General features: G+C 47.5%; 1 protein-coding gene across 1 annotated transcript; it reads left to right on the forward strand.

Annotated features, from left to right (window-relative positions):
- The first annotated feature begins 17,185 nt into the window (after positions 1–17,185).
- Positions 17,186–50,487, forward strand: PITX1 (paired like homeodomain 1). The gene is made up of 3 exons (XM_078650693.1): positions 17,186–17,351; positions 22,675–22,880; positions 48,575–50,487. Exons 1-3 carry the CDS (start codon positions 17,186–17,188, stop codon positions 49,121–49,123), a joined length of 921 nt encoding a protein of 306 aa, XP_078506819.1. The 3' UTR covers positions 49,124–50,487.
- Positions 50,488–72,089: the final 21,602 nt, after the last annotated feature.

The following is a 72,089-nucleotide window of genomic DNA, read 5'->3' on the forward strand; positions in this document are numbered from 1 at the left end:
AAAAAGGGAAACTACCAGTTGTAAATATTGCATGCTCTATAGGCTTTGTGACAAAAATGTGGGCACGGGGATGGAGGGGTGATGTGTACGTGTGAGAAAGGAAAGATGTAGCAAAAACAGTTGGTTCTGATCTGTTGCACGCGGTAGTGCCCCTCGCTGGAGCAAAGAAGGCTTCCTGTTGGAGCAGAACCAGGGCTCTTATGCACGAGGCCTGTCTCTGTCTGAAGTGGCCTAGTGGGCGAAAAATCGATGGATTGGAATGTGGCCGGAGCTACTGCCAGTGGCTGACACTTTTTCAACCATTCCACCCAGGGTGCTTTCTCCAGAGCACACCCACAGCTCTTTCTCTGGAGCCGAGAATTTATAGTTCTTCGTAGGCCTTGATTATTGGTGGGCGTGGAGATGGTCAGAGCGCTTTTATTGTCATAATTAGAGCTCGTAGTGTTTACAGAATGATTGCTGCCCTCTGTGTTGCATCTAGTATCATTTAGTAGGAGTACTCTTGTCAAAAAATATCTCTCTCTTCAGATGTTGTGCTGGGTGTATATATCTGATGGCTACCTCATTGCTAATATTATTACCAGTACTATCATTGTAGTACCCGGGTGTGTGTGCGCGCGCCCCTTGTGGTGAGTCTGTGAGCTTGAGCAAAATGCGTGTTTTCATGAGGGGCAGTTGTAAACCTGAAGGCCGATTTCATATTCACTGTGTTTTATGCCTGTGTCCGGACTCCGGAGACAGTATCACACATTCCTGGGTGGCTTGGAGTATTTTAAAGAGCGCCTTTGCGTGTCAATCCTGTAGTTCGGCGCTTGTCGGTGACTTTGTACCGTGTGCATCGAGATGTTTTGCCTGAAATGGCTGACAATGACGCGTTTCTGCAGCCTATATATATTGTCACCCGGAAGAGCGCCTTCGGCCGTCATGGACTAGCATGGGGGCCTTACTAGCTCCCCCAGCCCCTGCGGCAAGCGAGGTGTGTTTGGGGGTCACGTTCACGCCCTCGGTCTGTCATGTGCCACTTTCGAGTGCTTAGTGCCCGCAGGTGACCGGTCACAACCCGGGAGAGGGGGGGGGGGGTTACTGAGGGGTCTGTCGCCTGAGAGGGCCCACCCCGACCCAGGAGGGAGTACCGGGCTCTGGGAACGCCTCCAGTGCCGTTGGGGTGACTCTTAACACTAATAAAGCCGCTACAGACGGCCACACACAAGCACTTTACTTTATGGGGGTTGCTAAAAGGCCCGACGAAGGGTTAGTCTCCTGCTGCAGCCATATGTGCCCACCCACCTGAAGCCCACTGCGACATACACTTCTGTCCCATGCACCACAGAGCTTCATGTGCAAGACACTGCCCTGCTGGCGGTGTGCATCAATCACACTGTCCACACCCACCCGAGGGTCCAAGCGGATACCCGCGGACACTGCCCTGCTGGCAGTGTGCATCAATCACACTGTCCGCACCCACCCGAGGGTCCAAGCGGATACCCGCGGAGGGAATGCACTGGCGGGGGTCTGAGGAAGCGCCCTGAAGAGGAGCACTGCGCCCGGAAAGGGTAGAGGATAGAGGCCCTGCCCCAGGCAATGCACTCACTCTTTTTACACTGGTATGTCACCCGGCCAGCCGTACTGAGGGAGGCGAATCGGATACTTAACATCTTTCTATGCAAAGAGGCCTGAACAACCGTCGAACATTTTCCACAGTCTCCCCTTGTTGTTGCACAGAGATTCATGATACTGCTGTTTAGCTTTTCTGCAACCCACACTTGTTCATTCAAACACCCGGAAAGATCGAGTCGGACTTTCCTACAACCTGCCTCTGCTTTTGGAGACATCCGGAAAGATAAGGACGAACTTTCCCACAATCCGCCTTTGTTCGTCATGAGATAAGTTATGCATTTGAGGAGCTTTCGTCCAACTTTTCCACAACGTGCCCTTCATCTTGTGGACAGGTTGCCAGGGCTTTGCCTCTCGCTAAACCTGCCGCAATCTGTCCTTGCAATTGTGGAGCTATTCGGATAGCTGTTGTCTGCCTTTTCCTCAACCCGCAGTTGTTCATGAGGAGAGGAGCTGAGCGAGCATTGGAGGAGTTCTCCTCGGACCGCCCCACAACCCGCTGTTCATGTTGCTGACACTTTCGCAGTACTGCGCCTCTGCTAAACTGTCCAATCTGCCCTTGTACTTGCGGAGCTATTCGGATAGCTGTTGTCTGGTTTTCACTCAACAACGCCATTTTTCTTGAGGAGATGAGCTGAGCATTTTTGAGAAGTCGGACTGTCATGTTGACATGGTCGCAGAGTAGGGTGACCAGATTCTCAAAACAAAAAACAGGGACAGGTCATTGACATAGAATTGGGGCCCATCGGGAGACGGGGAGGGGAAGAACCGACCGGACACAGGTATATAGTGTGTTAAAGGCCGCTTTTATTGGAAACAGGTGCATCCTGAACATAACCCCAACCTTGGCCTTTGCCGCACAAAACTAGGCCTAACTAAATATGCACATATCTGTCAATCCCCCCACCCCCACCCCTAAACAGTTCCCCAACAACCTCATAAACTCCTTATCCTTTACACAAACTCCTGGCTCAATGTTTTAATCTCTGCCCTCTGTACACTCCTTCCCTTCCAACCAGTCAAGCTCCTTCCTCCTATCCTACCCCCCCCCATTATACTAGGGAAAAGCGCCAACCCAAAGAAAACCACCCCCGCACCTGCTCCTAGCGACACACTCGACAACCCTAACACAGAAAGCACCTGAAACCAACAAAAACCCTTGCAGTATCCCCCCCCAACCCTAACTAGCCTAAAACAGGGAGGGAGGGTGGGACAAAAAACCCCTTCTCCTCCCCGGCTGCTGGGTCACTGTCCCATAAAATGGTGACTAGTGACCCAAAATGGCCGCTTTTATCCCCACCCAGCCCAAAAGGAGCCCAAAACCGCCAGCAAGCCCAAATGCCCAAACCCTTCCTGTGTCCTCAATAATGTTTCCCCTCCCCTTCCTCCCGGAGCCCCAAAATCCCCGGGGGGGCGAGCCTCCCTCCGGTCGGCCACCCCCCGCAAAGCCCCATTGGGGCCCATCGGGAGACGGGGAGGGGAAGAACCGACCGGACACAGGTATATAGTGTGTTAAAGGCCGCTTTTATTGGAAACAGGTGCATCCTGAACATAACCCCAACCTTGGCCTTTGCCGCACAAAACTAGGCCTAACTAAATATGCACATATCTGTCAATCCCCCCACCCCCACCCCTAAACAGTTCCCCAACAACCTCATAAACTCCTTATCCTTTACACAAACTCCTGGCTCAATGTTTTAATCTCTGCCCTCTGTACACTCCTTCCCTTCCAACCAGTCAAGCTCCTTCCTCCTATCCTACCCCCCCCCATTATACTAGGGAAAAGCGCCACTCGAAAGCCTTTACCGCTTTCGACCCCCCCACCTAGGACCTCTGTACCCTCGGATATCGCTTTACCCCTATCGCCCTGTCCAACGCCTCCTTCAACTGCACCACATAAAGTTCCATCCCGTACCTAGACAAATGGACACCATCCTCCAAGAAAAAATATATAGCTCCATACGTCAGCTCCGGGTGTTCCATCCTGCCCAACCCTTCCTTCTCACAAAAGGCCCTCATTTCCCTGTTGATCTTCCTCCTGGTTCTGTCAATCGCTCCCGGCCTCACTGCCCCCCTCCAACATCTCCTCGGAATGAACTCAGACCAGATAATATGACACCCTGCCCACTGCCTCTTAATTTCCAATAGATCCCTCCGCATCTGCTCCACCAGGGCCAAACCCTTACATTGCACCAGGTCGTTTTCCCCCAGATGAACCACCAAAACATCCGGGCACACCCCTCCCCGAACAACATTATTTAAAACTGGCACCAACTCGTGCCAACGCATTCCCCCCTTTCCTCTCCAATGGCATTTAAACAACTGTTCGTCTAATTCCAGGTTAAGGCTCCTGCATTTGTCCCATTCGGCCTTTTCTGCTCTTTTTACAAAAGAATGTCCCACCACATAAATGGACACCGCCGCCGCCGTAGGCCCTGCCACTGCACCTGAAAAGAGACACATGTAAGCCACAAGTCCACACCTTCTCATTCCACCACTACCCCTCTCAACCTGACGTATGTCTTAAAACAATCCGATTTCCAGCGCCCCAACCGCTTAATGTCCTCCTTCCCCCAACCCCGGCGCGCCGCCTCCGTCGCCGCCCCGATGCGGAAAGAATGCGTCCCGAAGTCTTTTGGATCCTCACCCATGGACCGCAGGGCGTGCCGCAGGACCCATAACAACTGCGCGGCCGTCACACGTCCCGCCTCCCCCCTGTCGAAAACCTCCGTCCCCGCCTGCGCTCCACCGGCCGCCAACCGCCTCCCCCACTCCACTGGACACACCGCCTCCTTGCCCCCTGGCCCCAGTACCACCCACGTGCCCCTCTCCCGCTGATCGGTTTTGGAACGTCGAAGCCGCACGGCGACCTCTCCTCCCCGAAACTCCACGTCCCCCCACATGACTCCCGCCTGCCCCTTCAAACCCACCAGCTCTGACACCCTAAAAGCCCCGAAGTACAACCACGACATCAATGTAGAAAACCGCACCGCCTCTCCCTGATCTCTACACACCACCGGCATCCGACTCAGCAATCCCTCCAACATCGCCTCCGAAATGGGCCGTCTCTGCCGCACCCGGGCCCCTTTCTCTCTCTCCCAACCCTCCAAAAGACGCCCTCCCAATTCCCCCGCCGAGGGAGCATAGCCCCACCAAAGCTTACCCATAAACGCCACCCCTGCCAGTTTTCCCGCAATGGTCACTCTCGCCAAACCTCTGTCCATCAATCCCAACATGAATTGTACCACCTGTTCCTCCCGACGCCACTTGTCCCGCTGCCTTACCGCTCCAAAACGCAGAAACTCCAGCCAGGCCTGTTCATAACACTTCCACGTGGACACCGCCACTGACGACCTCACCAATCGAACGACCCGCGCTCTCCCACCAACCACATCTCCTCCGGCACCTTCGTCTGGACCGCCTCCGCCTCCGTGGCTAGCCCATGGAATCTCTGCCACTGTTGACGAGACAAAGCATCGGCAATGTCATTGTCCACTCCCGGCACATGTTGTGCCCGAAACAAGATATTGTGTTCCAGGCACCTCAACACAAACACGCGCATCAGCTTCAGCACCTGAGGGTCCCTCGCAGACTGCCGGTTCACCACCTGCACCACCGACATATTGTCCACCCTGAACAACACGCGCCTGTGCGCCAACTCGCGCGCCCACACAGTCACAGCCACCACCAGCGGGAACAACTCCAAGAAAGCAATGCTTCTCCCCCCCGCTTGCCATTTTTCCGGCCACTGCTCCGCGCACCACCGGCCCGCCCAGTAGAGTCCAAAACCGCCGACTCCCGCCGCATCCGAAGACATTGTCACGTCCCACTCCCACTCCTCCGGCGGCGCCATGGGAACACCGTTGAACCTCTCCAAAAAAGCCAACCACATGCACAGATCTTCTCGCGCGCCCGCCGGCAACCGTACGTGATGATGAGGCAGTGACAGCCCAGACAAAGCCAATCCCAACCGTCGACAAAACGTCCGCCCCGCCCGCACCACTCGGCACGCGAAATTCAGGTGCCCCAGCAAAACCTGCACCTCTCGCACCAACACCTTCCTTTTAGCCAACATGTCCCTCACCAGAACGACCATCGCCGACCTCTTGTCCTCCGGCAGGCGTGCTTCCATGGCCGCTGAGTCGAGCTCTATCCCGAGGAACGACAGCACCGTGCTGGGCCCTTGTGTCTTCTCTGGCGCCAAAGGCACCCCGAAATACTTCATTAGGTCCATAAAACTACTCAGCTGTTGCTGGCAGTCCGTTGAACCAGGGGTACCCACCAGGAAGAAGTCGTCCAGATAATGCGTAATCGCCTCAGAGCCTGTGCGCCAGGAAAAAGCCCACTGCAAGAAAGAACTGAATCGCTCGAACAAGGCACATGACACGGAGCACCCCATCGGAAGCGCTCTATCCACGAAAATCAACCCGTCCAGCTGTATACCCAGCAACTGATGATCCTCTGGGTGAACCGGCAGCAACCTGAAAGCCGATTTCACATCGCATTTCGCCATGAGCGCCCCTCGTCCCGCCGTCGTCACCAATTTTCTTGCAACGTCCACGGACGAGTAGGACACCGACGCCAAGTCTGCCGATATAAAATCGTTCACCGACGCGCCCTCCGGCCACGAGAGATGTTGTATCAAACGAAATTGACCCTGCTCTTTCTTCGGGACCACACCAATGGGCGAAATTATCAGATCCTCCAAAGGTGCCACCTCAAAAGGTCCCGCCATCCTCCCCTCTCTCACTTCTTTGAAAAGCTTCTCCCGGACGATGCCCTTGTGTGCGTTCACAGACTTCAGGTTCTCCGCCCAGCGAGCAATCCGCGGACCCTCGTACCCCAACCGGAAACCCTCCCTGAAACCCCGACGCAGCACCGACGCATCATCCGCCCGCGGATAAACCTCCAAGAAGGGTTCCAACCGATCCAGCCTAACCGGAGTACGAGCCTTTTCCCAAGGTACTCGCGCCCCCTCTTCCCCCCCCTCTCCCCCTGCCGGGCCCGGGAGCCGGGAATTGACCCTGTGAGGGGCCTCCCCAAAGCCCCCAGCAACGCGATTCGGGATGTCGCTTTCCACACGAGGAGCACTCATGCCTAAACTTGCACGTCTGCCGGAGACAGGAACCCCTGTTAAAATCCCAGCAGGGCCCCCCGCTCTGGAAGCTCCCGGCTCCCCCAGCCCCACCCCCCCACGGGTGGGGCGAGCCGAAAAGGGTGTGGAAGCCAGTGGCAAACCACTGGCCGTGTAAATAGTGCGGCCAAATTTCGCCCCACTCATTGTCTGCTGGTAGAGGTCCGCATCCAACTCCCCCCACTTTGCCTCCGGGTCCGACGCCATACGCGCCCGAAATTCCTCGTCGTAGTGCGACCACGCATTCCCACCGTAAGTCACTTGCGCCCTCCGCACCACGTCCATGTACTTGAACAGCGCGACCGCCCGGTCAGGATACTTCTCGCAATAGACGCTCGCATAGATTAAGAACGCCGCTGACCAGTTCTCAATAGTGACCGGCACCCTCGGCCGCCGTGCCAACTCCTGTTCTTCTTCTTTCGACCCCTCCTTGGCCATCAACTCCCGGTGAAGCAGCCTAAAGATCTCGACATACTCCCCTTTCCATATTTTCTCCCTGGTCGCCAATGACAAATGAGCCCCCAATGGCTTCGCTACACCCATATACGGTAGTTTTTTAACCGGAACGTCGCAGCTCTCTATCGCCCCGGAACTCGACGTCACCGCACCACCCGACGCCCCGTCCGTCCCAGCGGTCCCCACCGCCGCGCTCGCAGCCGGACCCTCGCCGCTTCCTTTCGCTCCGACACTTGCCGCCACTAACTCACTAGCGGACCCGCTCGACCCCGCACTTCCCGCCGACCCGCAAACCGCCTCAGTACACACACTGGCATCCATCACATACCTACCTTTTACCAGTCGCACTGAATCCCCACCCTCCGCATCCGTCCCAACCGACACGTGGTGTCCCCCAACACCACCTCCTCCCGCCTTGCCTCCTTGAGGCGTGCCCAAGCCACTCCCCGACCCCGTACTGGTCTTACCTGGCGTCAAGGCTGGCGTCCTCACCGGATCCCGCCGCCTAACCAGATCCTCAGGGGGGGCCGTCACTCGCGGCACCACTTGCCGGGGGCATTCCTGCAAAACACTGGCAACAACGTTACAAACCTCCCCGGCCTCCCGCACCTCCCCTTCTTCCTCCGACTCCAGCTCCGCACTCCCTGCCCCTTCCACCACAATCCCACTAGTAGAAACCCTACTCAAACCTGCTCTGGCCCTACACTCCGTCATCAAAGCCCCTAGGTCCACACTCACTCTCCGTCTACCCTCATGTTGGTAAGAAGAAACCGTTGCCTCGTTGCTCCATCCCCGTCCCCCGGCGGCCGGATCGACCCATCGGGAGGGGGGCGCTGGAGAGCTACTGTCCATCCATCTTCGTTCGGACCACCCCAGGTCCCTCGTTGGAGCGCGACCGCCCGTACTAGGCAGAGCCGGCCCATCCACTCGGCGGGGTGGAGCCGCATGCTGCTCACCCGAGCCCCTCCCCCACTGCTCCTGCCAAGAGAAAAACGGGGAAGTCCAGCAAGCCGGGGCAAACCCATCTCCACTACCTCCCCAACCACCTCCCCCCCCCGCCCCAGAATGTCCTCCCCGCCACGCCGGTCGACCCCCCCACCCCCAGCTTCCCACCCCGCCCGAACCGCCCCACGCGCCCCCACCCATACCCCCCCACCCACCCCACTCACGCAGCTCCCCCCCGCCAATCCCCCCCGCACCCTCCCACACGCCCCCTCCCCCGCTGTGACCCCCCACAAACCTCCCCCCCTCTCCCTCCGCCCCCACCCCCCGACGCATCCCCCACCCCCCCGCCAGCTCCCGTCTACCCCTCATCGCACCCCCTCCCCCCTGCACCCCCCGCCTCCCCCCCCGCGGGGAACCCCTACTGCTGGGCGGAATGACCTGCTCATCCTCAGACTCCTCTCCCTCCTGACCGCTCCCGCCCCCACCCCCCCCTCTTCCTCCTCCCCCTCCGTGTCCTCAATCAACAATGGGGATTCCCCCCCTGCCCCTTCTAGTCCTCTCTGTTCCTCCCCCCCAGGTCCCCCCCCCGCTCCAGCCAAAAGCCCCTCTCTCCCCTCAACCCCCGGACCCCCCCCCACCGCGTCCTCAGCCTGTCCCTGCCCTCCGACCCCTCCTCCTTCGTGGCCTTCCCCCCCCCTCCCCCCTCGCGTCCCCGGGTTGCGTTACCTCCGCCTCCCCGCTCCTGTCAGAAACTCCTGAGCCATTCTCCCCCGCCCCCCCACCGCCCCGGAGCCCCCCCCGCCCTTCAGGCTCGGCCACAAAAACCAACGGTGCCTTCTTACCTGCACCGCGCTTCCTCCCCGGGCCCCTAGACCTCTTCGCCGCACCAGCCGCCTGTAGGCCGCCACCGCGCGCCGCCCTCTTGGCTGCTCCCGCCCCCTCACCCTTTCGCGCACGCGACCCCAGCGGGACACACGCTGCAACAGCCGCCGCGGCGCCATCAGCAGCGCGCCGCGGGGGCCTTACCCGCACATCGCTGCGGAGAAGATCGGTCCGTCCCGCCTCCCCAAGCAGGCGCAGCGCTTCCTGCACGCGAGGATCCGCCATGCCATCCGCCGCCATCGTCGCTGTTCCTCTACCGGTCACGAACCACTGCCTGACACCGCACTCGTCCACCGACAGCGAGCCAAACCACAAGCAAGTACGCCTACGTTATTCAACACGCGACAAGCGCGCTAACACCCTCAAAACTCCCTAACTGTTCACTACAACTACCAACACAAAAAACCCCTTCTCCTCCCCGGCTGCTGGGTCACTGTCCCATAAAATGGTGACTAGTGACCCAAAATGGCCGCTTTTATCCCCACCCAGCCCAAAAGGAGCCCAAAACCGCCAGCAAGCCCAAATGCCCAAACCCTTCCTGTGTCCTCAATAATGTTTCCCCTCCCCTTCCTCCCGGAGCCCCAAAATCCCCGGGGGGGCGAGCCTCCCTCCGGTCGGCCACCCCCCGCAAAGCCCCAGTAGGACTACGGTTTGCAGTAACCATCGACATAAATGTAGGATTATTTGACAGCTGTCATAGACCTACAAAAAGGACTACAATGACAGCTCCCTCCACAGACCGAGATGAAGCATTACAGACAACAAATCTGAGGTCTTTTATTGGCACCCCTCTCCTTTACACAGAAGCATTAGTACTTCTTATTACATTTACACTTTTAACTACTATAGCATATATTTGCCAAAAATCAATAAAACATCACAGGCTAGCAAATGCCAGTGCAAAGAGAGATGGCACGCGCATGCTCAACAGGAACAATGATAAACAGGGACATTTCTGTGTTTACCTGGGCCACTATTTGAAAACGGGGACATTTGAGTCACTTGGAGAAAAGTGTAGGGACACGGGGACACTTCTCCAAAAACGGGGACCGTCCTGGGAAAACGGGGACGTCTGGTCACCCTATCGCAGAGCCGCGCTCCTCGCTACACCTTTGCAATCTGACATTATTCTTGCAGAGCTATTCGGAAAGCTTTGTCTGACTTTTGCGCAACCCGCCCTTGTTCTTGCGGAAACGAGTTACGCCTTGAAAACCTCTGACAGTTTTGTCTGTAGCCTTTTAGGCTCCCATGGACATCTACCGACGGGCACCTTACTTTTTCCCGTCGGTGCCAAGCGTTAATATATAAATTCTTATCCGAATAGTGACGAACATGGTTACTTGGAGGTAGTGTTCAAAATAAAAATCACACGTGTTAGATCCTGTATGTAAACACGCGTTTGTAAACACCTGAAGCTAGGACTCAACTAGAGCATCATGTGAGCAAATTAAGCCTGTGCGGCAGTGCCTTTCGAGGATATACGCCCCCTCAAAATACATCCTTGGTGTCTTCTGTCCGAACCTGCTGATGTCACAGAACACCTATGGAGGGGCGTGTGATACAATGCTTTATAGGTAGTGTGGGGGGGAGGGGTCATTCACTTTAACATCAGGCACGAGGACTCCTATGAAAACCTGAAAACTCAGTGGCTTTCACTTCAAGTACCTGAGGCCTAAACACCTGGTCAGACACATGCAACAGAGCCTGAGGTAAGAGGGGAAGTTCACACCTCGAAGGTGTTTTAAGTTAGTTCATCTCACACCAGTGATTCAAGGGAGCGCCCCCTCTCTAGTGATATACTCGAGTTCACACCGCACACTTAACGCACACAATCCATAGATCACAGTGAGGCACTAGTTCACCTGACCATTGACTCAAGTTAGTGCATGTCTCAAGGCATTGCACGCTTCCCTACAGAAGCAAGGAGTTCACACCTCACCAGTGAGTTACAGAGTTCACACCTCCCATGTAAGGCCGTAAGCTGACACCTCACTAGTGAACAAGGCATTGCACACTTCCCTACAGAGGCAAGGAGTTCACACCTCACCAGTGAGTTATAGAGTTCACACCTCCCATGTAAGGCCGTAAACTGACACCTCACTAGTAAACAAGGCATTGCACACTTCCCTACAGAGGCAAGGAGTTCACACCTCACCAGTGAGTTATAGAGTTCACACCTCCCATGTAAGGCCGTAAGCTGACACCTCACTAGTGAACAAGGCATTGCACACTTCCCTACAGAGGCAAGGAGTTCACACCTCACCAGTGAGTTATAGAGTTCACACCTCCCATGTAAGGCCGTAAGCTGACACCTCACTAGTGAACAAGGCATTGCACACTTCCCTACAGAGGCAAGGAGTTCACACCTCACCAGTGAGTTATAGAGTTCACACCTCCCATGTAAGGCCGTAAGCTGACACCTCACTAGTGAACAAGGCATTGCACACTTCCCTACAGAGGCAAGGAGTTCACACCTCACCAGTGGGTTATAGAGTTCACACCTCCCATGTAAGGCCGTAAGCTGACACCTCACTAGTAAACAAGGCATTGCACACTTCCCTACAGAGGCAAGGAGTTCACACCTCACCAGTGAGTTATAGAGTTCACACCTCCCATGTAAGGCCGTAAGCTGACACCTCACTAGTGAACAAGGCATTGCACACTTCCCTACAGAGGCAAGGAGTTCACACCTCACCAGTGGGTTATAGAGTTCACACCTCCCATGTAAGGCCGTAAGCTGACACCTCACTAGTAAACAAGGCATTGCACACTTCCCTACAGAGGCAAGGAGTTCACACCTCACCAGTGAGTTATAGAGTTCACACCTCCCATGTAAGGCCGTAAGCTGACACCTCACTAGTGAACAAGGCATTGCACACTTCCCTACAGAGGCAAGGAGTTCACACCTCACCAGTGAGGTATAGAGTTCACACCTCCCATGTAAGGCTGTAAGCTGACACCTCACTAGTGAACAAGGAATTGCACACTTCACTACAGAGGCAAGGAGCTCACACCTAACTAGTGAGTTCACACCGCACAGATGAATAACACGTCACCAGTGTGTCTCTGCCTAAAGAGCCTTCCAGGGGCACTCCCGCGGCTCCCAGAGGAGGATTAAGTGACTGCAAGTTCGAACTAATTTCCACATCCCCGAGACAAGTTGTGTTATTGTTTAATGCTAATGCTGACAGGTTTGCTCTGCCTCGGGAGCAGAGGGGAGGCTGAGAGCTCGGGCAGGTCACGGGAACAGCAGACGGAGGCGCAGAAGTGTCCGCTGCTACCGTAACTGGATGCAATGCAAATGGCTCCTATTTGACATGCAAATAAAGTAGCTGTTGCACTGAGGAGCGGTGTGAAGCCCTGCGTGCTGACATCACACGCTGTCACCCTGCCTCGTGCGGGATACCCGAGCCATGAGCATGTAACACAAATATGTACGGGGCTGTACCTTTACAGCGCGCCCGAAAGGCCACCCTACACTGTAGGCCACACGGGAGGTTTGTGAACTGCGCATGCGTCATGGTATGCCTGCTTTCGGAGCGTGTGTATGCATACATCCACACACCTGCAAACATAAACATGCCTGTATTTGCATTTGTTATTTTGATGTTTACGTTTGAGATCAATTTGTGGGCACATTCTACCACAATAATGGTAACTGTAAATGTGTCATGGAAACAATATACACACAGGTACCACGTGGCACAGATGAGGCTGTGTTGTATTTATTTATTGAAGCACACTATTACATTTGTTGTAGACACGGACGCAGTTAATGTGACCGACAAAAGGAAGGAAAAGGGGGAACTGAACATTCATTTTGGAGACCAATATGGCCTCTTGTTGAGATCTGCCTACCGTCTTGTTCTGCCCTTTGAATTAATGCTATTATTAAAAAGCCCACAGTACACAGAATGATTTCTTTGATTGGCGCACAGCAACAGACGCTTCACCTTTCGAACACGTGTTTCTGTCTCCGCATTTTAATATGAAAAATGCTCAAAATGTGGATGCGTAGATATGAAAATCACACACACAAATTCACACCAAAAAAATCACAGTTAAAGATTAGTTATGATTCGGCAAATCTAGCCCCAGGAAAATCCCGAAATTGACCAGTTATGCTTATCAACACCCACCTAAGCTCGGCCACCCTTCGTGCTTTGCTCCCAGAAGTCAGCTTCTGCTGTGCTATTTTCAGTGGCGCACTAATCATGGCCGGCAGTGTAAGCGTTGTTTTTCAGTACATCCCCTAACTGGGAAACATGCAAATGTCGGGGTTGATTTGGCTTGCTGTGGTTATTTCAGTGAATCCCTATTTGTTTAGGATGCACGTTATTCACCTGCCATGTGCCCGTTCGGTGCTGCCACAGGCAGGGGGGCAAGCTTATGACGTCACAATATTCATACCGTTACATAACATAAAATAACAACAGTTAAAAACAACACAAACTTAAACTATTGAATTCAACTGCAGCCATCCTTGTCGTGTCCATAGTGTTAAGAATAATATGGCATGTAATCTATCTATAACAGTACTTACAACATTAATAAACATTGCATTAGGGTGAAGTAATGCGCATTCCATTTTGTGTGTGATTTACGAGCTGTACGGCTGTTGAGCGAGTTATGGATCACAGAGTTAACCATCATTTATGAATTTTCGGTTTACATTTGCAACTGTGTTTTATAGGTGATTTTCTTTTAACACACGCTAATGTCTTATAACTTCACTTTAGCCTAGGGATGTTCAATGATATGTATATTTACTCCTGCTGATCTGATAATTCAGCATTGACCACCTCCCCTCATATTTCGTAATTTATCTATCCTCAGTCAAACACATTGCTCCATTCAAAAATCTTGTATAGAAAATAAGTGCCATAAAATGTTAAAGTTTGTGCCCGTAAAAAAAGGTGCACACTCTGTACTATTAATGTTTAAAGTGTCAGTAGATTAGCAATACAATCCAGGTGTTCTGGTGGCAAAATGAAATATGAGGTCAAACGAACAGGCGGTTTCATTGGCCTACTATACACTTTATCTATTGTGTTATTTTTATATCATATATATTTCAATGCAGTTTTTATGACTTTTTTATATAAATACAAAAATGTTTTTTGAAAGCACTTAATTAAATACTGGACTATATGATTCGTTTACCTACCCTGATAAGAAAGGTAATGGTTAAATATGTTTGGATCTAGCCAGGTGAGGTGAGTGTCGCTTCTCTCACCACATGTGCTTGGCTGTTTGGTGTATTCATCTGCCTCCCTGAGTGATTGATTTCTAATGCTGAGGGACTACTTTGCATCACACACTGCACTGAATCATCAGGCATTAACATTGTTAGCTCATAGATGCTTGTATAAAGAAAGGTATTCGTTTTGCTTTTTCACTGCATCGGGCTTTTTAAAGGTTTAGTCAGGTCTCAAACTGCAAGTCAGGCTATTTGGATTTGCCAATGCTTGTTAACGTTTGTGTCTGCAAGATACAGCTAAAAACCTGCCCTGGTTTTAAATTGAATGTTCAGGTTTCATTTGTTTTTAAACAAAGGACACTGGTGAAGCACAACAGTGTGGTTTTAGGCTGTCATTATTTAAGTTCAATGTCTGACTTGGTGACTACGAGGCGTGAAGAAGGAAACCAGGCTTAGTACAGGCTTCCCATTGAATGAAAGCCGCGATTCACCGTAATGACGTCACGCCCAAGCATTTCGAAAAATAATTCATGGTTAGAACAACATCCCTTCAAAATATGGGGTTCCAAAACATTGTTTTTTGAGCAACAGGCGCAGGTAAACGTGTTATTTACGAGGTATGTGTATAGTATATATTCAGATGCGCTGGGGTGATATGATAGTTATCAGTTCTTAATTGGGGGACTGGTAGAGGGGGGTATGACTCGCGAGAATCCAATGTCTCATGGTTCCACATCTCTTCCTCATCAATGTTCATTAACAGTATGCCACCGTGAGCGGATCCGAAGATATGGGTAATGCCATGCTGTTTTGTCGTGTGCGGTGCTTATAAACAAAGTTATTTAACCATAACTAGGATTGAAGGGGTTAAATCCATTCATTGAGATGAAATCCCACAGCCTCAACAATGTGACTCTAACAGAGCGGCCTTCCATTGTAATGTTATTGTGACATGCATTATGTGAGACAGCAAACATTATTTTCTCATGTAAGTTACACTGTACTATGGTAATAACATGGAATTTAACATTTGCACTGTAAGGATAATAGTGTGAATGTGTTTTTCAGTATATTCATTAGTACAATTGCTCTAAATAACAAGTGTTAAAGGCCCACATGTATTTTTCGCTGGCATGAGAACAATATAAGAAATACGGAGTCGCCAATAACACGTGACCATTAGTAAAGGAAATGCTACTAGAAGCTGCTTTGATTACTGAATAGACAGACAGATAGATAGACAGACAGATAGACAGATAGACAGATAGACAGATAGATAGATAGATAGATAGATAGATAGATAGATAGATAGATAGATAGATAGATAGATAGATAGATAGATAGATAGATAGATAGATAGTATTGTTAGCTAGTGAAAAATAATTGTAATTTGTTATGTTCCTAAAATGCGTAAAACGTGATGTCGTGAGATTTCATTTTGTATTTTCTGAAGATGGGTTTGTCAGCTGTGCCTGATTTTTCCAAGGGCCGTGGTGACGTGGGACTGTCTGGTTAGAGTTTCTGACTATTGTACACAATGACGTATGTGTTTGGGGAACTGCGCATAAATATTTACACTGGGCAGGCTGCTCGACCCCAATACAGCTCCGTGCAGCACACACTCCAGCTTCCCGGCCGTCCCGGGTGTGTGCACCGAGGAGGGGGCGGCAGAGCGTTACAACATATCCACCCTGCTGTCCCCTGCAGGAGGCCTTTATACAGGCAGGTTACCAGGGGGGGAAGGCCCGCGGAGGTGGACCACGGGGAGCGGGCCACTGTTTCTTTAAGCCGGACTCTCATACCACAGGCAGCCTTAGAGCTCGCATGACTGCGGGAAGCTTCCCAAGCCCTCCAAACTGGCAGTTGTAGAAGTCGTGCAGGGTGGACTCGCAGGCCTAAGCACTCAGAAGACCAGAATTGGGTTACTGTTCCTTTAAGAGCACTTTCTACCAGGGTATTGTGGAGACAAATAGAGCACCCCCCACCCCCCGTTTCTGTCCCTCTCAGGGTAGTGGTAACAACAGAGGTCCGACAGGACAGGGTTTACCTGCTTTTAACGAGCATCGGGGACGCTATTCCTTTAAGAGAAACTCTCGAGCAGAGTAGGCACCCTAACATCGTCCCTACCTGCGAGGCGCTCCCGAAGTCGTCTCAGTTAAACACGTTTTGTGTCATAGAGTGCCAGCAGAGGGGCCTGACTGGCTTTTTATTGCACCGGGCACTTCCTGGTGGGTCGCAGCCCGTGGTGGCCAGTCCTGAAAACCCAGAGCTGCTGCTGTCTCGGACACTTACCCGGCTCCCTGGTGTGTTACCTGCAGCAGACACGGTGGCCTTTAAACAGAGAGAAATGGAGGGAGAGGGCAGCGATCAGAGTGGGGGAAGAGAAAGAGAAGGAGAGAGAGAGTGGATAACTGGACGGTGGGAAAGAGAGAGGTTGTGCGATGAGGAAGGAGACGGATTGGTTTGAGTATTTTTGTTTAGGCTGGGTTTAGTGCCCCCACTCCAGCCCTGGCCAGCAGCAGGGTGGGCTCCAGCAGGCCTGAGATCAGACACTGTCTCTTTAAGAGGGGCTCTGCTGGCAGCCCGGAGCTCGTCCCTGTCTGCGAGGCGCTCCCCAGCCCCCGGAGGGGCAGCAGGCCGCTCCCAGGGCGCAGCCACTCATTCTAGACGGGGAGGTTTTCACCTTGAGTGGGAGGAGCCCTCCTTAACTACAGGCGTCGGAGGGAGCGGGGCGGACAGTGCACAGCTGAGCACGGCGCCCGGACTCGCAGCCGTGCCAGCCGCCTCCTGCCCACAGCCGGTGGACCTAGGGGGCAGCAGGAGGGCAGGGGCCACTCAGGAGGGCAGGGTCTGGAGGGCAGGGACCCGGGGCCACTGTCTGCGAGGGGGGTCTGGATGCCAGGGGGTGGATGCTGCTGTCCGCGGAGCCCGCCCCGCACTAAAGCCCTCTCCTCATGGATTCTTTTAAAGGTGGCATGAACCTGGAGCGGCTCCCCGATGGCCTGCGGCCGCCGCCGCCTGCGCACGACCTGGCGGCCTCCTTCCACCTGCAGAGGCCGGCCGAGCCCCGGGAGGCGGCGGACAACTCGGCCAGCGAGTCCTCGGACCCGGAGGTGGCAGGTAAGGAGTTTGGAGTGGGGGAGGGGAGGGGAGGGGAGGGGAGGGTGACACCTGGTGTCCGGCCTGTGGGGGTGTACAGCACTCGATGTCTGGCGGGGAGGTGGGCACGTAAGGAGTGTTGAAGTGGGGGAGGGGTGGGTGACACCTGGTGTCCGGCCTGTGGGGGTGTACAGCACCCGATGTCTGGCGAGAGGTGGGCACGTAAGGTGTGTTGGAGTGGGGGGTGGCACCTGGTATCTGGTCTGTAGGGGTGTACAGCACCCGTTGTCTGGCGAGAGGTGGGCAGGTAGCCGCGGTGCACGGGGCCAGCAGTAAGTGCCTCCTTTGGGCTGCCACTGGGAGGGAGTGCGTGCTCCCGGGGTGCCCTCTTTAACCATGGTATGACCCTCTCCGAAACTCCAGGACAGGGCGCGCTTCCTACTCTCTGTACAGGAGTCTCCACAAGACTTCCCCGCCTTCTGACCGCCCGCCGCATACACAACTAATGTCACATTTCTGCCTACGTCTGCAGTGAGCCTAAACTAAATCTGTTTCGCAACAGAGCGCTTTTATCTGCTACTTTCGCTTTCGCAAAGTTAAAATACTACTGCCGAAAACAGCACACTGAATAAATACATTTGAATCGCAGCAGTTCAAAACAACATTTTGCCTAACTTCGCATAACATTTTGAGGCTCGCTGTGTAAACCCCTGCTCTGCTGTAAACACTGCATTTTAAATAACAACTAATCTAACGTTCATGCATTTTAACGGTTTGAAGTTTAAATCTTGACGCATTTCATATTTGTTCTGTAAATCAAAACATTTAAAAAAATAACTCGCGTGACTAGATTTTAAAGATTTGCGGAGTATTTCTTAATGAATCGCAAATTATACTCCATACACAGAAATCTAAACATCTCACGTGCATTTCAGAGGTTCGGGGAAACAATCTAAAAGCCTCACATAAATGTTCTGCCGAGGAAAGAGAAATCTAATAATTAAACATTTTAATGGTTCGCAGAATACATCTTGACGCCTACTCCAGCCCTCGCTCCTGAAGATGGGAGCTCGCCACCACAACGCTGCTAACTTTAAGCACAATTGTTTTTCTGTGTGGAGCATATTAAGAAGGCAATGTTCTTACAGACTTCCTGCCCTGTCGGGGTTTACAACACACTTAGAAGTCAGGTTTTCTTTTCGGTGTTGCATATTATACATACTTTTCACGAATTCTGAACATACGTATAGGGGTATGAATTCCTATGTACCTATTCGAAGGTTCCCCTATATAATCCTTATCCTAACACATTTCCCGTCTCTAGTCTCGATATAACGCCGTGACGCGCCCTTGCGATGCACATGGCCGTGCCACTGGGTATGTTGGCGGCAAATTATTTCATGTAAGGGTTTGTATTCAAGTCTAAAATGGAAAGACGTAATACCGGCCATGTAGATGGACGGGTTATTTTCGAGTTCACGTTTCGAGGAGAGGAAGTGACGACTCTGTGCATTTCCCGCATGGCAGGATGGCCTCCTAAATCTCTGTTTTACGTCCCCATCGTACTCTGCTGCCCCCCAATCCAGCAGGCTCGGCTCGATGACCCTCACCCCAGCAGACACTCACCGACCTCTCTGTGGGGCCCCTTCAAAGAGCCAGCTTCCGCCAGGCACTCACCGAAAAGTTTGCATCGCAACTCATATCTAATAAGTATTTATAAGTACCAGGTGAGGAGGGAAGCTTCGTTCTTTGCTTCGAGTTCGAAGGGTTATTTATTACTTTCATTTTGCAAAGATCAGATTTCTTTTCCAAGCAGTGGGGACGCTGGATGACCTGTTGTGCGTGCCTCACAGGCCTACAGGCCGGGTCCACAGGCTGGGGCAGGGGTCAGCCCCTCTGTAGTCCCTGTGCACTCACAGTACTCCTGCACTGCGGCCCCTCTGCACCTCCTCTGCAACCCCTCCTCAGCATTAGAAGTACTGTACCGTCGCGGTAGGCGGGCAGCAGTGCAGTTACGTATCCGCCATATTTAAAATCCATATGGAATAAAGTCAAGCTTGAGGGAGAGGTGTGGCAGTCACATGTGAGTTCTTTCCTTTAATATTCCTCCATTTTCCAAGGCTCATCATTGTTGCGAAGCCGTTGGATGGATTCGCCATTTAATGCATGCGAAGCGGGAACGATCGAAAAACACATTTTTTCGGCCTGTTGATGACGGCCGTGACTGGCCGGGGCCTTATCCGGTCATCCCTGGCCTGGCCAGGACACTGGCCCCGGCTGAGGGGCAGCTCTTCTACGGGCAGCAGCGTTACCACCCGCTTCCGCTCGGCTAACTACATAGCCGCGAGGCCGGGCGGAGAGGAGGCCCGGGCCTCTGGACACTTCACCATGGAGGTCCTGCAACCAGCAGTGTGTGAGGCGTCCACAGTGGAAGGGACCTCAATTAGGGACAGCTGCGGTAGGAAGCGCGGACGTCGGGTACAAGCAAGCAGGGTCGGCAGCTGTAGGAACCACAGCGGTAGGACCTCAGGTGCTAGGGTCCACCTCTGAAGGATCCACCCCATAGGACCTGGAGTGGTAGGGTTCATAGCGACAGGCCTCTAAGTGGTATGGTCCAAAGCTGCAGGACCCATATTGGTATGTACCAATTAACCACATTTGTAGGGTGCACGGCGGCAGTACCCCTGGTGCTATTTACCAATGGACCACATGTGTAGGGTTCACGGCGGCAGGACCCTTGGTGGTATTTACCAATGGACCACATGTGTAGGGTTCGCGGCAGTAGGACCCCTAGTGGTAGTGTCTATGGTCCCCGAGTCCGCCGGCACAGGCCCCTAGCGGGGCGGCGCACGGGCATAGGTCATGGTATATGTACTGCGGGCTCTGAGTGGCAAGACCTGCTGGCACGTGGCAAGGTTCACTCCAACACGTTCTTCGACTACATTGGAAGCCCTTAAAACTGCGCCGCTCTCTATCGATGAAATAAACGTCGGATGTCCTTTGTAAAACACGTGACAAGACGCAACAAGCCCTGTCTGGATGCAATTCGCAACAATCCTTTCAGCATAATATTGAGACGGCAAGTGAAGTATTTCATTTCTTGAGATAAAACAAGAAGAACGAGGAGGTGCGATTATATCACACAGTGGAAGTGTGTTTCAACTCGGTATTCTCCGAGTACCACCACAGAAAGGAAGGACTACATCCGGGATTTCCCCCAATGTTTGAAGACTCTTGCACTCGTAAGTAGACGAGGGTGAAGAGTGTTCTTTCCACTCAATTGAAAGCCTCATCGGACGCGCGGAGGGCCCCTTACTTTGTGAACCGGAGACGGAGAACGAGTAAACAAACACTGGTGAGCGGCGGAAACGATAACTCTGGACAGAAACGTGCTCCTGTCCCACGGACCTCTGTTTTACCCTCTGAGGAGTCCGCGGAGAGACGCGAGTCCCCCGAGCCTGCAGCCGCTCTTGGCAGACAAGCCGCTCCCAGCCCTGGGGTGCTGTTCCCACAAGACCCGCTGAGATGTGGTTTTAACTTCGCATTCTCGATCGATGGCCTCTGGAATTAGAACTATTTTGGAACCGTTCGCTATAAATAATGTCAGATTATACATTTATTGCTGAATTAATAAACCCATTAGAAGTCGTACACAAATCTCAAACCTGGGTTTAAAATTAAAGTATTAAAACTGAAGTTGCACCAATAACTCGTCTTATCATCTGCAAATATGGCACTCTAAAGTGCATTTCTTGAATGTAACAATCGCTGGTCTTATTCCGTGAGCCAGTGAAATCGTAAACGGCTTCTACACAAGGTCAAAAGCATTACCAGTTGTGATAGCAACTGTTGATTCTGTCGTCTGATTCTGCTAGAGCTGGTAAACAGCGTCATCCTGATGTTCCCATACTAACATGTAGGTGCGGAATACAGTGAGTAACAGTAACCTACCATTCGCACTGCATAGATAGATAGATATCGACTGCATCCCCCATGAAACGTTTAATAGTTTAATTAATTTTGGTTGCTGAGGAGACCTCTCTCAATTCTTGCTCACATTTGGCTTCCTCGGCATTTCTTCTTTAAAGACTATTATCTGTCAGTTTTAACAAACCGGTGGAACATCAGGCGGTAAACCAAATGTTCGAGTCACTCTCAAATGCGACACATAATTCCTAGAATATCGCGATCTCATGCGCCCTAGACATGACGAGAAAGAGAAGTCAACATATCAGTACATATATTATGCGCACAACCCAGCAAAACGCGAATTATGGAAAATAAATAAAATAATGCCTTTTTTTAATTTTAACTACATGTGAAAATAATATATTTTGAGCAGGGTGGAATTGTCCTCCCGCGTTCCATTGTTTGTGCTCAGATGAAGAACGAATAAAAGCGTAACTTGTTCAAGGGACCAATTGTGAACAAGCTTGATAGGGGACGCAGGACCAAATCATCCTTTGTTGAATATTTTGAAAAACATAGCCTTAACAAAAAACATTCAGAGCACAACACATTCTTGTTTTCCGGTCTACTCACACATTTCCATTTTTGTAAAAACAACCAACCAGGTATAGCAGAGCGGCTTTGCTGTTCCATTTACACATTTACCCCTTCGGGTGTCTATTTAGCTCTACAGGTGTGTATTTTTCATTTATTTATTGTCAATATCACCTCGCATGCTGGTTAAACAAGGCAGAAAGAAGTTGTAGAAGAAAGGTGCACCAGAAGAAGCATGTCTTTTAAATGACAATAACGCACATTATTCAACCGCAAACAAACAAAACAGCGGTCCAAGTCGTGTTTTAAAATGTGTTTTGAGAACGCCACATGAGTTGATCATTTATCAAGCTTTTAATTAACTGCACACTAAAATTGAACAAACAATACCACTTGTGTTGCCTGCTAAATATATACAAACGCTATTTTGTTATTTCAATAGGGTAGCTAAACACAAGTCCAGTTATTATTTCTTTTATATAAAACACATCTGTGACCCTTCTTTATGTAGGCTCCACATTTACCAACTCCAGTTGCAGGCCGGGGTGTGAGCTGTGTTTACAGTGCAGTTGTCCGAGGTCTTGTTGAGGCCAGGGGAGGGTGCAGAAAGGGATCTGGTCTGTGTTTAACGAGAGGCTGGCCCCATTTTTATACGCCCTCTGTGGGTTCAGTGCGGCCGGCTGCTGTTCTGGGTTGTATTTAATAGGGGCCCTTCACTTCCTCCTGACCACCCCCGCCCTCCCCCTGCCCCCGCAGCCCCTCATAGACACAGGGTGTATGGCCTCTGGCTCTGGTAGTGAGTGACTATCTGCTGCTCTTGCTTTTCTCCTCGGCTGCACAGAGAAGGAGCGGAGCGGGGAGCAGAAGCTGGAAGATGGCGCCTGCGAGGACCCGTCCAAGAAGAAGAAGCAGCGGCGGCAGCGCACGCACTTCACCAGCCAGCAGCTGCAGGAGCTGGAGGCCACCTTCCAGCGCAACCGCTACCCGGACATGAGCATGCGCGAGGAGATCGCCGTGTGGACCAACCTGACCGAGGCGCGAGTCCGGGTGAGCTGCGTGCCTGCGTGCGTGGGGTCTGCGTCTGCGCGTAAAGTACGACTGCCAGCGTGACTGCCTGCGTGCGCGCGTCGTACGTGCTGTACTTCCTGTTGACAAAAGTGAGACCTTGGTGACCCATGATCTGGGGACATGCATGTAGGGGACCTGGGACATTTGTCTGCCTTCAGGACTGGGTCGGCGTAGCAGCATGAACTTATTTTGTACAAACACGACTGGCTCGAACACGTGCTTATATCGAATGCAGTAGTTTTGTGGCTTTATTATTATTGGTGGTTCTATGTTGCAACAGCAAGCGCTGATGGGAGTCAAAGCACGAAGTGTATTGAGGGAGAAGAAATAGTAATCTACAGCAGAGCTTGAAATGGAAAAATAGAAGTGCAGGCACTCTATACCTGAGAGCCTTCTTGTTTCTGAGAAGTGTGGGTGCTCTCTAGTTAAAAGTATTACGTTCTTGAGAAGTAACCGTACACTCTCTCTCTCAAAATAAAAAAAAGTGCTGGTACCCAGTACCGGGCTGTCCCGGCCCATTTAAAGCACTGACAGCAATTAAGTCTGGGGAAGACGCTCCAAGGTGTAACAAGCAAAACAAAAAACAGGACGTAGGGTGACTGCTGCACTCTGTGTTGTTACAGATACTGTCTCCAGTAATTAACTTTTTTGTTTACAAATCGTTGATTTCAGGTGGTTTCATCTTATTAGTTGAATGCAAACGAGACTACATTACTAAGTACTGAAGGTGAAAGATAATAATCACACAGCAAAGTTGTATTTTTGTGGTTAATTGTTTAACAATAAAACATTTTAGATGCACCATAAACGTATATTGAGTTCTTTGGCATACACAGAAAACTCGGACAGCCCTGTACTCCTCACACACATAATAGTCACATTCAAAATATATTTTGCACATTTGAGAAAAATACTGATAATGTTCTATTTACAACTTACATGACTTTCCCCGGTTTTTCCTGGCCTCGGAAAAACACATAAGCATGCAATTGAAGCAGTTCGTCTCACCCACGCACAAAATAACTCATTTGAATGCCCTAGAATCATATGTAAAGCACTTTTCATTTTTCTAAGTTAATCTGAGTTCTAGCTAAAAAGGGACTGCCAAAAACCTTTTCACGGGTATCTGTTGCTTCGGGAGACATGAAATGTTTTGGAATCACTTCCCACAGCAAGGGTAGATAAATTGAGTGTACAGCCTTTTTTGTTGGCTGTTTGATATAGCGCAGATCTAGCACAAATGAGTAGCAGCATCTTATGCCAAAATATTTTTTATTGCACCGGGAACATATCAATTCAAACATGAAGTGCTCTACATAGAACGTTACAGTGTGTGGGGTTCTGGTGATGGCCAGATTATATAGGCACCACGCTGTGATGGGGAGGGATTGGACAACTGTTTTATTAGTTTTATTTTTTACATTCAGTACAGCCAGGTGGTCTCTTTGAAGCTTTTTCACGGGAAGAGGAAGGAGAGGATAAAGCAGAAAAAAATAAGGGAATCAAAGCAAGTACTTTGCATTCATTCAAACATCTTTCACAATAGGTGGGATTTTAGTATATTTCAAAAGGGAAACAAGTCTCCCTTGATGTGTAGAAGCAATGAAAACAGTTTCAGGCGGATAGATTCCTGGCAGTGGAATGTTCTCCCTTCAAAATATTGCTATCAAGCTACAGAGAGGGTCTTTCTGTTTCAGGCAGCCAGCCTTCGGTTTCTACCCCTCTGTGAAGTACAGAGGGACAAGTAGCCAGAGGCCTCCCCATAAGGTATTTTAGGAATATGTCAGAGGGTTTTGAATTCCATTCGATGATTGATGTGGAGCCTAGGAAGGAGATGGGATAATATCCATTTGCTTTAGGCTAATTATTATCCAGTCTGCATGATTTTGAGCTTAGTGGAGCATTGTCTTAACTAGGAGCCCTCTACATATATGATTGCAACAATCACTGCAGGAGAGAGCAGTGCAAGTGATACTACACATTTACACGTGAGTAGAAGTGGTAGAATCCAGCGTCCAATGAAAGAAAACATTTTCGGTGACATTACTGAGGTGAAGCGATATTGACATTTGACGTTGTGAACTATACCTAGGCCGTGGTCTTCTGATTTGGTATCCGATGAGAGAGGAAGGCCAGTCAATCCACAAAGAGAAAAGATCAGCAGTTTCCAGCACTGGTCAGGGATTCAAGCACAGCTAGTTTGAAGACACTTTTAAGTGTGTGTGAGGAATGCCATGATGTGCAGTCGGAAATATGTTTGCTGGCGTACTCTGGAGTGTATCTGGATATCATCTGTGTTTATATGTTGCCTAGGTTGTAGCCGTCAGTGTTGCTCAAAAAGTAGGTGTTAACAAGGATCTTTGATAGGAAACCAGGTGATCATGTAATTCGGGTCATACTAAGCAGAACAATGTATAGCTGTTTTATTAATATTTACATTAGACATTATTTACAACTTGAGGCACGTGGAGATAATCATATGCCCCAAATCTGATGATAGTTTTGATTGGTCACTAAAAGTAGCGCTAGACTATTCGTGAAATACTAAAAAAAAAAAAATGTGTGATAATTTTACAGACTACCTATTGGAGTGGTTACTTTGCAGGGGAAAAATTATATAGATTCGAAGCACTAAAAAGAAGTCTTGTTTCCTTAAATGCAACCCAAGCTACCAATAGAATAGGTAATAGAAACTCGAGAGAGAGATTTCTGACCAGCTCTTACCACCAAGTGTTGGTGACTTTTGAAGCTTTCATTATATAGTTCATTCATAGCAGTCAGGCACCCATAACCACAGTTGGGAAGGAAAATACAAGGCAGAAACAAACACAAGAAACCAACACAGAATCGAAAGAGCACATGAGCCCATGGGCCGGAAGATATGTAAAGTAGCCATTTACAGACATAAAGGCGGCGTGGAACAGTGGGGAACCACTGGTTGTAGACGAGGTGAAGGTAACTGAGGCACAGTAATAATATTCTTAGGACAAGGAACCACAGTCCAGAGACCAAGCAACAACGTACAAGCGACTGAATCCAGAATTACACAGGAAGTAAGGACTACGTTCAGATTTACAGGGGCCAAAGAGGTTAAGCACAATTCACAAGGGCTCACAGGAGAAAAAAAAGTTCAATCAAGAACCACCTGATAAATTGTGTAATCGGTGGGAACACGGGAAAGGGGATTGAGAAGTGAAACAGAGCCACACAGGGAAAGATGGGATCAATAAGAAGCACACAAAAAAGGATAAGAACAAATGAGATCAAGTCAGTGATGAGAACACAATATGTGCCACGGAGGGACGAGAAATGACAAACGGAAGACTTCTAGGGGAAGTAGGAAACACAACCCAGCAGCACTTGTGCTCGTGGGTAATCATAGAGGGCCACAGACGGGGGCGGCACACCACAAGTCGGAGAGAGGAGTAGATACCGGGAAAACGCAGAAAGAAGGCCTAACCCCGTAAACGCAAAGAGGGGCAGGCGACCTACAGATGAACAGGCACTGGCAAATCCACCGAAAGACGCCCATCCCAGAGCAGCACAAATGAGCAAGACACGCACCAAACTATTGAGGGGGGGCAGAAACTCCTAACAGTCCCTCAGATGAAGTGAAACGCACCGAAACCAGACGTCAACACACGGCCTACAGCCACTGAGAGCAGCGTGCACATAGTAATACTACGTCCAGGTGCAAGTGAACTACAAAGAGGAACGCAGACACACTGCGGACAGAGAGGACAGACCCTCATCAGAAAGAGACATACACGGATACAGGCAGTCCATGGCCACGAAGAGCAGCAGACAGACAATAATGGCTGGAGCAAACACAACCACAGCCACCAACTGAAGGGAGCAGACATAGCGGCCACAGGGGGAGGCAAACAGAAATACCGGAAATAGGCCCCAGTGGTTGGAGCCCCGAGGCAGGGACAGCAGCAGGCACGTTATAATCACAGGTGTAAACAACAACTCATAACCACAACCTGGGCACACTCAAGACCCACTGATTGTGGTAGACACAAAAGGAGCAAACAGGCACCACAGTCGCGGATAAAATGAGGCACAATGCATGGAGCTGGCGCTGAGGAGGCTGGGAAGCAGGGACCCCGCGCCTCAACTCCAGAGACATTGAGTGGGGCAGAAACACACACAGACACACAAAGGAGGTCCGAAGGCCGCTATCCAGTACACATATGTTAGAGATCCTTTTTAGGGCCGGAGTCTGCACAAGGAAGCATGCGAGAAGACACAGGGCGCTCTCAATGGCTGGCTGCGGACCTGTGACCTCACACAGAGCCTTAATCCTAATATGCGATGTCTGCTCGCTGCACCGGTTCAGTATTCACAAAAAAAGTACAGGAGCGGTCGTTTGGTAAATACATAAAGTCTCTTCTCCACGAATTAATAGTGAGAATAGTGAGTCGTGGCCCTTGTCCAGAACCGGACCCCATGAGTCAGTATTGTGTCCCGAAATGCGCCCTCGCACACTGGAAGGCCCTTACCACACTTCTGGGGGCCGGGGGAGGGGGGCATACACACAAACACGAAGCCACGTGCACATACGTTTGATGGCCGTGATGGCCGTGCTTGTGAAAATTAGTCATTTGCCGCCAGTATTTACATTACTTGTTTTCAAGTTCTGCCGGGGCTTACTTCACCCGAAGGTACCATACACCGGAGATTAAAATAACACATCAAAATGTGGCCCCTGGTGCAGCAGCAAGCACACACACATTTAATATGTCTATATACATCCCAGTTGCAAACATTAAAAGTGGCATCACTTGCGCAGTGCACCAATGGCAGCCTTGATGCATTAGATGTACAAAGAAAGGTCACACGGGGGAACGTCCGGCCTAGAGGCCTTGTATTGTGAAATGTGTGTTTACTGAGCTGACGAGGGGCGGGGCGCAGTGCAGCGAGGTCACACGCGGCTGTTTGTAAATGTATTGTTTATAAACACGAGGAGGGAGGGAGGCTGAGATCTCTGAAGCCCACAACAGACTCCACACAGCACCGCGACTGCATCAGTGATGGGCGGCAGAAACGAGGTAATCACAGTCATGCAGGCGCATGCCGCTACAACGCACTGTCATTAATTACAAAACAGTACAATTCTGTACGCCATAAAATAAAGTATAAAATGGCCTGCCCGGAACAAAACAAAAGGGAGGAATGGAACGCTGTCGATAGACACACATCAGTTACATGCAGCCTAGTAAGGTCACTGGCTGAAACACAGTTGTGTGCGTTACAGTCCAACACCGTCTATTACAATCATGATCCACATTTAGAGACACGATTCGACTATTTACTTTATATCTACTGTCGCGTGCATGTTTGAAGCAACTCCATGGCCGACAGCGACATCACCAAATAGGCATCGTCAGTGTTTGGCGTCGTGTGCTTGTTTGTAGGTGGCGTGTTTTCTCTGTCTAATTAAGTGCATGGTGTTTGTATGTGTGTGCATTGTGTGTGTAATATGTTAGGGGGCGTGTGCTGAGTGCGTGGTTAGTTGGCCTGGTGTGTTCATTTGTTGTGCACCTTTGTGAGAGTGTGTGTGTGTCATGTTAACGGAGTATGCGAGTGTGTGTACATCGAGCGCGTTCTTGCGCGTGGTACGTGTGGTGTTTGTGTTCTTGTTCCTGTTCCTGGTGTGTGTCTGTGGTGGTCCGAATGCACGTGTAGTTAATGTGTGTGTTATGTAGCGTGTGAGTGCATGGTGTTTGAGCGTGTTTGTACAGATTGTGTTATCATCCCTAATTAAGACTGTAATTTCAATCTGATGATAGTTCCCCGCCTCGCGCTCAGTGACGTTTTATTTGAGCTCAGGGCGTGTTACCAGTAAATATAACTGTGCCGCTGATAACGCAGGTGGAGCGTGGAGGCAAACACACGTCGCAGCAATTTGCATACAGAGTATTTGCGTAAACTCTTTACCAGAGTTTCGGCGAGATCACTGTTCCCGCTATACATTTACTGATATAATAAAAAATATCGCTGAAGTTTGAAAAAGTTGTACGATTCATTTTGACACGAAACACGACTCGTTTAGAGTGTTTCCGGGAGATAGACCTAGAGACTGGGGGTCTAATGTGCAATCAAGACAGCGGGGAGGTTTTTCGGACTATTCCACTGTTATTCGTATGATGGGCGGGGGGGGGGGGTGCACGGGAGCTGCAGGGGCGGGAACTCATACCATTATTCGTCTCGGCTCACATTCGATACACACAGCGAGATTAGTCTTTGAGGGCAGACATTTTACAATGCGAAATTAAAGACGGGGAGGCCGAGCATATGAAGAGGACGGTATATTTCATAACCTCCAGGTACAGTCAGCAATAAATCTCTCCTGATAGGCTGCACTGGAAACCTGAACTCCAGCATCACGTTTTCTACAAACAGGAGTAAACCAAAACTCAGGCACACATATAAACATAGCCTGTCTAGAAAACCACATTCTTGCAAACGGCTTGATCTGAAATTTAGACACTAACACCAAAACTACGGATTAAGTTACCTTTTTTAAAAAAAACTTTTTGCATGTATTGTCTAAAATGGTCAGATTGAAATCTTATAAAAATGCACGAGAATTTAAAGTCTGCCTAGTTTTAAAAAGTAACATTTTAAAGAAATTGTATAAGTATTATGATCAAATTAATGTCAAATACATTTTGCATTTTAAAAAAGCGATAATGAGATTTAGCTAAAGTAATACAGGTTGCATTTTTTTTTACAAACTGTGCGAGGCAAAATAATTTAAAATGTTCAAAAGTATTTTTATCAAGTTTATCTGGAAATTAAACTGCATTGATAAAAGGTAAATTTTTCAAAGGATGCGTTTTTAAGAATTAAGGTAAAATCACAAAAATGTTTCTTACTAGAGTGGATGGGGAAATACACTACTACGATAAAGAAAACCTATAAAAAGTTATATATTTACCGAAGCAAAGCGGAATTAAGCTATAATTATTAAAACAAGTTCGCTTTCTATAAAATACAGCAATAAAAGTTAAAGATGCAACATTCGTAAAGCATAGAAGAATCAAACAGTAATGATAAAAAGTTACTCTGTTGAAAAATGATTAGGCGAAAATGGCAAAAAAGTTATATTGTTTAAAGACAAATAGACTGAAATTAATAAAAGGTAACATGTTACAGATTGGATCTGGAAATTCAGTTAAAATGATAATACGTTATATCTTTACGGAAGTACAAGGGACGTATACTAAATAGGTTTAAAAAGTTGACATTGTAAAAGAATTCAGAAAAATGATAAAAAGTCACATTTTTAAGAAAGTATAGGAAAATCAAACTGTAAGGATAAAAAATTGCATATGTTGAAGAATACGCAGGAAATTAAGAAAAAAATGATACAAAGTTGTACATTTTACAAAATTTCTGGGAAATTAATCTAAAACCGAAAAAAGTTATATTGGTGAAATGTGCTTAGGAGCATTAAACTAAAATGATGAACAATCACGTCTTAAGAAAACATAGGGCAATACGCCTGATTAAAAAAAATGGAAATTACAAAACGTACCGAAGACATAAGATTACAGCCATAACAGGTTGCGTTTTGAAAGAAAGGTGACCAAAAGCAAATGGTAAAAAGTCACATTTTACTGAAGGCAATATATGCTCAATATTACGACTACGTTGTTCACTAGTCTGCCGTCCATATTTGCGCCAGGCACACGAGCGCATGTACAGTCGGTATGCCATTCATTAAAAAAAATATATCATGTAAACACGTTCCACATTTGCAATTCTTTAATATTACAAGAGTGGCGAGGGAAACCCTGCACTTCGAAGGCAACACTCGCTAAATCTTATTTTACAAATTAATTATGAACAAAAAGGCGGGTCGCAAAAGTGCAATATTTTCTCGAAAATTTAGAGGAACTTAAAATTGCAGGAACTGTTTCGGAATGGCAAAGATTTAAATTGCAAATTCGACTTTTGTTAGAATTCGAGAAATGGTGAAATAAAAAATTAAAACAACAGCAACAAATAGTGAATTGGAACGAACGCACACAAAATACATATATATGCACGGGCTAAGTTGCACGTATATGTACACAAATACACAAAAACATGTATATTTACACGCACATTTATATTTAAACACATATACATGTCTGTATTAACGAATAAGGGTGCCTGTAAATGTACATACATATATGTGTGTGTGTATATATATATATTTATATACACACATATATATATGTGTGTGTGTGTATACATATGCATACTCGCACATACACATTGCCCAGAATATGAGCACGTTCTTACACAGCCAGAGACAAAGGAGTAGACATAGCCGAATGCCCGTGCTCCGGTTGTGTAAACACCTTTATCTTTATTGCCGAGGTGTGAGGCCTCTTGCAGAGCGCACAATAACGCGGGCGATAAGACGAGGCTTGACCTGTGCTTCGAAGATAAGCGGCCAGATACAGACTCCGCTACACTCACCGTCACTTCGAGTATCCCCTGAATGTGGTGTCCCGAGCGATGCAACCTCTGTAGAATAGTCGCAGTCACGTGACTGGGAACCGATAAAGCCCCGTGAAAAGGCTGATAGACACGTGGGCGCTACACAAGTCTGACCGCATTATAGGCTCAATCATCGATGGACACCCCCGTGCCAGGAGAGGCCCGTCCGCGTAGAGGCGCCTCATTCAGGGGTGCGGCAGGTGCAGTGGCACCACGGCCGAGGGGGTTCATGCCTACTGCACCCCAATTCTGGATGTATTTCAGTAACAAAACGGAAACAGAGATCACATTCCGTTGCTTCCCAGGCACACGCCACCCTTCCGACGCCACTGATATGAGTGACGGTGTCTGTCGAGCTAGACATTACAGCGACGACAAACAAGAGGGAGTCTGAGGGAGAGGGGGGGACTGACTGAACCCGAATATAACGAGACAAGGGACAGAACGCGAGACGGGGCGGGTGAGAGACCGCAGGAAAGAGGGCGAGGGGGAAGGGGAGAGACAGACAGACGGACGAAGCTCTGACAGAGACGGGCGGGCCTCCTCGTGGTCTCTCCCATCAGGTATGGTCACAAGAGCGACACAAAGCCAAGGACTGTGGAATTGTTGAGTTTTATGAACTTTGTCCCCAGTGAGAGTGGTTGGGTTAGGTATGTCAGGCCGCATCATAAACGGGAAAAAGGAAACATGAAAATTAGTAGATCCAGCCTCAAAATATATCTCGTGAATGTACCTCGGATTGGTCCCGTGAGTACAAAAAGCAGACGTGCGCCTCCCACATTTCTGGTTATCACTGGAGGTTATTGTGAGTCTGGTAAAGTTCCGTGCCTCTGAGCCGAGGGTGGCGTGTTCCGGTCTAAAATGTGTCCACGGCTAAGGGGCGACGGGGAGGGGCAGTGGGGTTTTAAAATGCAATCATCTACGGGTTGGCCTGTACTGAACACCAAGTGTACTGGGAGAGGATACACAACCTGTGCCACCGTGCTGCGAGGCGCATGTACCGAGGCGCCCGTGTGCCTCAGGGCACGTGTATTGCAGTGTAACATTTATAGGGCGCTGCTTAATACCCCTGCCCCGGGTGCTGGAGCACGTTTCCGTGGGCACACATTAAGAGAGGTGTGTCCAAGGGTTCCCGGCGTCTTTTGTGTCTGAGGGCACACGTATGGCGCGGGCGTCTGATGGTACGTGTACAGAGCCCCTGCATGTCTTGGGGTGCATGTACAGACCCCCTCCGTGCCTAACTGTATATGCTCAGAAGCAGTGTCTCTACGGGCGCACTGCTTGTCTGCTGGCGCACGCACAGACTCCCCCGTGTGTCTGGCGGCACATGTACGGAGAGTCCTGTCCGTCCCAGGGCACGTACACAGAATTCTTGAGAGTCCTTTTTGTCCGAGGGCACATTGTGAGCACAACCAGTGAGCCCGACCCAAGATGCCGGCGTGTGCACGTGAACAGTGGCACCCGTGATCTGAGGGCTGCTGCCTGGCGAAGGGACTTGGTTGGGTGTGTTTAAAATGTACCCACAAGGTGCCCTTGAGGTGAGACGAGGGCAGATGACATGACGCATGGAAGCAGAGCTAGCCACAGGCAGCACGGGTCAGTAGAGGCGCAGCACGGAAGCCATAGGATCGAGGAGGAGCCGGGGTCTGTTTTCTGGTGTCTGTTTGCCTGGGTTCATTCTCGACCCTCCTGCGGTTATTGTGAGGTTTCCTGCAACCGGGCAGGCCCCGAGAGCGCCTGAGGACGGGGGACAGTTAATATCTGCCTGTCAATGCAGCAGCGCCCCCGGCCACTAGGGGGCAGTGTGTAGGCCATGGACTGTACCTGTCCCTAAACACTCTCACTCTGTGCCCTCCACAGTCTTCTGAGGACTGTCTGCTTGGGCACGCCTGGAGGTCAGGAGGCTCCTGTGAAATAGATATACATTCTCTAAGGTCGATTCATACCCTTTCTCCAGAGGGCGAAGGCCTTTTCGTGAGATCTTCTCATACTTTTTAAACTGGAAACATTTATGCTGACATACAATAAAACATATCTTTCTGCACCTAGCATTGCTCTACCAAGCTTGTGAACTGTTTTTTCTGTCTTTACAGACAGACACACACAGGCAGGCGCAGGGAGACAGCTATAGAGACAGACATGCGTCCAGGCAGAGACAGGCAGACGTAGACACTCTGCCGCTACTCCCAACCGCGCAGTGTCCGACCTCCAATGCAACAACCACAAAATGGCCGTGTAGAAGTTCGGCGCCCATTGTTCAGCGAGAGGTCACATGCATATTAATCTTGAATCTGCCAACCCGTCGACCTTACGCTGCACCAACAGATAAGAATAATGGGAAATCTTTGTGAATATATTGCATTATAAATTACATATTTATAATTTCGAATAGATGGAATATAGCTATATGCTGTATCAGCACTGCAGTACATTTACGAGTACCGTTTCTAACATTTCTAATAACATTTACATATGTAATATGAATAGTTGTTGTCATAAAGTACATGTATATACATGTGCAGGTAAATGACTGCAGAGAGAGAGAGAATTTGTGCATGTGTTATCGTGTACGTGAACGTGAACGCGCCTGCTCTTATCGGTATGTGTGTTGGCCATGGAAATATTGACATTGTAATTATTTACAGACTTTTTTGTGTGGAAGATTTGTGGTACAATAGTAGCTGGTTTCATTGGTAGCTTAAAATGCACCTCGGCGCTTCTTACTATGAATACAGACTCCGGACATCGCAATAACACACTTCTAACCCCTTGGCACTGAATGAAGCTTCATCCAATGCCAAGGGGTTGGGGGGCGGGGGGTACCATGAAGGCAAGAAGGGAGGCAGAGGGTGAAGAAGGGCAGGGGCGGCGAATGCTGGGCAGACCGTGAGGGGAAAGCACAACGAGTTGAACCTGAATGTGCTCTTTGGTGGCTGAGGTTCCCGTGGTCAGGGCTCCCGAAGTAACTGCAGGGATCGAGTATCCGCGTGTGTGTGGGCAGAGGGTAGGGGCGCCCGGGGCAGGGAAGTAAATGTTTGATGATGAAGCTAATGAACACGCTCAGGATCCGGCCCTTCCACTAATAAAAGCGATCCTGTCCGCAAGTCCTCGCCCCGCCCAGACCTATAAACTGAACACAATCACAGCCCACACCGGGTTACAAACACACGCCGGCCCCTGAGCTGGGAGGAGGCAAGACAGGAGTGTGAGGGGGAAGGGCCTTACTCGGTCTCACTGAACACCCCGCACTGGAGCCACTGCCCTGTGCGCGGCGCAGCCAAACCCAACAGATACCACAGCCCTGTGCGCGCCAAAGTCAAACCCAACAGATACCACAGCCCTGTGCGCGCCACAGCCAAACCCAACAGATACCACAGCCCTGTGTGCGCCACAGCCAAACCCAACAGATACCACAGCCCTGTGTGCGCCACAGCAAACTCAACAGATACCACAGCCCTGTGCTCGCCACAGCCAAACCCAACAGATACCACAGCCCTGTGCTCGCCACAGCCAAACCCAACAGATACCACAGCCCTGTGTGCGCCACAGCAAACTCAACAGATACCACAGCCCTGTGCGCTAAAGCCAAAGCCGACAGATACCACAGCCCTGTGCGCCACAGCCAAACCCAACAGATACCACAGCCCTGTGCTCGCCACAGCCAAACCCAACAGATACCACAGCCCTGTGTGCGCCACAGCAAACTCAACAGATACCACAGCCCTGTGCTCACCACAGCCAAACCCAACAGATACCACAGCCCTGTGCTCGCCACAGCCAAACCCAACAGATACCACAGCCCTGTGTGCGCCACAGCAAACTCAACAGATACCACAGCCCTGTGCTCGCCACAGCCAAACCCAACAGATACCACAGCCCTGTGTGCGCCACAGCAAACTCAACAGATACCACAGCCCTGTGTTCGCCAAAGTCAAACCCAACAGATACCACAGCCCTGTGCACGCTGCAGCCAAACCCAACAGATACCACAGCCCTGTGCGCACCGCAGCCTAACCCAACAGATACCACAGCCCTGTGCATGCCAAAGTCAAACCCAACAGATACCACAGCCCTGTGCACGCTGCAGCCAAACCCAACAGATACCACAGCCCTGTGCGCACCGCAGCCTAACCCAACAGATACCACAGCCCTGTGCACGCCAAAGTCAAACCCAACAGATACCACAGCCCTGTGCATGCTGCAGCCAAACCCAACAGATACCACAGCCCTGTGCGCACCGCAGCCTAACCCAACAGATACCACAGCCCTGTGCACGCCACAGCCAAACCCAACAGATACCACAGCCCTGTGCTCGCCACAGCCAAACCCAACAGATACCACAGCCCTGTGCGTGCCACAGCAAACCCAACAGATACCACAGCCCTGTGTTCGCCAAAGTCAAACCCAACAGATATCACTGCCCTGTGCGCGGCGCAGCCAAACCCAACAGATACCACAGCCCTGTACGCGCTACAGGCAAACCCAAACCCAACAGATACCACAGCCCTGTGCACGCCACAGCCAGGCCTCTTAGATTTCACGGCCCCCTGTGCGACACAGCCCGCCCATTAGATATAACTACCCTGTGCGAGTCATAGCCAGGCGCCTTAGATTTAAAGGCCCTCTGTGGACCACAGCCAGACCCCATAGGTACCACCGCACTGTGCACACCATGGCCAAGGCCCCTGAGATCCCTTGGCTCTGTGCGCGGCCCCCATGACCCTTAGATACCAGAGCCCTGTGCGCGCCACAGCCAGCCCCCTTAGATTTTACGGCGCTCTGTGGGCCACAGCCAGACCCCAAAGATACCACCGCACGGTGCACACCATGGCCCCTGAGATCCCTTTGACTTTGTGCGCGGCACCCAGGTTCCCTAGATATCACAGCTCTGTGCGCGCCACAGCCAGACCCCTTAGATTTCACGGCGCTCTGTGGGCCACAGCCAGCCCTCTTAGATACCACTGCTTTGTCTGCAGTTTATTCAACGGATGGACGTGTACAAACGGCCCATGACAAGACAGGCGGCTCCGAAATATCCATCGGACCCGGTGCCGTCAGTCCAATCGCAAATGTGGGGCACAGCCCGAGATACTCCCAATCTATGGTGACGCACTAGCCAGTGCCTTTTCTTGCCTGAAAGTGGCATCCTCATACACACACAGTAAGTGCTGAGGAGTGTGTGTCCCTGCGAGTGTGTGCATGTGTCTGTTTGCACATCCGGCCTTTGCTAGCGCCCTGGCCGGAGAGAGCTTTGCCCCCATAACTGATGAGGCTTCTTGGTGCAATAGTCACCGCAAACCCCGGCTCCCAGCTCTGCCCTGGCACCGCTGCCGCTTGTGCGCGGAGAGGGCCCCGGGCACAGAGAGCTGGCCTCCTCGCTGCTGACGAATACAACGGAGCGTAGGGAGCCCTCTGTATCCACAGCTCAGCCACTGACAGCAGTGCCTGGCCTCCGAACGCACACAGACATCTCCCCTCACCCCCCACACCCCCAACCCACCAGATCACTCCCAGGTCAGGTCCTTCACACTGGGACGAAGGTTTCTGTTGGTGGCGGTGATGGTGTGTGACAAGGAACAGGGCAGATGGAGTGTTACAAAAGCACTCGTGCCACATTAACAAGTGAATAAAAGCACTTCACGTTGAAGCACTTGAGCCTCTGGACCCTGCTGCTTGCACAATTGTAAAGCAGACAGCTCTGTGCGCCTCTGAAGACTCGCGCCCTGGGCCTGCGCCCAGCTCGCCCATGCCAAAAGCCGGCCCTGCCTGTGCGTGTTTGTGAGCCCGTATCTATCCGCACGGGTTCGTGTTTTAGCCGTTCATTTCCCCCCTCGCTGCAGTCGCTGCTGCAGTAGTTTGCACGCGTTGATGTACCCCCAGGTACACCGCCCTCCCTCACTTATACGCACCATGTTTGACCAATGAACTGATCTGTCCGCCTATTCTGTATCAGGTCCGCTCTGTGCCCCATGTCCGTTCACGCACAGCAGACACGGCAGCTTTATTCAACTCACTAGAGTGACAATAAACACGAATCACGACAAAATATCATCTCATATCGAAGTGGTTTATCAATAAATAGCAAATGCCGTTGCTTTCTCCACCCACAGACAGATTGTTTCCAACACACCCACAAACATATATCTGTATAATACTTTAAGAAAAACATATATATAATTTAGATTCATTTTATTCGATTATGTGCCAGCAAATGGTACGAATATTACTCGACGACGCACACAGGGCACATAAACAGACAATTACAAGGAACAAAATGCATGCGGAGAACAATAATGGGGATTCGTTTCCACAGCCCTACACTGCCTAATCCTTTTCGACGGCCACTCACAAGAAATTATATTAAATAAAAGGAAACGCGTATATTACATATATGACGCATCCACGTGTGACAAACAATCTCCTGTGAATAAAGCGGAGGAAAGGAAAATAGACAAAAACAGAAGACAAACGACGACCCCCGGCACTTTTCAAGGAGGCCCAAAAGGGTATCAAAGAATGTCATTCATTTAAAAAAAAAAAAACATTACAAATTGTATTAAAACAAAGTTCATACTAAGCTCCCCCCCCCCCCCCACACACACACACGCGCACATTAAAGAACATCGATTCGAATCTTAAGTCAGAACTGGAAAGAGTGTTACAAATCAACCCGATATTTAAGACATGTTAATCTACTTCTGACGCACACTGCACAAAGTAAGTCACATCACGGTGGGTCTGCGTCCTCCATTCCAGCACCGCCTTTAATCCACCTTGTCCGTGATTGTAAGACCCTCCGTCGGTAAGCAATTCCGCTTTGATTCCCAAACCAACGCACAAATACGATATCTAAAAAGTCTCCAACGATTACTACATAACTTTCGGAATAAACTGCTTGACGCCAGCAATGCACAGAATTTAACGCACCGATACAGATCGAAATTCTAATTAGCCTCTGGAACACGTGGCATGGTGGCCGCCTTACTGACACCGGAAATATGAATTCTAATATCCGCTTAGACGCTGGTCCCATAATTGTGTGTTTTTGCCAAATCACCACTCACCCTGTCCCTTGCTTTAAAAATATCAGGAAAGTAACATTTATAAACAAAACTACTCAATGCATCGACCTGACCTTTGTAACACAAATCATATCACATATCACCTGTGTAAATCTGCTGCCTATCATTTAATTATTTAATGGCACATTACTGCCTAAGTGTTTCTCACCAGAATAACGCTTCTGTTTAAAATCAGTCTCGACCTTAATAAACAAATGCTCTATTTTCCGTAAGCAAAAATTATAATAAATAAAAAATTAATGTGAATACATTACTACCCATGGAGGGAGCCCAGCGAGGCCCACGATTGGCCAAAACACACACACTTAGAAAAGACTAAGAGAATTCTCAGGGTTGAGAAAAACTACTAAGATCCTATTTAATGAAGAACGTTGCATAAACACACAACCAAAACAAGGACAAAGCATTTTTGGACTACACACCATTAAAATCTCAACATTATTTTTGATCTCAATGCAGCTTATGCTAGACAAGGACATGCCTAACCAACCATCTCTCGCCATGAATATTGCTGTTTTTGTGAGCCACGGGCTTACTCCTCCTCAGATTCTCCCTGTAATTTCCAACCCAACGAGAGGCCCATCTCCCATTACATTAAGAAAGCCCACCTCACTTTAGATTTCTGGAAAAGACCCTCAACATTGGAAGCAAAGGCCGCTCAGATGTGAACCTGGTTTACTATGCCAAAGCCAATCCCCTCAGAGTACCTGCAGGGCAGTCCTCTTCACCTATTGGAGGGTTGGCTGGGCCACTGGCCCATAACCTGGTCCTCTGGTGCAGACCGCATCTCCGCCACACAAATGGAGCAACCATCTAGATGGAAGGCCAGGAACAGCTGCAGCTGCATCCCCCTAACACCTTGTAAGAACATTAAAGCCCCAAACGCCCCCTTTGAGATAATTCTGTGGCTGATTATCAGTAAGATGTCAAGGTGACCAGAAGCGTCACTGCCAGCCATGAGCCCGCCCGTCGCCCCCAACAAACACAAGAAGAGCAACCTCTGATCCAACATTTTGCCCCCAGTCATCCCTTGAGCCACCGGGGCCCACAATAATGAAGTCTCGGCCCATTCTGGGGACACCTTGTGGTATTCTGCCACATCTGATTGCTTCAGAAATATTTTAAATATGTGATTGCCAAGTAAGTAGTTTATTATTAGTGCTTTAAGATCAGTGCAAACATAAACGTCAAATCAGGTCAAATGTCTTTGAATAATAGAAAAGCGTTGTTCAATGGCACAAGAACACACTTTCCGGTTGCATAAAAACTTTTACATTCTTCCCTTTAACCTAGATTGCTGTAGGGGTATTAAATGATATCCGGTCCTTAATAATAAAGAAAATTAACGTGAGAAGAAAAGGTGACACGTGCAATGTACTTCCTGACAGAGTTTAGTTGTGAAGCACTGAAGGGCTGTATTGAATATCTTTATCACATTTATTGTAGGAAAGGCCCTTCGGACCTTCTACAAAGATTGAGCTTGCTTACAATATTGAACAATTTACATGGGTGAAAAGAAGTTCTTATGTGGGATCCAGCCAAATATATAGGACCTAATGGTGAGGCGGCCTGAACAAAGTTTGACAATCCTTTCTACTGGTTTCTTTTCCCAAATGATCAAACCTCTCCCACTTTGACATTCTCAAACACAACAGCCCAGCATCCAACTCCAATGCGCAAACCAAATGAAAGAGCCTAAAGTGTGTTCTTTCCTTACAAATGTGATAGAATGGGTGGGCAAACGATGCAAACACACCCTCCGCCCCTGTCAAATACCTCAAAGCAATGACCTAAAACTACATAGACATACTCAACATTCAACTGTGGGGCAGTGTAAAGTGCCTCTTTCCTTAAAGATGTGACAATGTCAAGGATTGAACATGTATCACCCTCAAATATCCTAGGAGATTTATCTCTAATGATAAAGGCACATTCAACATCTAGCTTTGGTGCATGGACTAATCAAAAGGGTGTAAGGCAGCTCTCGCCTTGTATATGCCAACATTTCAGGAACTCATGGGCCACAACACCACCCCCTTGTTAATACCCCACACGATTGTCCTCTGATGACCGAGACACACTGAATATCCATCAATAGTGTGAACCAATAGAAAGTGTAAAGCGGGTTCTTTCCTTAAAAATTTGATAATTTTGGTGCAAAACATGAACACTCCTTCTCTACCAATATCAAATATCCCGAAATGTTGACCTCAACTGACAAAGGCACACTCAACGTCCAACTCTGGTGCATTAATCAATCCAAAAAGTCAGAAGTGCCTCTTTCCTTACAAATGTGATAATTTGAGGGTCAAAACATGTCCAGTCCTCCCGCTCACTCACCCAAACATCCCAAAAGACTGACCTCTAATGACAAAGTCATACTCAACATCAAACTTTGGTGTGCGAAACAATTGAAGGAGCATAACCTATGATCTTTCTTTACAAATGTGATAATTTAGGGGCAGAACATACACACCTTTCACTCCTGTAAAGAAATGTATAAAGCACACTAAGGCCCAGAAGGCATCTAGGCACTAACCCACAGAAGGAAGTGACAAGAAGAGCCTGGGCTGATGTGAAAGTATATGAAGCCTAGCGATTGAAAAGCCAAAGATGTACATGTTTTAGAAGAGGAATGACAGGAAGAGTTTGTGGGAGACTAGGATTCGCCACAACCTCTGGAAAAATACTTTTGGCAAACATTCTTTTATATCTGCACAGCACTGGGAGAGACAAATTGTCCGACAGCTCACCTTGACGAAAGTGTGACTATAGGGAGCTGTCCTCGATCCCCTGCCAGTTCAAGCTTTGATTTTAATAAACTCGGTTTCCCTCAGAGAGCAAGTTGCTCTTCCATATTTCCTCTGAGCATTCACTCAGAAGTGTGCTTACACTCAGTTGCGGCCCGTAGAGGGAGTTCTGTGGGGCGGAAAGGCGGGGCGAGGAGGGGCAGGGTAGGGGGTAGTAAACACTGGAATATGGATGATTGCGGGTAAGTAAACAATTAAATGAATAAAACGAATTTCGTCGCACGCGCTGCATCGCATTTTGAAATGCAGGGCACGCAACGAAATTAGTTTTATCCATTTCATTGTTTACTACCTGCAATCAGCCATATTCCGGTGTTTACTACCCTCCACCCTGCCCCTCCCCCTGCCTTTCCGCCCCACAGAACTCCCTCCACGGGCCGCAACTGCCTACACTGTACCCTAGGAATAAGGAGGTAGGGGTAGTACCTATGGGATCTTTCTCTTGTAAGTCCCGATGAAAGCCAGGGTATTTATGGTAGCTGGCTGAAATATGTTGGTGTTTTGCAGAGTGGAGGAGTAGGGGGTACATTATAGCCTACCATACCACCATCCACTGGTCTGTTAATGACCTTTTACTCTGGTCAGGGAATCCAATATTAAAGTTGTGAGAAGTTGGCCTGGTATATGATGCTCACTAGTTCTAGTGATCACCTTGTACCATGCCAAGCAACCCTTATGGTGCAGGTTGTAAAGTCAACCTTATAGACAAGCTATCCTAGGGGTAGCATGGACTAAGCAGTCTTAGGCTAAACTCTGTAAAGGCATGTGAAGCAAGCTGTTTTACCATACACAATCCCTTGAATACCAAATGAAAGGACACCACACAGATATATATTGAAAATATATATGGATTTATTACTACAAATATCCCTGATACTCTTTATGAGCACAGAAGCAAATGCGTTAAAACAAAACACAGTTTAAATACACAAAAGTTGCACAATTATGGATGAGCCCTAGGGGCCACCTAAACCATATACTAAAATAGTGGTATAAGAACCACTATGGGGAAAGGGAAGAGGCCTGGGGCCTGGGGAATCGCTGGAGCTGTTCGGGACTAGCAGTGAAGAAGTCGGGAAAGGCCCGCGGGACTCGGGAGCAGTGCGGAAAGTGCACGCTTTACCAATGCAATGTCAATGGTGCGTAAAAAGTACAAAGTTAGTTAGGAAGGAACCTTCCGAGTGACCTAGAAAGCTGAAACTTGAGACACAGACACTAGAGGTGTGTACCATAGTGGGAACACCGGCGGAGCTGAGTTACCTCACCCACAGGAAGCGGGTGCATAGGGTCGAAGTAGTGTCGGGTTTCGTCACGCAGGTCGATGGTGCTTGGAGCTGAAGATGCTGCAGGCGGCTCGATGTGAAGAGTTCCGGTGGATCCAAGGGTGGATCTGAAGAGGTGAAGACCTGAAAGCAGAGGGGACAATATTCAAAGTCACTAGCCAGTGACTACCGTGGAACCAGAGTGGAACCAGGCGATGTCGGGTGCAAACAGGCGTCGAGGTGTAGCTTCTCTCTGCAGCCACGTGGACACGAGGGGTTGAAGACGTCCAGGAGTCGGTCACGAGCTGTCCCACGCAGGCTTCTCGCTGTTGGCGGTGTCGGCGACTTTATAGAAGCAAACAGGCCTTGGCTACTGCAAGCCACGCAGGAATCAAGAAAGGCTTGTTACTCGGACCAGCAAGGTCAGAGCAGGGGCTCCTTTTTACAGGAGCAAGGGCAAGTCTAGAGCAACCAGACCCGCAGTGAAAGTTGTAGGTTTCGTCGCCAAGATGGCCACTAGCCGCGTGGCAAGTGGACGGTTAGGTGCGTCGAGTGGCACGATGCAAAAGGGCCCCACGCAGATCGTGGAGATGCTGGGGGGCTGATCTTCGGTGCAAGGGCTGCTCGAGGTTGGGGCTTCTCAAACCCCAAAGCACAGCGTCGAGGGTGCCTCTGATGCTGCGCAGTCAGCGTTTCAGGGGTCTTCCAAGATGTCTGGTCCCACGTCTCTCGGTGCCTCCACGGGTCCCTTCTTTGCAGGGACTGTGGATCTGGCTGTGAGAAGTCTGGGAGTTTGGGTCTTGTCAGGCTCTGGGCTCGGGCTCCGGCGGGAGGCGGCGGCAAAGCAGACGTCGAGTTGCTGGTTGGTGCCTGTGTTCACAGGGTGGTCACTCCTTGGCCACAAGGGAGATTCTCTTCCATCTTCTGTGCAGCAGAATGTCGAAGTCCAGTCTTCTTCTGTATTTCAAGTTGATTCAGGATGATCTGAAGTCTCAGGACACAGCTCCCACTCTTATTCGAATCTGGGGGGCCGGATCACCTACTAGGTCCCTCCTCTGGGTGGAACCAGGAAGGGGGGTGGTTACACCCCCTTTCCTTTGTCCAGTTTCACGCCAGGACTGGGGCTGGAAAGCCCCAGCACCGGTTTGAACTGGCCTATGCACAGGGACACCTTGTGTGCCCCAGGCATGTCTGATTCTTTTCAGCTCTGTCCTACCCAATACACAAAATCCTGTCTGGAGTGGTGCTAGCACCTCCTCAGGCAGGAAACCCTTTGTCCAAGCTGCCCTCGCTGGAAGGACTCCCAGCAGCAGGAGGTCAGACTTGTGTCTGTGGTGGCAGCATCCATTTTGTGATGCTAAGGCTCTGTTTAACTTTAACCGGGGTTCAGGCTAGGTACATGTCGTGTCCCTCTAGAAGGGTGGAATGCTACCCCTGTCGCCAGAACTGGCGAGGGGGTAGTATTCCAATTCGTATGACACCTTACTCGACATGTTTTGATAAAGCCAAACCTAAGATAGCATTTAACCGCGAGGTTCGTAATGCACTTAAGAGTATATGGTATGGCAATATCATGAAACAGCTAAAGGACATGGTTCCAAAAGCTGCAGACAGGCTCAGCTCATGCCAGAGCACCATCTCACATATTTCCCAGCACTCTGCCTCCAGGATTGATGAGGCCTTCCATAGGAGTGGCTGATAGGAACATATGTGTCCATTTTAGGTTAGGTATAGGCTTACTACACCTAAGTAAGGGGTGGTTACACCGACTTACCCCAGCTGAGTGATCAGCCAGTTGTGTCAAATATGGAGGCCAGGCCAGGGGTGGCACAATACATGCTGCAGCCCCTGGTAGGCCTTGGAAGCACCTATGCCCTGGGTACCTGGGTACACTGTTACAGGGGCCAATAAGGTGAACCAGTTCCAATTGTGTATGTACCTAAGGTACATGGAGTCCATTTTAAGGAGAGAGCAATTAGCCTGGGGCCCTGCATAGCAGGATCCCAGGCCAACTATGTCAAAAACCAGCTAAACACCAGGCAAAAAGTTTGGGGGTAACCATAGTCAGATATCCACCTTCCTACAAAAGTTACATTTGGAATTCCTGTGGTCAGTTTTAAATTGCACTTGTGATCCCAAACTGTTTCTCTCTATGTGTTGTATTGTCTTCCCCTCCCCTATTGCTCCACCGCCAGCGTTGGTCTGCACGGAGGGGTCTTAGCAGCCCTATGATGAAGCATGACACAGATTTCTGTGTGTTAGGGCAGTTTTAACATCTTGGTGTGTTTTTCTCACCCCTAGATTACAGCGATTTCAGGTGTAAAGCCCCCCCCCCACCATCTTCATGTGTGTGTAAACATTCTTTTATCTCTATATCTGGGCAGCTTTTCAATAACTGACACAGGCAGTGGAAAAATGTGCTGTTTTGTTGTAACAGCTTTTTATTATATATATATATATATATAGATATTTGCATCTATTCCTCTTCACTACAGCAACAGTAAAGAACATCCAATTTAAGGCCAGGTTTATGAAGGACGGTCAAATGAATAAAACACTGATAGATATAACAAAGAGGCAGTGCCAAACTAGCTGGTCTGAAGCACCTTTTATCCTCAAAAGGAAGTTCAGCCTCATGAGCAGATTCACAGCACATTCCACCTAAGTTATCTGGATTTGTCACCCTGAATGACATGTGACACTGAGAAGTTGACCCCTGTCCTAACATAGATGTGTACTTAGGAGAATAATCATCTCACCACACAGATATGCCCCCATCTTGAACACTTGAAAATATTGCAAAAAAAAAGGTCTGTTCCCTTTTACTCAAACAACATGGACAGCCCCCACCCATTAAAGGTGTTTCGCCCACAGTAGGTTTCCACATCAATAGATAATATTACGTCAATGCAAATTCACCTATTCTACTATTGTGCAATACACATATTTCTTACCATTGTAAATATAGCTACCCATAGTCATCTCATTTCAAAATGTTTCATTTTCCATATAGAATATCTCTACAGCTATGGCTGGGAGACCAGCCTTGCAAATTCCCATTTACCAAAGTTGATTTCTAAAGTAGTTCTCAGTTTTGTGAACCCTTAAATGTGCTTGACTGAGTAGGAGGAAAATTGACCATGCTTCTATTTGTGGGGCCTTCGATTTCCCTATCTCAGTAGTGGCTCTCTTATCTCACCCTGAGAAATTGAAGGCACTCCAGGGAGCAATGATACTGGGCAGAATATTTTTATGTATTTAACAGTTTTATATAGCTCAGCTGCACAGAGTGGTGGTAGGCCCACTGTATATAAAATACTCTTTCACAATAATTGATTGTCATTCAGTGAAACATCCAGAGCAGTTTTGATGTTCTGACTCAAAGAAGTAAAAGCGGTTGGGGAAGGAGGAGGGCAGGATGTACTGCTGATAGCTCTGCAGCGGGCACGTTCGTTGAGCTGATTTCTCAGCCACCAACTCTCAATCTGAAGGTCAGCTGCAACTTATGTTTCAACTCTTAAACCTATAACCCAACCCCGTGGAACCTATGAGCTGTGTGATATGGGTTCGATATGTTTGAATCTTCTTTTGTTACCTTCACAAAGAAACAGGAGAACAGGCGTTTACTGTGCCACTCCCTGGATATCTGTGGCGACTGAGGCGAGCCTCTCGTGGGCCCAGACTCTGGAGAAATTTAGGATTTCGATCCTCTTAGCAATACAGCTCGATCTCTGAACTGCAGATAATTATTGTGTATCTGCCATCATGCCGTCCTGCTTCCCCAACCACTTTTACTTCTTTGAGTCATCAGTTTGTGCCCTGAAGAAGGTGGGTGGCCAGCTGATCACGTTTCACCGAAACGCATGTCGGGCCCAGCACTACAGTCATCTTGACACTGAAAAAGGATTAAAATATATATTATGTTCACTCTGAATGTATAGGAAGCACAGCGTATATTGAGTAATACAAAGAGTTGCCTTAGTGAATTATGAATTTATTTCTGTGGCACATTGATACTAATAAATAATATCATGACAATTATTTCTCCTGGCCGGATTCAGCAATGATGACGAGGGTGTCTTGTTAATGGCTTAATGTATGAGATGCTTTATATTGTTGCTGTCTGAGTGTATTGTTATGGTAAGAGTGGTATGTGTGGAGCTTGAATGGTTATTGTGGTATTTATTCTGGATGACGGGGTCGGTAGGAGTTTTTCATAAATTTGAATGATTAAAAAAATGTTTTTACATGTTGATTATGCAAGCTAAGAAAAATATGAAATAAAAAAGATTGAGATATTTCCAATTACTAAGCTCTTCCTTGTGGTTACATTACATTGTAGACTCTATGTGTAGAGCTCGGTTTGGAGGCGGGGAATTTCCCTTTGGTTGATCTTCATTTTCCGTGTCCCACTCCAAGATTTGGTTTGTTCTGGCAAATCCCTCTACATATAGTTACTGTTCTGTACAAGTACCTTGATATACAAAAATGGTGAAGCCTACCTTAGCGGCCGGGCACCTATAGGAAAAACATACAGTGATCACTGGATGATGAAATGTGAGACTTTCCTGAGGTAAATTATAAATAGGGTGTGGGGGAACAGGAAAGTAAAGGACATACCAAAACATAGTCATAGCCGGGCCAGCTGGAAATGGTCAACATATATGCCTTCAAACTAACACCAACTTCTTCTGAGAGCAGGAATATATAATCTGTCCTGTATCTAATGATTTCATGAACAGAGATACCAAAATAAATAGCAAATTACTATATTTTTATGATCACCCCAACCCTTCTGAATTTTCTTGATGGAAATTATATTTGTTGCCAGCAAAGGTCAGAAACTTTACCTGTGGGTGGTATTTCCCGCAAAAATGTTTTTGTGGTAGTGTGTTTTTTCCCCACAGATCCCTTTTTTGGATGAGAAGTTTCCAACAAAAATAGATTGTGCATGTTTTCCCCTACAAATCCTAATTTTTACAGGATATTTAATACACTATTTGCACTATCTGCTTACTTTTTCAACTTACTGACGGGGTAAACTGGACAAGGTTGCTCAAAAAGTCAAAAGTTGGCAAAACAACTTCGCAAATACCACATAACCACATTATAATCCCTTTCAAAAAGTAATTGTACAACACCAGTTTTTCAATGTTTAGTTGATCCCCAGATATGGCAAAATACTCTCAGATAGTAAGGATTTTATGACATTTTTGGATTTAGATAGATATATGCAAATTCTATAACATCAAACAGATATTTTTAAATACATTTATTTTTATCACTGTCTCCTTATTAATCGTTATAACTAATGCTTATTAAAAGATGTTCTCAAGCCAAAATACACAGCAAAGTAGACATGGAGAGCAGCATCACTGGTTTAATAGGCGTACAATGATTTGTATGTTAATGTTGTTGTCAATGGGAAACATTTTATGCCGGGTTTGATTTTGCGTATATGTATGTGTGTTATTTTTAACTGATTTTTAAAGTATGCATCGTTCTTATTAGGCTATCAGGCTCTTTTAAAACCCGGAGACAGTTTATTTTTATTTTACAGTTTGTCCTCTTATCTTTCTGCTTTCAAGTTTGTAGTTTGACTTCTTTGGCACGCATGCATGTCGAGGCTGCTGGTACCCTGGCGCAAAGAGGGATGACTGTTGTGGTTCTCTAGTGGCAAAGCAAAGTGGTGCAGTATGTGGTAAACTGACATTTACTTGTGTGCAGGCTGGTTGTTCTTGGGTCTCTGGTGTGCCCAGCAATGCATGTTGGCAATGTTGATGCAAGCTCTGGTTGTTTGTGGATCCTTTGGTAAGCAGAGTGGTACCTGTTGTAGTTGCAAGGGATTTTCTGGTGATTGGAGATGCATATGTGGTAGCTTGTTGTTCTCAGGTTTATGAGCAGTGAATGCTATGGTTCCCTGATGTTCACAGGAGTAAATGTGACCTGCTTGAGCAATGCATCTCTAGTGTCTGCTCCCTAAATCCCTTCCTCATGGTTTCCTGTACTTCACTCCATAGGTCTGGTTCAAAAACCGCAGAGCCAAGTGGAGAAAGAGGGAGCGCAACCAGCAGATGGACCTGTGCAAGAATGGCTATGTCCCACAGTTTAGTGGCCTCATGCAACCCTACGACGACATGTATGCAGGCTATCCATACAACAACTGGGCCACAAAGAGTTTGACGCCAGCACCCTTGTCCACCAAAGGCTTCACCTTCTTCAACTCCATGAGCCCGCTCTCATCACAGTCCATGTTCTCTTCCCCCAGCAGCATCTCGTCCATGAGCATGCCCTCCGGCATGGGCCACTCCGCTGTGCCAGGCATGGCCAACTCCAGCCTAAATAACATTAACAACCTCAACAACATCAGCAGCTCGTCTCTGAACTCAGCCATGTCCTCCTCTGCCTGCCCCTATGGGCCCACGGGTTCGCCCTACACGGTGTACAGGGACACGTGCAACTCCAGCCTAGCTAGCCTTAGGCTCAAGTCCAAGCAGCACTCAACCTTCGGCTACAGCGGCCTGCAAAGCCCAGGCTCCGGTCTCAATGCCTGCCAGTACAACAGCTGACCCACCTGCCCCGCGACGGGGTGCCTGCAGACCCTACTCAGATGTTGGGCCAGGGGGATAGAGCAGGAGACGGTACAGACCTCACCAGAGGAGGAGCTGTAATACTGTCTCTGGATTATGCGGGTTGTATGTGTTTACTTGAACTTGCACAGGAGCCTCCCCTGCCCACTCGGTCGACTGTGAGTGTCCAGGATGCTTGGAAGCTATTGCTGGTGGCCATGGATATGGGGATGATGTTGTGGCATCAATGGACAGGATAGTGTTTTGATGTACGCACACGCCTCCTTGCCTGTGCTCACCCATTTGTAAATAAAGACTGGATGTCGGCCATTTTAGGTCACATGGAAGCAGCCTACATACCCGTGTGTGGATAATGTTTACCACTGAAAAGCCAGTTGCAAAATAAGAATCCAGAAGGGAGAATAGGGTGGGGGGGGGTCTAAGTTTGCAAGATAGGAACAAGGAAAAGACAAGGGTCAACCACTTTAACAAGGTGATGTGTACATATTACGTTGTGCCGGATGATTGTGCTCAACAGCTGAATAAACTGTTTGAAAATGCACGATTGTTGATGTTTTTCAGTGGAAGGAATACTGTTTCTCCTTTCTTAGTCCAGCAGCTAGAAGGTTCCTACCTCTGCCCTTTCAGACCATGCAGTATCAACCCTCCCTGGACCACACAAACAGCAGACAACAACAATTCCAGGACCTTTACAGCTGTGTAATACCCCAGACGATCCTCACAAACATTTGTATTTTATGCTTCGATCTGTATGGTCGCCTTTTATTTATCTGCAGTTTTATTCTTCCCGTGTACCCCCCCCGGAATATGCTATGTAGATGACAATGTAAAAATAAAATCAATATCTGTAGGCGCCTGTGTAAAAATTCCTGACACTGCATCTGTAAAGGAACGCCAAGCTCGGGATGCTGAGTTGCTTGTTTGAAAATAGAAATATAAAGAAATAAAAGGAACCAAAAAAAAAATCACTGTCTTGCAACATAAAGTTAGACATGTTTTTACATGTGGTTTGTCGGTTAAAACATGTTTTCAAATGATCATTAATTATTAATACGCAAACAAAACGCATATGAAGTTTAATTGCAGGCATATTTGTTGCTTATTATGTTATACATGTTGACGACAAAGAATCATAATATAAAATGCACCTGGCACCCCGACACCCTTCCATCACCCCTACACCCGTATTTCTTAGCTGTGGTAAACGTTATGTTGATGTCTGGATGTTTAATGCTGTTGTGGCTAAGGATGCAGTGTAATTGTCTTATAAATTATGAATAATGTCTTGTGAATATTATTTTTTTCGGAATTAAGAGCATGGGAAATAAAATAATTTTCAAAATTATTTCAACATATTCATTTGGTGGTATGAATGTCTGCTTCGCCCCTCACTTGTGCCTTCTCTCTCTTACTCTTTCACTTTCTCTTTCACCACCCAAAAGATGAAAATATTTTTTCTGCATGTTTTGTTCAATCCCACTTTACATAGGGAAGATCATTTTTTTCTTGATTAGTGCTTTGGTACCGTTTTATATCATAATGATACATGACAAAATAAGTGGTTTTCACCTGTTTGACCATGTAAAGTTTAGTGTAAATTGGTCTGGGGTACTCACATTTATGGGGATGGGAGCAAAACACAATTTCTCCATTATTTACATTTCGCATAGTGGAAGTTGCCACTCTGTTGTTATGGTTCAGCTTCACTTTTTATTGAAAATATATTTTTTCATTTTCCTCCAACAAGGGCCTCTAGAATTATCTGTTTTTGCACCTGAGGCGTTTCCCACATAATTATGGATTTCCTTCAGTTGTCACGTAATACATAATCTGCTGCATAATCTGCAGATTGTAACAGAAAATAATTTCTACTTCAAACGGATCAAAATATACTAAAAATATGCCAAAAAGTTTTGGTGTACATTTGAGAATCCATTGCAAAAGTTGACAGGTCATCTTTTTGTTGCTGATTGCATGTGACTGGTGTTCACTATATACCTCAAAATTGCTGACTGCACTTGAAAAGCCTGGAGAATCGACTTTGGGGTTTGTAGGGGTGTCCTGTTCATGCAGGGGCATCCTCACACTTGTAACCAAGCACCCTGCCCTCATTGTCGCGACAATCAATACGTTGAATAATTTACCATTTGGTTGTCTACAATAAAAATGACAGAACGAAATGTCTATTTAGACATATTGCCTCAGGTGTAGTAAACACCTTTTTGCTTCTTTTGAATCATATTTTGTCTGTACGTGTGAAGGGTTTGCAGCTGCTCTTTGCAGTGTTCATCAGACAGCAATCTCCTGATTTATGTAATATGTGTGTTATGTTTACCTTTCACGTGGAGAACCCCATGTGACAGAGACACAGTGATTACTTTAGTAAGACTGTTTTAATATTTTGATTATTTACACCCATTGGTATGTTTAGAATTTAATTAATTGCTCTCTAAGCAGGAGACAGGCAGAGACAACTCATTTTCTCAGCTTCTCCTTGGTGGAAATCGTAATTCACAAAAAAATAGGAGAAATTCACAGATACAGCATGATATTAATCCTTGGATTTTACAACCATTGCTATTTCTACAATCAATAGTAGTAGGCAAACTACTGGCCAGTAGTGGCACTCCAAATGTCTAAGCACTTTATTCACAGAGCTTTCTAGGTAGTGTGTATTGTTAAGGTATGGTCATAGTTACAGCCATCAAGAGCTCTAACATCTACGCGAAGGGGTGGCATGGTTTTATGTGATTCAAGATTGGGTGCAGAGCTGCAGTTGATTTCTCGTTGCATATTGGACTCAGGCGTAGCTTCAGGGTGCATTTGGTGTGTGACACTCCCCAAAAACATGCATTCTTGGCTTGGTAGTTAGGTCTGGAGGTCATGAGCCAGGTCGATGATGTCTGTGTTGGTTTTCCTCATTGTTCTCATCTCACTAAGAGAAATGGTTTTAACTGGTTAATTTTTTGGAATGGGAACTTAAAGATATATAGTCAACATTTTACAAAAAAGTAGTCAATCTACAACCACAGAAGTAGTCCTTGAATGGTAACAAATGTACTACTTTTGGGAATTCGCAAACATGGATAGTAGTAGGTGAAGAAAGCTTCATCAGTCTCAGGCTTCCATGCATATTACCAATAATGTCATGCAACATTTTAGTCATGTTACATTTTTGGTGCTTACAGTACATTTTTTGATTGCGAAAGTTCGCTTAGCAGTTGTACTTTTTCTTTCTTCAGAGGGAAAAAAAATTCCACATAGAGAAACCCCTTTCCCTGTTCCCCACAAAATGCTGGGAAATTCTGTTCTCCTTCTCATGGTGGAAGCAAATTTACTTTCAGCACTTTGCTGGAGCAAATAACTGACAATCCCCAATGTGAGAAAGAGTCAGAGAGGAGTTTGAAAATACCCCTTAACTCAAAAGTTGCTGAGCATTCACAAACTATTAAAGCAGATCATGGTTTATCCTCCAACTCAACACTCCTTGCGTGGGGTTTACTACTGCATACTTGTACCAAGTTGTTGTGCAGTAGGAAATGCTAGGCTCTAACTGACAGACCTACATTTTCGGCTACAAATTTGGCTTTGTGAATTATGCCCACAGGAATGTACATATTATGGGATGGAGGAGCACAGTGTACAAATAAATGCCTCTCATTTCTGTTTTTTTTAATTGGATGAGGGCATGAGACATGAAAAAGCAGGATAAAAGAACTACCCTCCCAGTATTTTGATGCTTTATAATGCAGAGCTAAACTGTGAGCTAAAAGCAGCCTAAAAATGTTTTAATGCTAGCCCCTTTTCTCACTAAGGAAGCACCACCAGCCAGCCAGTCTGACCCTTTCCACAAAGGCCTGGGTTAGCCTTCCAACAAAATCTGAAACAAATTTTGACATTGACAATGCATTTGATATAGATGTCCAAACATATTTAGTGGATGAAAAGCGATGTGTTTGATAAAAAACAGGACGTTGCACCCACAGATTTCCAACCACTCATGGGCGCTGTACCCCATGGTCGTCTCTCCCCCCCCCACATGCTGTCCATCACTCCGGTAGTTGGGAAATTTAATTTTCAACCCCCACCCGAATCTCACAGAATTACATATGATCTTGGTTTAACTTACATGTTAGAGGAACCCTCCACCCTCCACCCTCACTGAACAGCCATGTCAGCCCCAGAGAACAGAAACAGAGCTGAAGGTGTTCTGTATATCAAAACTATTTGTCATTAATGCTAGCCCCTTTTCTCACTAAGGAAGCACCACCAGCCAGCCAGTCTGACCCTTTCCACAAAGGCCTGGGTTAGCCTTCCAACAAAATCTGAAACAAATTTTGACATTGACAATGCATTTGATATAGATGTCCAAACATATTTAGTGGATGAAAAGCGATGTGTTTGATAAAAAACAGGACGTTGCACCCACAGATTTCCAACCACTCATGGGCGCTGTACCCCATGGTCGTCTCTCCCCCCCCCACATGCTGTCCATCACTCCGGTAGTTGGGAAATTAAATTTTCAACCCCCACCCGAATCTCACAGAATTACATATGATCTTGGTTTAACTTACATGTTAGAGGAACCCTCCACCCTCACTGAACAGCCATGTCAGCCCCAGAGAACAGAAACAGAGCTGAAGGTGTTCTGTATATCAAAATTATTTGTCATTCAGTGCCAAACCACCTTTACTGAGCATGTAGAACAATGCATGTATGCCTGTAGTTTTTCTATCCCTACTTACTGAGACTATCGCAAGAACACCTGAGAATAAACTTTTCCCAAATATTCAAACACTGAAGTTAGACTAGGAAATGATTATCCTCAATTATTTGTGAGTATTTCGATGCGACCCCTCACCTTGTAAGAGGAGACATGAAAATACGGCTACTCTCAGGAGGCACGGACATACTTGTAGCTTATGTGGTTCGAGAACCTGTTGTTGGACCACAAATATGACTTGATTATTATTGGCAAATAGATACTGTGAGCTGAATGATACTGAATGGCCCCCTGACCCAAAACACGGTCACATTCTCCCGTGCCTCAAGAGAATGTAGACAACAACATTTTTCAAGACCACATCAACCCAGGTCTGACCTACAGCGACTAATAAATATCATGTCAGAGCAGGCCTATAACGGATTGCCAAAAAGGACTCCAGAAAGTAATAGGCACATACATCCCCAACCCAACACATCCCACACAAGGCTCCACAAACAGGCACACTTTAAAACAGGTTGGCAACCATCTCACCATGCCCTATCACAAGATGGTAATCTATACCCTACCGCAACGCCCCCACGAGGCCTGTCAGGATTAAGGATTCGCTATCGGACAATGACATACACTCCCTTCTCCTCAAATATAATTCTGCAAACCACGAAAACTCAGACATCCTGACTCCCATACTAACAATTGCCTCGAACCCACACAGAGAGCCTAGGCCTAACTCCAGAGAAGTTAAGAAGTCCAACCATAAGCAAGTCCCCATTGTACCGACAACCTCCGTAGACACCAAAACACACCTGAAATGCATGCTTCTAAATTGCAGATCGGCCATGAAACACGCAGGGGATATTGCTGACCTCATCCTTGCCCATAAGCTTGACCTCTTACTCCTAACAGAAACATGGCTAAATGACTCCTCTGCACAAATCCTAGACATATTAGTCCCACCTAGCTATGACAATATAAGATCAGACAGACCGAATGGATTGGGTGGAGGCCTTGCCTGCATACACCAGTGACCTCGCGGTGAATCAGTTGCAAACCGTCATGTTATCCACTTGTGAATACCTTTGCATAAACATTGCGAGTTACAACAAACCACTATGTCCACTGCATGTGATCTACCACCCTCCACACGACAGCCTCTCATTCATTGAACAAATCTTAGAAATCATTGTAACCAACGTAGGACAACACTGCTCTCAGTTCTTCCTCTGAGACTTCAACCTTCATTGGAACAATCCTAATGACCACTCAGTTAACAGCCTTAAATCCTTTCTAGTGGAACTTAACCTGAACCAAATCTGTGACAGCCCTAGGCACAACCTGGGTGCCCTGGACCTAATCATTGCTAAAGCAAACTCCATGTAACTCGCGTCTATCGTCCCATGCGACTGGACAGATCACCACAGCATCACCTTTCTCGTCACCGAATCAGTGAGGACACATAAACCACAACTTAAGAAACCCAGACAATGGAATAGGATCACTCATGACTTAGACCATAATGACTTGACATCCCTCAGCAATAATGTTTTGCCTCCTCCAGTGGACATGTCTGGTGTCAATGACCTTAGAAACCACTGAAACAACTCCATGACGACTATTCTTGATACAGTTACACCCTTGCTGCTACTCCAAACCATGGTACAATGGGAGCCTTTATGAAGAAAGATGCAATTTGAGACTAGCCGAACGAGTGTGGAGATCCTCGCCGTCCCTAGAACACCTCAAGCACCTGCGATCACAGAGGAACACCTACAATAATCACATCAGAAACTCCATAGCAAATTTCTTCAGACAAATCAAAAAATCATCCAAGAAAGCTGTTCGAAATTATCAAACATCAATCTACTCAAAAACCCAACCCCTACACAATGGGATCCCTTCCGCTGCCAAACTGCAACATACTTACCTCTTTCTTTCTTGAAAAGTCTAAAAAGATTGAAAGTGATCTCCAAACAGCAATTGAGTTCCTCCCGATGATACCCCCGAATAGCCCAGGCCAGCATATGGTTGTTCAGCACCCAGACCTACATGGACTCTTCCTGAAAAACAATGCGTTGTGGGAGACTTTCAAAACCTTTGATGAAAATGCCATTCTTAATATCTTAACAGCACTTAAACCATCAAACCACTTCTGCGACCCTCTACCAGCTAACATCTTCAATCTGATTAAAACCTCTTTATTCCCTCTCTGGTCTAAGATACTGAATGCTTCACTACTCCAAAGGGCTTTACCAGACTGCCTAAAATCAGGGCCGGTATCCTCATTGTAAAAAAACCCACAGCAGATCATACGAATCCCGATAACTTCCGACCCATCTACACCATTCCCTCTCTGGCAAAAGTTCCTTGAGAAATGCGTATATACCCAGCTATGCAATCACATTGATCAGTTCCACCTTATTGACCAATTCCAATCTGGTTTCTGTCCAGGTCACAGCACGGAAACAGTCCTTCCCACATAGTTGATGACACACTTAAAATGCTAGATCAAAACAAATCTTGCCTCCTAATCCTCCAAACCTATCATTAGCCTTCGACACGTTCAAACATGACAGCCTCCTTGAATTACTTGAACACAGAATGGGATTATCAGGGGTTGTCCTAAATGAGTTTGCCTCATTTCTACACATCAGAACTCAAAGAATTAAGGTTAACCAATCCTTGTCCACTACCACCTAAAGTGACTCCTGTCACTTTAGGGGTCCCCCAGGGGTCCACCGTATCACCTGCTCTCTTTAACCTGTTCATGGAGCCTCTAACCGAAATTCTGAAATTTTCCAATGTACAATATCACATGTATGCAGACAACACCCAACTATAGCTTAAATTCTCCTCCCCATAGGATATCTGGGGAGCGTTTGACCTGCTTTTTTTTACCCTGCCTGCCTGCACCAAAGGACTATACATCCCAGGGGGAACTGCGGCCAGTGCCGCGCCATAATCGCGCCCGGTGCATAAAAGTTGCCTCCAGCTCCCGCTGTGCTGGAGCGTTTGACCTGCTTTTTTTTACCCTGCCTGCCTGCACCAGAGGACTCTACAGCCCAGGGGGAACTGCGGCCGGAGCCGCATCATAATTGCGCCAGCCGGCGCATAGGAGCTGCCTCCAGCTCCCGCTGCGTGGGAGAGTTTGACCTGCTTTTTTTTTTACCCCGCCTGCCTGCCTGCACCAGAGGACTCTACTGCCCAGGGGATGGGCTGGGATCTGCTTCACGATCCTCAAATGGTTGCGGAAGATTATCTGGATGCTGCCCGTGGATACCCAGAAGACCGTAGTCAATGCACTAATTACATCTAGGCTTGACTACGGTAACATCTTATACCTGGGTTCCAATTTGGCAGTAATTAGACGGCTACAGCTGGTCCAGAACTCCGCAGCCAGGCTGTTATGTAAGATCCCAAGGACAGCGAGGATCTCGAAGCACCTCAGAGATCTTCATTGGCTGAAGGTGGAGAATAGGATCAGGTTTAAAGCCTTGACCTATATGTTTAAGATCAGGGCAGGAACTGCCCCTAAATACCTGCAAAAATTGGTCAGGCCCCATGTCCCTGTACGAAATCTCCGTTCTCTTAGTGGAGCAACTTTCGTGGTCCCTAGATTTAAACTGGCCCGAATGGGGGGGAAATCTTTCTCCTATATGGGACCAGTTCTTTGGAACTCCCTCCCTTTAGCCCTTCGCAAAGACGACAATTTCGCCAGTTTTAAGAAAAATGTCAAGACATGGCTGTTTAATAAATAATTGTGGTCATTGACAGCTGTTTGCCTTTTGTGTTTGATCTCTGAGCCCTGGCGCCGGGAAACCCTTTGTGGGTATCTGTGCGCATTACAAATGCAAAAAATAAATAAATAATAAATAAATAAAGGGGGACCACGGCCGGAGCTGCGTCATGATCGCGGCAGCCGGCGCATAAAACCTGACTCCAGCTCCCGCCGCGCGGAGCGTTTGACCTGCTTTTTTTTACTGCCTGCCTGCACCAGAGAACTCTACAGCCAGGGGGAACCGCGGCCGGGGCCACATCATAATCGTGCCAGCTGGCGCATAAAAGCTGCCTCTAGCTCCCGCTGCGCGGGAGCGAGCCCGGGCAAGCCCGGGCGAAGCAGAGCTGGGCCACCCCCCTGACATCCAGGCAGTAAGATAAACTCTTTGACTGCTGAGCGGCCTCCAGAGTGGCCAAACAAGGACATAAAAGATACTGTCTTTTGTATCCTGTGTTAAAGCGCATTCTGCTCGGAGAATGAGCAAGTGCAAGGCAACGGGCTCTTTGGTGGGGTCACGGGGACTCTAGATGCCTTTTTAATTAGAGCGGAATCACTACTGGTTCACCAAATCCAGCTCACGGAGAAAAGACTTTCTCTGGACTCTATTGGGGCTCAAAAACGTTTGTCTATGGGCGCTTTAGCTGTGACTAAATCTCCCAATGACTGGGTTATTTCGTGTTTAGCTATGTCGGGAGGTAGTCATAACACAGAAAGAGCTACCTCTATCATCCCGCCTCCTCTGTTATCTCCCCGGTCATCCCCACTGTTGCAAGAACTCATAGAGACGCAGTCCGTTGATAGTGGCCTCGCAGAGAATGTTGCAAGGGATACTGTAGGGGACACTGATTCTGGTTTACTGTCAGGGCAGGGGGCTGGGGCCATAGCACTGATTACACTGACTGCAAGCAATGTAACTACCACAAGTTCAGGTGGGGAGGTTATCACTCGCTCAAAAAGGGCATCCAAACTTAATAGCTTCACAAAGCCACCAGATAGCGACCCGGCTCCAGTAAAGCGAGCCAGGGGTGGGGGTCTTCTAACTCTAAACAAAAACAGAAACAAAAGCCTAGACCAGCGTCCAAAGTAATTAGGCCCCCTGACACAGTAGGCACTGTAGACAATCAAACGACCCAAAACAGTGAAGATTAAAATGCGGGGGAGGGAGCGTACACTGAGCTTTGGAAAAGGATGGAAATTATGCTAACTGCTGATTTGGGACCCTTGTTAGTCAAAATCAGGTCTATAGAAGACAAATTGTCGCTGTTTTTGACACAGAATAGAGTACCAACTATTGAGGTCAACCGGTGTGTATCTAGCCATTCTGGGGCACAGGAGGGAACCAAACATTGCCAATGAACAGCCCACAGGCATAAAGGATGGGACGAGCAGAGTGCCACCCCCAGGTCCCCCAGAAGGAAATTCATATAGCACAAATATTAACGCCAGGGGTGACAGGCACTCAAGGGCAGGGACCGAAGGTAACATCACAATCCAACAATAAGACCCCACTAACAAAGGGGGCAGAGCCCCCACAAACCAAAACTCTGGGGAGATGCCAGTTTACAGCGCTCGGGGCACCCCAAACTTGCCGTTTCTAGATCTACCACCCGCATCATGTCCATACACAGTGGTCCTGACAGGTATCCCAGCCTCTACGAGCGATGAAGAAGAATCCCCCTTAATGTTGATCAATATGGCAGCACACTGGATGAGTAGGAATGTAGGTTTTAACCTCACCAATCACAGGTTTTTCCGCCACGGTGCTGGCGTTCTGAAGAGTGGGCAGGGCTGCGTCGGCCGTTGGCCGACGGCAGCACTAGGGAGGTATTGCTGCCGTCGGGCGACGCAGCACGCAAGGGATTAATGGCTAGAAGGGTGTCCTGGATTGGCAATTCCAGGAACGTTTTCCCAGGGGACTGCGTGATTGTGAACTTAAGGTACCCCGAGCTCGTACACAACCTGCTCGTGCAGAGTAAGGGGTTTTACCAAGATGAGGGTGGCTCAAGCATTAAACTACTCCCTGCAGGTTTCTTTTCCAGACACATGATGAACCCGAACAACCATGATGAATACAGGGGGCATGTGGTGGGCACATTTGGGGCTGGCCCCACAGTCCCAGTACATAACCAGTGTGCCCCCCCTCAATAATGCAAGGGATTTAAATATTATTGACTGGCTTGGCTTGTCGGAGGCAACTAAGGGTGTTTATGCACATGAGAACAATGTTATTAATATAGACTTTGGAGGAACAGTCATGGCAAGTTTAAATTAGGAAGTTGTAAACCGAACCCACTTAGAGCACTTGGCACCCTGCATGCAAGAGCATAATCACCCAAACATGGGTCTCAATCCTATCCCATATCAGACGGCCTACCTACAGAGACATAACCAGAAAGATTTTAAAATAGTTTCCTGGAACATAGCAGGTTTATCAGCCAATTCAAAAATGAAGACTGGCTAGTTTATATTAGGAAATTCCAAGTCATCTTTTTACAGGAAACATGGGAAGTAGAGAGTAGTACTTTACACCTTGAGGGTTACAAAACCTTTTTTGTACCAGCGTGCAAGGCTGTGTCAGGGAGAGCAAGGGGAGGATTGATTATATATGTCGATCTCAGGTTACAGGGCAGATGGTCTGATTTAAGTTGGAGCTCAGACTTCATGTTGCGGCTTAATTTTTATAACAAGGGCCATAGGTTAATTTCTATAAGTTTTTATAATGTGATCTTACCTGGCCAGAGTACTGCAAGAGTGGATGAGCTGGAGAGTAGCCTTGTTCGCATACAGGAGCAAGGGGCGTCGATGAATCATTTGATTTTAGCTGGCGATTTCAATTGCCATCTGTGTCCAAATCTGACAGTTGATGGGGGATTGGTCATCGTGTGCTCTGGAAGAGGGCCCGCACATGGAACATACAAAGGAGGGAAGGGTGCTATGCAAGTTACTAAACACACATGCCCTTACACACCATGGATCTGGCTGAAGTTGGGAAGGATAAAATGGTACACCCCCCATTTGAAGGCAGAGAAAATGTTTATTTTATTGATTTCATATTTGTTTCCAAAACACTTAAAACATGGGTCACATGTTTTAAAATATGTCTGAGTATCTTCAGTTACCATAATCCCGTAGTCATGTCCCTTGTGGAGCTAAATCTCTGCAAGAACCCACCTAGAGTGGGGAGAGGAGGGGGGTATGTGCCACAGACCAAGGCAGGAGTTTGTGATGGTCACAGGGTAATGGCGCAGCTTTTTATAGAGCTTTAGTGAAAGATGGTGAACAGCTCATCGCGGACTGTTTAGACCCAAATGTGGAGGGGGCTCAACTAGTCAGGGCATTCGAGGGTGTTGCCCAATTAATTGATGGTCTGCTCAGGACCACAACACACAAAGCTAGATCGAATGTCCCAAGGTGGTTTGACCAACAGTGCTCCAGTGCCCTAAGAGAGCTGAAAGTAGCTCCAAAATCCTCCCCAAGAGACAAGAGCAGGGTGACCCTTTGCAGGATAAATTACAAATTGGCAGTAAAAGGCCATAAATCCAAATTACAACCACAGGCTTGGGAGGACCTAACGGAAGCGATAGGTCTTAAGGACACAACTGCCTTTTAGGAAGTTATAAACGATCCTTGCTTCCAAGAGGCAAACAACCCCAGGGTAGCCAATAACATCCTGCTGGAGTTATGGAATGAAAATTTTTATGGGCTCTATAATCACTGCTTGGCTGAGGTCCAGTCGGAGGATGACTGGGTGGAACAGACCATAAACCCGATCATTTTCTCACTGGGCGAGATCAAGGCAGGGACTGAAGGCCTGCCCTGAAACAAGGCCCAGGGCCCTGACGGGATCCCACCTGATCTTTTTTGAGCTAAGTAGATCTTTGGGCACCAATCCTGACCAGAGTCATTAATGCAGCAGTAGACATAGGTATGCCGCCATCCTGGTCCGCAGCCACGATTGTTCCTATTTTAAAAAAAGGCAACAAGGATAGCCTACTTTGTTACCGTCCCATTTCCTTAATTGACGTGTCAGCAAAAGTTTTAGGACGGTTATCCTCAGCCGGCTAATGGACTGGGCTGAGGATCAGCACATCATAACTGATACCCAATATGGCTTTAGGCCACGAAAGTCAACCACCGATCAATGTCTTAACTTATATTTACTGGTAGCCAAGTACACTATTGCTAGCCGAGAAACCGTGTACCTGGCATTCATGGACTTGACTGCGGCTTTTGACCGAGTTAAACTGAGGAAATTATGGGCAATCATGGGTGGCCTTGGCGTGGATCCCGGACTTATTAACATTTTAAAAGCTTTGCATCAGAACGCTACCGCCACAGTTAGATAAAACTAGGAGGGAAGTACCACCAACCCTTTCCCATGCTCAAGCGGTGTCAGACAGGGTTGTATCGTGGCCCCTTTTTTTGTTTACTTTGTACATAAATAGTTTGGATCAGGCACTTAGCACTTTAAAGGTTGACACACCGAGGATTGGTTCAAGAGGGATCCCTGTACTGCTCTATACAAATGACTCGGTTCTCCTTGCCCGTATACCCAAAGGGCTTCAGGGTCTGATAGACGGCTTTGTTTCCTTTATGGAGACCTTAGATCTGTCCCCTAATCTATCCAAGTCGTACATTATGGAAGTGGGCAAAAAACCAAGCAAAAAGTATGATTACATGATTGGTTCTCACCGCTTGGGAAAGGTGCACTCTTTCTCGTACCTGGGTATTTTATTTGATGGACGTCTACATTTTAAAGATCTTTTAGAGGAGAAATGACGTACGTTAGCTAGTTGCTCTGGGTAGATCATTAATTTTGCACGAAGGCTAGGCCGTTGGTCACCAGAGCAAATTCTGAGATTATAGAGCTCCATGTGTTGTGCCAAAGTTCTCTATGGAACCGAGGTATGGGGATTTATTGATGCGCAGCATTTACAAATAGAGGAAAATAAGTATCTTCGGCGCTTACTTAAAGTGCCTCAGAGCACACCTTCCTAGATTATCCATGAAGAACCTGGTGTCAGTTACATCAGGGATAGGCTGGAAGTCAAACCCCTAGACTGCTGGGCTAAAATCTGGGCAAATACGGAGGCCACATTCAGCAGGCAGATCATAGTAGACTGCCTCGCCCGCGACCAGGGGTTGAACATTCCATGGCTCAAGTATGTGAAGGAGACTCTAGGAGGTATAGGATACACAGATCTTTTTAATAATCCTACAAAAATATCTATGCAGGATAAGGCCCTGGTTAAGGACCGGTTCCTCAAGCATGTCACAACACTCAGGGAAGATAGGGAGCTGATTAAGCCGACAGTGAGAGAATATCTTCTTACCAAAACATGCGTGGGTATTGAGCCTTACTTTCTTATTTTCATAATGCCTACGACAGATTTATAATGACACGGTTTAGGCTTAATCTTTTGCACCATATATTAGCTGACCCGACAAGATTTACCTGGTCTATAGAGTTGAAGGGTCCGTGTGGCTGCGACCATCGGTCTCCATAGGACACCCTTCACTTTGTTTTATTGTGTCCTTTTTATTCACAACCTAGGAGTTTCTTTTTAAAAAGTATTTTAAACAATGCTAGACTTAAACATGCAAGGGTGGCCCTGTTATTTTTAAAATTGTCCACAGACGCATTAACCCTGTTCTGTACTGTACATTTTTTAAGGGCAGCCATCAGGCGCAGAACAACAAGGGGCATTAGGTGAACATATGTGGCCCGTGATGTTATTCCTTCAATGGCCCTAAGAATGAATTTGATGAGGGATGGGGTTCTTAACCGCGGATGAACTGAATATGTACTATTTTAAGCTGTCGAACTGTCTTGTTTTTATATCATGATGTATTTTATCTGTACTTTTATTGTATTTTTTCATACCGAATAAAGTATTATGATTGATTGATTGATATCCATCCACACAACTCTCCAAAAAACCCAAAACTGGCTAACCAGAAACCTCCTTAAACTCAACCCACTCAAAACCGAATTCCTCTTAATTGCCCCACCAAAAGATCCCTGGTCATCGAAGATGGGATGAAACACTTAACAGTTTTCAACTGCCTTCCACACATTATAGATTCCACAAGATCACTAGGAATTATTCTTGACAAGAATCTCAACATGCAAGAGCACATCATCTCAGCCACCTGAGGAGCAAACTCTCAAATAAGTATTCTAAGAAAAATAAAACCCTTCCTCCCCTGAGACGACCTTAAATCAGTGGTGCAAGTGCTAGTTATCCCCAGAGTAGAATATGGGAGTGCTACCCTATGTGGTCTGCCAAGATCCCAGTTGGCTCTACTAAGGGCATCCCTTAACTCTGCTGCAAGGCTTATCACTAGATCGAAAAGGTACAGCCACATCACTCCATATCTGAAGGCACTAAACAGCCTCCCTTATGAGGCACGGATTCAGATGAAAATTGCTTGAATGACCCACAAAGCCCAACACTTCAATACACCGAAGTACCTAGCTGACAAACTGGAACTGTCCAATGGTGGCAGATCATCTAGAAGCACCAGCACCTTACTGTTGAAACATCAAAAGTTTAAAAAAAAAAGAAAACCTACAACCAAGCCTTCTCCGGATTGGCCTCTAGAATCTGGAACTCCATACCTCCTGAAATCAGACTGATCCCTTCGAACACTTCATTCTAAAAGAAGGCTAACTGCTTTTAATGAACAAATCTCTACCCTGAACCCACAAACTCATTCTCTGGATACTGATCTGACGCTGTTCTCCAACCAGGGCTTGCACGCCGTCTAAGTACAGGTTTATAACTCACTGTCCCACTCCTGATTTGCATCTTTAGTGTTTATGTTTCTTGGTTATCTTTTTTCTACCTATTTAACTTATCTGTAAAGCGCTCTGATACCCTCTAGGGCCAAGTTCGCGCTATATAAAACTTTATAAATAAATAAATCTCTACCCTAAACCCACAAACTCATTCTCTGGAGACTGATCCGACGCTGTTATCCTACCAGGGCTTGCACGCCGTCAAGTACAGGTTTATAACTCACTGTCCCACTCCTGATTTGCAACGGACATCGTCAGTGTTTATCTTTCTTGGTTATCTTTTGTCTACCTATTTAACTAATCTGTAAAGCATTCTGATACCCTCTAGGGTCAAGTTTGCACTATATAAAACTTTATTTTAAAAAATGCTTCTATCAAAGACATTTTTGGAACCCAAGGGTCTTTGGAGTCGTTATCTTGATGTCTTTGCCACTAAAATCAGTATTTTTAAGTGGAATGATAACGGTGTGTGGTATCTAGAAAGGGTGTGACCAAATAAGCATAAATAGGTACCCTTACCAAGAGATGTGGACTAGGTAATCAAGGATGTGGCTTAAACCACAAAAACTAAAATTCTGCACTTCACACAATGTGCCTCTTAAACATGATCTGGGTGCCTCTTAGTGACTTCTCTGTTATTGCATCCAGACATATAACCAGGGCCAGTGGAATTATGCAATTCTGAGGCTGTAGTTTTTTTTTGCATAATTAAGGATTTGCGGCATTTGCCATATAATCCATAATCTACTGCACAATCTGCAAATTTTAACAAAAAATTGTTTCTAGCTCAAACTGATCACAAATGACTAAAAACATGGAGAAATGTGTTCACGCATGTTGGAGGAACCTTTGCAAAGCTTAACAAGTCATCTTTCAGTTTCTTATTTATGTATTTGGTTATTAAACTGGTACTAATGGTGTGAAATATTTGCAGACACAGTATTACTATGTGTAAAAATGACAAAAAAATGAAGCAGTACTATAGAAAAAATGTGCTGCATTATGTCACATGTTATGTTATGTGGTATTTATAAAGTGCACAGCTACTTCATGGAGTGTCCTGCCGCTGAAGAATCCCCTTCCGGGGGCGGCAGTGGACACAGAAACGGGCGAGACATGCAGGACACTGATTTTTATATACCGACACCCCCGACTCCAAAATGGCGTCTGCGGAGGACATAATGCCTCCTGATAACTCCGGACCATCTCAACAGCCAGTCCCTCGACAAGGAATCCTTTCCTATGCTGCGTCCCCCCTCTTACTCTACTCCATGAAATCCTGCTCTCTGTGTTCTTCTTCTGGATTCTTGTCTTTCCTGACTTTTATGCTTTCTGCCTGAGATGGTCTCCGTCTACACCCACGACCCGGACCCTCCATTTTGTCTGACCTTTGTTCCGTTCCTTCTTCCCTCAGGACACCTCCTGATGACCCTTGATCATTTTTCTCTTTTTGCGGGGAGGCTTTAAATATATATGTAAATATGTATTATATCATTATCCAAGCCTAATTGCTGTTAAAATGTAATCCTGTGTGAATTTACTATTTGTACATATAGAACTCTAACCACTAGTATATGTAGTAGACGTTTGTACTTACTACTATTCCTATGTGATTTTAGAGTGTATCTGTTTGTAACTCTTCCTTGAGTGACTTTCAACTCGTACATGTGCAATTTTTTTTCTGTTTTTATCTCTTCCTTGAGTGACTTTACACCTTGTACATTTGCAATTTTGTTCTGTTTGTATCTCTTTTGTAACTCATGTAATCCAAAGTCCTTATGTAACGCAACTGGTTATTTGGTAAAGCGCTCCGACACCTTCGGGTAATGTTCGCGCTATATAAAATCGCATTAAATAAAATAAATAAAATAAAATACTGATGGAACAGCCAGGTCTTAAGTTGGCGCCTAAAACTAAGGAGATCTTGTTCTTGTCTGAGAGAGAGAGGCAGACTATTCCATAGTTTTACAGCGAGCACCTGGAACGAACGTCCCCCCTTCCTAGTCTGAAAGAACTTAGGCACAGACAACAAATGTTGGGTCGATGACCTAAGAGTCCTGGCTGGGGTATAGGATACAATTTTATTTCTAATGTACTGAGCCCCACTATTAATGAACACCTTGAAAGCCAACACAAGTACTTTAAAATTAACCCTATTTTTCACTGAGAGCCAATGCAGAGATTTTAAGTGAGAGGTCATGTGAGTCCTGGACCCCACCAGGGAAATAGCTCTAGCGGCTGCATTTTGAACTACCTATAGGCGGCCCAGTAGATAATTCGGTAGGCCTAGGTAGAACACATTTGCATAATCCAGCCTTGATGTGATCACGGCTTGGACTACTGTTTTCCTGTGGGATATAGGGAGCAGCGGTTGAAAGTTTCTCATCATTTTTAAAAGCCTAAAGTAAGTGCCAGCCATAAGTTGGGTTGTGTGATGGAACCATGCATGTGTTTACCCCGCAAGCTGTTCCATGCCGTCCCAATAACGCATGTTTTAACCAAGAATATGCCTTTACCACACATGCCTTTACAACAAATTATGGGTTGTTAAGGCATGTATGGTAAACAAATATCCGTGGTTAAGACTTTACAGGTAAGTCTTAACCCCCCAACCCTTGCCCCCGCCCTGAGTCATAAAAATACCCCTCCCTACTGAAAACCAACCCCTCCCCCGAGCCCTAGAAACTTCCCTACCTCCAGTCCTAAAAACTACCCGCCCTTCTCTGAACCCTAAAAACGAATCTGCCCTCCCCAAATCCCTAAAAACTTCCCCAACCCCCCTGAGCCCTAAAAACTACCCTGCCCCCCTAAGCCCAAAAATGTATTACAAACCCTGCCCCCAACTCTCCGCACTAAAACGCCCCAAGCCTCTGCACTGACACCTAAAACTTACCTCTCCCTCCTAAAAAACAACCACCTCCCCCAGCCCTGAAAACTGCCCAACCCCCAGTCCTGAAAGCTACCCGAACCCTCCAACCCTGAAAACTACCCTGAACCCCCCAGCCCGGAAAACTACCCCAACCCCCAGCCCTAAAAAAATACCCTGAGCCCTGCATCCCTGAAAACTACCCCCAAAACCATACACACTGCCCCCCCCAAAACCTGTCCCCAGCCCTACTTACCAAACAAAAGATGATGAATTGACGGAGCGCTGAAACTTTTCAGATCCTCACCCCCAGTCACAGATCTGGGCTGAATCCATCATCATTCTTTAGCTCACTTCGCCACCTCAGTTCAGACCCAGCTATATGCAAATCAATATTTACCCTGTGCCTCATGGGAACAGTCCAGCCCGAACTGCCAAGCCAGGTCTTCCCTGAACCGGAAACAAGCATCCTGGGATTTGTTTCTGTGTAACACTCTTCATCAGCCAGGCTAGCTTGAATCCAGTGACAAAGTGAGCAAGGGACCCACGTATGCACTGTGTATGTTGTATGAAAAAAACTAGAGAAAATAAACACTTGGGGAAAAAAACTATACTTCTAGGAAATACTTCACTTCCTCCCCCACCGTTGACCTCCGCACCCCAACACTCTCCCCGGTCCCCCACTTCCTCCTGTCCTCCTTTGCCTAGTCCATTCTCTCCCTTACCCATTGAGCCACCCTTCACTCCGTGCTCAGCACACCTCTCTCTGGAAACTAAACTTGATTCCCTCATCTCATCCATTTCCCTGCTTGAAGCGTCCATTTCACTCCTATGTGCTAAGATATCCCCATCCCTGAACAACCTCCCGAGGAGTTCCTTGCTCCCGCGCCCCAATAGAGCCAACCACAATCTATCCTCCACAGACATTACCAACCTATTGGCTACCTACAAGACCATCAATGTAATTTCCCCTACACTCGCCTCTCCTAACAACTCTACTCAATTTGCCATTCAGACCATCTCTTCCGTCAGAACTTACCAGCCTCCCCCTCAAGGGGCACCCTCATTCAAGAATCTAATCCCTATCCCCCTCATCAGTCCAGACACTCACATCACCAAAACAGTTGCGTCAGGGCTACACTGTATGCTCCATAACTGCAGATCTGCAACCAAACACAAACTGGAAATCTCCGACACCATCACTCACCACAATCTTGACATGCTCTTTCTCACTGATACCTGGTTTAATGACTGCTCTCACACTTCATTTGATCTTTTGTTACCTACTGACTACTCTATTCTCAGAAATGACAGACCAGGCAAGATCGGGGGAGGTGTTGCGATTATCTTCAGAAACACCCTCCAAATCAAAGCCTCTCCCACTACCCTCTTTCGCACCTTTGAATGCCCCTCCCTAGAATTCCAAGTTCATCATGGCACACCCTTCAGGTTCCATACCATCTACCACCCACCTGGAAACTGCTCTTCCTTCATGGAGGAATTCGTTGACTTCATTAGTGACCAATATTCACAGAGCGACAAACAGATCTTCCTAGGTGATTTCAATCTCCACTGGGGCTCTTTGGAAGACTCAGCTGCCAACAAGCTTGCAACCTTTCTTTCCGCTAACGATCTTGCACAACACTGCTCGGAAATTACACATGCCAAGGGCTAAATTCTGGACCTTGTGATTTCCAAATCAGACCAGATTACCACTGCTTCACCCATCCATGTGGACTGGTCTGACCATTTCCTCATTCCCTTCTGTTTTCACCTCTCTCACATTTTAACTCTCGGCCAACCCAAAAGAGCCTCGACGTGGTTCCACAACACAAAAATCATTGATCTTGAGACTCTATGTGATTCTGCTATGCAGTTTCTTCCTAGTCTAGACCCCAATACAGATGTCAACGATCTCACTCCCCTTTGCCTCTCAATCCTCGCAGTCGAAATCAACAAGGTTGCTCCACTCCAAAGCAAAAGGAAAAGACCCACCCCATCAGCTCCTTGGTTCAACCAAGCTCTCTATGACGAAAGGAAAAACCTTAGAATCTTAGAGAAGCACTGGAGACAATCTCCATCCCCCCCCAACCTCTCTCTTTTACGTTCAGCAAGATCCATATACCACAAACACATCTTCCAGGAAAAAACATCACACTTCAGATCCCTCCTCGATTCAGCTAAAAACAGACCCAAAAAACTTTTCGACCTCATCAAAAACCCAAATTGTTCTCCCCAAACCATCAAGCCTGAGGATGCTTCGAAGAAAGCAACTGAGTTCGCTATATTCTTCGATCAAAAGGTATAATCTCTGGTGGAACAGGTCACCCACCCCCATCGAGGAGCGAAAATCCTTAGTCACTTGGCAGAACTTTGCCACCATCTCAGAGGTTGATCTCCTCAAATGCATCCGCGAAACCAAACACTCCAACCATTCCTCTGACCCCATTCCCAGTGGCATTGCCATTGATTTCTATACTAACACTCTCTCCTACTGGACCAGGCTAGTCAATCTCTTCCTCAGTCAAGGATCCCTCCCAAGTGTCCTCAAAACAGGACAGGTTGCCCCCCTTCTAAAAAAAACCTCTGCAGATGCAAATGACCTCAATAACTTCCGCCCCATCACCAATCTCCCTTTTCTTTCAAAGATCACAGAAAAATGTGTTGCAAAACAACTGTCCCAACACATTATGGACAATAATCTCCTCGACATGTTCCAGTCGGGCTTTATTCAAAACTGCAGCACTGAAACAACCCTGCTGCAAGTGATCGATGATGCGCTGCATATTCTCGATTCAGGGGAATCGTGCCTTCTGATTCTTCTTGACCTCTCTGCAGCTTTTGACACAGTTAATCACAACACCCTCCTTAACATTCTTCAACAGAGAATGGGCGTGGAAGGCACTGTACTCAAATGGTTTGCCTCTTTCCTCACAGACAGATCCCAAATGATCAAGATTGCAAATAGTCTCTCGTCTCCACTGGTGGTTGGTCAAGGCGTCCCTCAAGGTTCTATCCTTGCTCCAACTCTGTTCAATCTCTGTCTGGAACCATTAGGGAACCTTCTAAGCAAATCTGGAATCCTCTACCATCTCTATTCGATGACACCCAATTCTACCTCAAGGTGTCTTCCCCTCATGATCTCTCACTACTCAGCTCTACTCTCAACACTATTCACAACTGGATGCTAGTTCACCAACTCATTCTCAATCCCTCCAAAACGGAATTCCTCCTCATATCTAGCTCTCTCTCTCCGCCTCCTGTTCAAGCCTGGATGGATCAATCAAATCTACTCAACAGTAAACCCATCATTGTGGATTGCGCTAAATCCTTAGGTGTCATACTTGACAAAAGACTCAACCTAATCTCACACATCAACTCCATGGCCAAGAGCGCACGTTATCAACTGCGACTTTTATGGGGGATTCGTCGGTTCTTCCCGGAGAATGACCTAAACACCTTGGTCCAATCGCTAGTTCTCTCTAGACTTGACTATTGTAATTCTCTTCTGACTGGCCTTCCCAAATCTCACCTCTCCCCCCTCAAATCCGTCCTCCATTCAGCAGCTCGCTTCATTTCAGGGTCCAAATGAAGTGACCACATCACTCCTATCCTGTCTTCTCTCCTATGGCTTCCCATCGAGGCTAGAGCTATCTACAAAACAGCGTGCATCACCCACAAAGCTTTGCACTCTTTCTCCCCTCGCTATCTGGCGAATAAACTCAAACTGTCTGGAGGCTCAAGACCTTCTCGGAATGCAGAAAAGTTCCTTCTTGAACCCCCCTCCTTCAAAAGAGAAAAACTGTTGGCAAAATCGTTCTCAGGTAATGCGGTGAGAACCTGGAACTCGCTTCCTCCTTCGCTCCGTGCCATCACCTCCATCCAGATCTTCAAAGCGGACCTCAAATCTCTTTTATTCCAAAGACACTTTCAGAACTAATTCCCTCCTTCTCAGACCCTGCCAGGAAGTTCTTTAGTCATTGTAAATTTGTCACATATATTTATATTTTTGTTTCTACATCCTGTGCTTGCTGTGTTTGAAATTGCGTTCCTTTTGCCTGCGTTGTTTTGATTCTATGGCCTGCTATTGTTCGCCAGGAAGTACTTTAGTCATTGTAAAATTTGCCATATTTATTCTTACTTTTGCTGATACAGTCTGTTCTTGCTACTTTTGTTTGTTCTATTCCTGCAACAGTTCTCTCATGTAACGTAACTGGTTCTATTGTACAGTGCTCTGACACCTTCGGGTAAAGTCCGCGCTTTATAAAAATGCATTAAATAAAATAAATAAATAAATAAACCTGAAATGTAACAAGGGTTGCATCAGTGAAATACCCTATGGGTTTAACAGTAATTTTTGAGAAAACAGTGTTTTTATCAGGAAATGACATGAAAGTAGAGCCCAACAAGCTGGTGGTTCTGATTGTGAGACTTAAAGCCACGATTAAAACAATGATTGTGTGACCGAGTTGCCCTTTCCATGATGTAAACGTATGTGTCCGAGGGCTGATGGGGCGTGTGGGCGCTGTTTTTTGGTGTGAACAGGATCATGATGTCACGTGCACTGCTTTTCCAAAACACCCAGCTAAATCCCGACCCAAGGAACAGATCACGCGTGACGTTGCCCTGTACTCTCGGCAAAAGGCAGGCGCTGAAGCCATGTCGCGGTTTCACGGCAGGCCTACAGTGGAGCAGACTGGAGAACCACCGAGGGTTATAAAAGTGCTAACGCGGGATTACTGGTTACTAATTATCTTACCAAATCCCATTTCCTGTCGA

This window comes from Lissotriton helveticus, chromosome 7 (genome assembly GCF_964261635.1).
Source record: "Lissotriton helveticus chromosome 7, aLisHel1.1, whole genome shotgun sequence".
Classification (NCBI taxonomy): Eukaryota; Metazoa; Chordata; class Amphibia; order Caudata; family Salamandridae; genus Lissotriton; species Lissotriton helveticus.

What these genes read in the sequence shown, in the direction of transcription:
- PITX1 (XM_078650693.1), top strand. Translation starts at nt 17,186, where the DNA reads ATGGATTCTTTTAAAGGTGGCATGAACCTGGAGCGGCTCCCCGATGGC. An exon ending in CTCGGACCCGGAGGTGGCAG is followed by an intron (nt 17,352 to 22,674) that starts GTAAGGAGTTTG and finishes TCGGCTGCACAG; the next exon opens with AGAAGGAGCGGAGCGGGGAG. An exon ending in TGACCGAGGCGCGAGTCCGG is followed by an intron (nt 22,881 to 48,574) that starts GTGAGCTGCGTG and finishes TTCACTCCATAG; the next exon opens with GTCTGGTTCAAAAACCGCAG.